At 43.3% G+C, this 60,948-nt stretch overlaps 4 protein-coding genes across 4 annotated transcripts; 1 reads left to right on the forward strand and 3 right to left on the reverse strand.

The window, feature by feature from the left end:
• Positions 1 to 15,765: 15,765 nt before the first annotated feature.
• Positions 15,766 to 46,920, reverse strand: dchs2 (dachsous cadherin-related 2). Its single transcript, XM_048239512.1, is given in 22 exon segments — positions 15,766 to 18,272; positions 18,275 to 19,208; positions 19,210 to 19,664; positions 20,995 to 21,136; positions 21,770 to 22,056; positions 22,414 to 22,544; positions 23,014 to 23,165; positions 23,533 to 23,744; positions 24,679 to 24,792; positions 24,996 to 25,883; positions 26,070 to 26,282; positions 27,506 to 27,640; positions 29,362 to 29,601; positions 33,482 to 34,316; positions 34,506 to 34,657; positions 34,773 to 34,872; positions 35,102 to 35,289; positions 35,514 to 36,545; positions 38,463 to 38,699; positions 40,878 to 41,109; positions 41,199 to 41,390; positions 44,893 to 46,920. Coding segments are annotated over 22 exon segments (9,819 nt in total). The 5' UTR covers positions 46,633 to 46,920; the 3' UTR covers positions 15,766 to 17,064.
• Positions 46,921 to 47,922: 1,002 nt separating this feature from the next.
• LOC125292308 lies at positions 47,923 to 50,463 on the forward strand. Its single transcript, XM_048239527.1, has 5 exons — positions 47,923 to 48,139; positions 48,610 to 48,810; positions 49,223 to 49,422; positions 49,673 to 49,813; positions 50,166 to 50,463. The coding sequence occupies exons 1-5, from the start codon at positions 48,003 to 48,005 to the stop codon at positions 50,372 to 50,374; spliced, it is 888 nt and encodes a 295-aa protein (XP_048095484.1). The 5' UTR covers positions 47,923 to 48,002; the 3' UTR covers positions 50,375 to 50,463.
• On the reverse strand, positions 50,436 to 54,498 carry plrg1 (pleiotropic regulator 1). The gene is made up of 15 exons (XM_048239519.1): positions 54,355 to 54,498; positions 54,074 to 54,180; positions 53,809 to 53,939; positions 53,591 to 53,644; positions 53,195 to 53,288; positions 52,938 to 53,025; positions 52,553 to 52,654; positions 52,377 to 52,469; positions 52,088 to 52,237; positions 51,896 to 51,997; positions 51,616 to 51,718; positions 51,406 to 51,514; positions 51,134 to 51,273; positions 50,825 to 51,018; positions 50,436 to 50,713 (listed from the first exon to the last, which is right to left on the reverse strand). Exons 1-15 carry the CDS (start codon positions 54,361 to 54,363, stop codon positions 50,654 to 50,656), a joined length of 1,536 nt encoding a protein of 511 aa, XP_048095476.1. The 5' UTR covers positions 54,364 to 54,498; the 3' UTR covers positions 50,436 to 50,653.
• Positions 54,499 to 57,882: 3,384 nt separating this feature from the next.
• On the reverse strand, positions 57,883 to 60,666 carry fgg (fibrinogen gamma chain). Its single transcript, XM_048239537.1, has 9 exons — positions 60,557 to 60,666; positions 60,428 to 60,475; positions 60,102 to 60,285; positions 59,928 to 60,012; positions 59,586 to 59,716; positions 59,323 to 59,456; positions 58,881 to 59,065; positions 58,284 to 58,561; positions 57,883 to 58,196 (listed from the first exon to the last, which is right to left on the reverse strand). Exons 1-9 carry the CDS (start codon positions 60,614 to 60,616, stop codon positions 58,021 to 58,023), a joined length of 1,281 nt encoding a protein of 426 aa, XP_048095494.1. The 5' UTR covers positions 60,617 to 60,666; the 3' UTR covers positions 57,883 to 58,020.
• Positions 60,667 to 60,948: the final 282 nt, after the last annotated feature.

Here is a 60,948-nt window from a genome sequence, read left to right on the forward strand (position 1 = left end):
GCTTCAGTGGATGTTTGGAGATCCACTATACAGAGCTCTTGGCAGGTGGAGCTTAAAGTTGCTTGCAGAGCTGTGCAAGAGAGCAGAGACTCTGAAGAGGAAATCAAAACATCTGATGTCATGGAATGGCTCCGCAAATTCAAACCAGAAATGGGCATCGCTCATTGTGAAGCCAGCTTTTCTTTTGTTGCAACACAAACACCTCAACTTGACAATCCCTGAGTTCTCCTGATGTGTGTCTACATAATGGTCAAAGGCACGAAGTGTCCAGCAACGGACTGCACATCAAGTAAGAAGGTTATCTTGCATGGCTGCACAGTCTGCTCCACAGCACATCCATGTTGCTGAATAGCAGAACGGCGGTACACCAGGTTCTCATTACTCCCCCTGCTAGAGAATGAGGCACAGCTTGCAGCCTCTACCCCTGCATCTCCCTCTCGTCCTCTCCCACTCGCCTGAGTCCCGCGCTCCCCTCCACTTTCACATTTTTTATTGAGAATCACAGGTCAGAGCGCTGTCACAGTCGGTTAGAGGAGGCATATTTTCATTCGGCTGGGGGTGAAACGCAAACCCCACGGGAAGCCTTTGAGGAGTCCAGCTCCTCGAGCGTTAGTAAAGCTGCCCGTGCTGTGGGCAAGGGCTCTCTCGCTCGGCTCGCTGAGCTGGTAGGAAAAAGCAGGGCCAGGATTTTATGCTCCTCACATCAAAGTGCTATTCTTTTTCTTTAGAGCTAAATGAGGGGTAGGCTTGTGAGCTGTGTGAGTGATTACAATGTCACTCCGTCATTAGCTATGTTGCTGTTTACAGCGCAGTGCTTTGAAATGATAGATTAGGCCCTGCAGCTCATCAGAGAGAACACATTCAAATAATTTCTCCTGGTATCACAGGAACATATGCAAAACATGGGGGTGTGTGGGAAGTGTGAGGAACAGCAAATGCCGTCATGGAAAAAAAATGGAAGTTTTTACAGAAGATTATGAATGCCACTGGTGTAGACGTGTGGGCAGATAACACCTCTCGTCAGTGTGGCCTCCGACGACTGTGAACGCAGTGATGACAGAGGAGGGATCAAGTGATTTGAGACTTTAACAGAGGCCTGACCACAGAGGCAGTGTGACTGGCCCTTTGTTTTCTAATTCATGTGTTTTATGTGGTGTTATGCACAGAAAGCAAGAAGACACAGAGCGAGCGTATGGTGACTTACAAAACTGTGCTGCAGGTGCTGTGAGATGATTCATTTGGAGTCATTAAAATGGCCCAGTTGATTGATGCCTCACTGTGGAGACAAATTGATTTGTTTCAATTAAGCTGATGTTTACTGAGATCAGTAAAGCCCACGTCTATTCAGGGCTGCAGTCACCATGGTAGGGCCTCTGCCCTCCCACAGAGAACCAAAGGGTTCCCTTCAGAGAGCACAGCGAACAGCGCAAGAACTACTTCCGCTAATGAGCTTGTTAGACTCAATCCCTGCCTCAGCTCTTTGACGTTTGGCCTGAGAAATGTAGTTGTACTGCAAACTGATTAAAGCTTAAGAGCCACATAGATTAGACCTATGTTGTGTAAAATATGAACTGTCTCTTGTATAATGGACTAATAGCTGCATCTGGTGTGGCTAGGCCAGTTAATGCATGGCAATGCTGAAGTCAAATTAGTCAAACATTAGTGGATTAGGGCATTGACCACATGTGGACACACGAACGAACACACACACACACACACACACACACACACACACACACACACACACACACACACACACACACACACACACACAAACACACACACACACACACACACACCCTTATTAGATGTGCTGTCCTGCCATTGTAGGGATCTTTAATCAGTCCCACTAGTGACCGGGGCATATCTAAACTTTCAGAATATAAACAAACAAACAATAAATAGAGTCGGTCAGTGTTACACAAAATAGAAATATCTGAGTTGAAAGATTACCCTATAATTCAAATGATAAAAGCAAATAACCAAAACAGCTTCTTATAATAAACATTTTGTAGTTTTTGCGATTTTGCAATTGTAGTCCTAGGGGCAGGACTCTAGATTATAGAATATGACACCAGGAGTATAATATTTGTATGCAAAGATGAGAGCTAGAATCAATGCTCTGAAATATGATTTTTTTAGTACGACATGATCAACCGACTCAATATGGTAGCTGTTGTTGGTATCAACCAATGTCCACACAAGCCCAATCTATTCTCCCTAGTAAGTGCTGTTAGACTTGGAGACCTTAATGCTCTGCCAACTTCCTCTGTCCTCTTCAAAGTTTGGCTGTGGGGTGAGTGTACAACGTTCAGCTGGAGTGCAGTTAAAGACCCAAACGTGTCTCACAGGCGTGAAGTCATGGTGCTAAGAACTCGGGCCAAAATGCAGAGCAGCCGCCTGTCTGCAGCCTGTGGGTGTTTCCCAATGACCGTGACCTTTCACCCCTTCCGTCTCGCAGCGTCTGAGGCCAGACAGGGGTGAAGGCTCCATGCTGAGGAAGCTTCAGACCTTTATGACCCAGACCAAAGTGTGGGTACCATGCTGTTACAGACGTCTGTGCACGTGTGCGTATGTGTCGCTGTGTTGGCCTGACCCCTGCTCGTATGGAGAATGGCTTGTGTGTTTGTGTGTGCGTGTGCGTGTGCGTGTGCGTGTGTGTGTGCGTGTGTGTGTGTGTGTGTGTGTAAATTGGGGATGTGTGTGTGTGTGTGTGTGTGTGTGTGTGTGTGTGTGTGTGTGTAAATGGGGGATGTGTGTGTGTGTGTGTGTGTGTGTGTGTGTGTGTGTGTGTGTGTGTGTAAATGGGGGATGTGTGTGTGTGTGTGTGTGTGTGTGTGTGTGTGTGTGTGTGTGTAAATGGGAATGTGTGTGTGTGTGTGTGTGTGTGTGTGTGTGTGTGTGTGTATGTGTGTATGTGTGTGTGTGTGTGTGTAAATGGGGGATGTAGGTGTGTGTGTGTGTGTGTGTGTGTGTGTGTGTGTGTGTGTGTAAATGGGGGATGTGTGTGTGTGTGTAAATGGGGGATGTGTGTGTGTGTGTGTGTGTGTGTAAATGGGGGATGGGTGTGTGTGTGTGTGTGTGTGTGTGTGTGTAAATGGGGGATGTGTGTGTGTGTGTGTGTGTGTGTGTGTGTAAATGGGGGATTTGTGCATGTGTCTGATCCCGAGCCCTGTGGTCCCATTCCACCATCTAATTTTTCCCTGTCTAAGTTTAGAGAGCCGTGACATGGACCTTGTCAGTAAAATGGCAGAGAGGTGGGAGACAACACAGCAGCACAGAACGCCAGTGTCACAGTCCTGTGTGACGGCCAGTCCCTACCGCATGGAACCTGCCCATACCAGAACAAGAGTGGAAATGGCATAAACAAGGGGGGGGACCCAAGGTGGCCTTGGGAGTGTCTGACATGGGGGCTGTGGGGATATAGAGCCAGGCATCTACAGGGATTCTCTCGGGGATGGGGTGCGGGGGTGGTTTGGGGGGTATGGGTCTCAGTCATCAACAGAGAGAACTCTATGTAACTTGAGATTACACAGATTGCCTTGTCCTTCCTGAACCATATTTCAAAAACACTGTCACACATGTGGGTTGATACCACAATACAGATGCACTCTAAAAATGACCATACAATTACTATGAAAATATGATTACAAATACAGGCTTGTAAAACCCAATCATTTTTTTAATAGCCAATTACTCATGATCCCTGACATTGATTTGTGTTATAGTTGAGTTTTGTAAATTATGTTTATCTGAGGTGAGCAGAGACATAATTGTTCAGAAACTGGGTATCAATCAGTGTGTTGACGGTGATGATTTAATGTGAGATAATTTAGTCTAAATAGCACTGCCTTTAATTGTATGCGTGCAGAGGCAGGAGGTGATATGGTTATCTAAACAGCACACATGGAACCACCTCTGACTGCACAATGTAAATAGGACCTAATTCAAGCCTCTGACAAACGAGTGCCAAAAACACTACGACAAATTATTTTATTATATTAGAATTTGCCCTTTCTGTAATATCCCACGTTATGGTATATTATTTAGGTATTGATTTGAGGGGTGGGAGAGAAACTATTTTTCTAGGCAGGCTGAGATATTTCCATTCCTCTGGACAAAAAGAAAACAAAGCAAAAGGGAAAAAAATGTAGAATGACTTGTGGGCAGGGAACTTGGCATTTGTTTAAAGTCCTGCTATAGAAACAATTCTGATTATGGCTGTTTCTGATGGAAATAACCATTTTCTGCACTTCCTGGCAGCAGGAATACTGCTAAACTTTCCCATTCTCACTCTCTCTCTCTCTCCCACAGCATAGGAAAGGTTGGGCTCTTACCCCAGAGTTAGCCGGACTGGCAGGAGCATGTGGCAAGCATGTCCCAAGTGTGACCCAGGAGATCCAGGTCCCCCTGTCAGGGCAGAGCAGTGGCTGCCCACAACTGGCCCGAGGTCAGGGGCCATCTCAGATTTAGAATGTCTATCTTGAACTCAAAATCTCCCTGTCCAATCTGAGGGCCTCTGAGTAGCGTTAACAATAAAGGGCTCACAGCCTGGTGAAGTGGACATCTGTGCATATGGCATGTTTCACTGCGCTCTGAGACTCCCTGAGCCTGTGCCCAAGCTGCAGCATGTTGAAGTGTTTCAGTGAAACAGCCTGTCTGATTGCTTTGACAATGTTTGATGGATGATTCATTGGCTGCTGGGAGTGGGCACGCCAGCGTGTACACGCAGACAGGCAGGGGGTAATTCCCTCGGCACGCCACAGCAGCTGCATGTGCTGCAGTTACTGCCTTTTGCTGCGGCTCCTCAGGAGAGGCATTGACCCGATGTGGCCAACAGGCCCATGCGCTGCACCTGATCGGGCCAGACTGGGAAAACACAGCAGCAATAGCTAACGTGTACATTTATAGTGTACAGAATCTCTCTCTCTCTCTCCGTCTGTGTGCAAACCGTGTATAGGCTGCTCATGAGCTCACTGTCTGGGCTCAGACTTGGGAGGGTTCTCTTTGCACAGTTTGATGCCAAGGTGTTTTATGTACCCCTCTGCATTACAAAAAAGAAAAAATGAAAAGGTTCACTGAGGATTACTTGCGCTTTCCTTACCAGAAACAGCACTGTCTCCACAGTGAAAGATGTTCCTCAGCGGGAGAGGGGTATTTATCTGCTCTAGCATGTCTATAAGAAACCACGACCTGCAAACAGCTTTCCACATGCAGCGCACAACATACAGTGTAACATTCCTTTGGTCAAAGCCACGGAGGGACTAGAATGTTTATTACATTTCTTCATCCAAGTTAACACTTTTTCTTTTCAATAGATCCAGACAGAGTGGCGTACCTGCAGCCAAAAGACAGGATGGTGGATTGGGCTTGAAAAGGAGGGAGAGTTTTAAAAGCCTCTGCGAGTCTGCCAAACACCCTTTTTAATGCTGTCTGTGAAAATGAATCAGGGTTTTAACACATTGGACTGAGTCAGTGGGTAAGTTATTATAGAGAGAGCGGCCCTCCGGCTAAAGTGAATGCATAAATGCATATTCCAGAAGCCTAATTGTGCTCATCGAGGACAAGTTCACTCAAGATAGTGGCAGCAAAGTTCATTATTGTAGTCATAAATATGGTTACACATGTGGGGTTATCATGTGCAGGTTACTATGTGTATGTAATGGCACACCACATAGGCTGGATGGAACTTGCCCTAGGCAGAGCCCATTATGCCTGCTGAGTCGTGCCAAGCTGGAGGACAGGCTGGGTCCAACATGAACTTCTTTAATTCTACAGGAGACAACTCCCACCAAGCCACACTTTCACACAGAGAGCTGGCCTACACGACAGCTATGGGGCATGCCAAAGGGTAGCGCAGAAGAACACTAGTACCCTTAAAGAGCCAAACACCTAACAAGTACACGTCTACAACAGCAACAGCAACACTTGCATACATCTGAGCTTCCCAGGGGGACAGGTGATAAATTAATTCAGCCTTCAAAACTGAAGAAAAAACAGAACAGGTTTAAAGGTTTACGAAGAGGCATAGCACACCATGCATCATGATCTGACAAGGTGAAATTAGGTTTAATTATATACTGTTTGTCTCCAGGTACACAACACACAAGTAACAAAACCACTCTGTCTCTACTTGTTTGGCAACTGTTTATTTAGCATCTTTGTAAGCTTCCACCAAACTATTTTAAAATATATTTAGAAAATGTGTTCTCCCTTTGCATCGTTTATGTTGTAATGTGACCATTTTACTGAAGGGGGGTTATATTGTTGGCTTTAATTTACTGACTATGGTTACATGATTGCAATTACATAGTCAGAGAAATTGAGGGCATAATTAAATGGATATTGAGAAAAAATGTCAGCAAAGTATTAACAACAAAATATATTTATTGTTACAATTGCAAAATAGCTTATATAAGCATGTCTATCATCATAGTGCAAGTAGCCATATCCATTCCATTAATCATTAGACAATTATGTTTTACAAGGGGGAACTCTGGCACACTGAGTATTATGTACGGTACCTGTCTGTCTCTCTTCAGAAACCGCACTTTGAATAAACAGGACCCCCTCATTTTCAACAGAGAATTGCTCCAAATTAGTTTTCCCTCTGACGCCTGGCTGCAAGGGAGGAGCGGGACTCACAGTTTGGCAGCATGTGGAACATCACTCATTGCTTTCATTACTGTATGAAGCATGCAGGGCATGTTTGTCTTGGGCATGTACCCCCCCACACACACACACTCTTTCTCTCATTCTCTCTGTGCAGACGCTTGTGTAATGTACATATTGTTTAGGAAATGGTGAGTCAAATCAATTAATTTCATTTAATGCTCAATTAGTAACCCCTCAGTCCTACACAATCTGGGGTCACTCGCCTCTCAGAATGACATCTGAAAGGAGACAGAGAGGGGGGGGGGCACAATAAATAGTGCACTTGGCAGGCAGTGAGTCTTCTTAGTGGGCTGTTTAGTCTTCACCACACAAATACAAATGAGTGAAGTTGTAAGGAGGTTAAATGAAGGAAAGTCTTTCTCCGTACACCAGGCATCACCACACTCGCAACACTCCAGAATGTGACTCAGATACTGTAGGTCATGATTCTGCAACAAGCTCACAGGGATTTCTGTATGGAACTCAAATATAATTGACAAACTCAGTAAGCATCAAGGTAATGCATTGGATTTCATATTCCTGAGAGAATGCGACAATCTGTTAAACAAACCAGGCCTTTCTTGCCACTTAAAGGGAAGCGGTGCCTCAGTTCATAAACAAAGTATTAAAGTGCTTGAGCACAGTGCACAAGAAACCTGAGACTGAGGTTGGAGACGGCTCAGTATTTTTTAGAAGTTAAAGCTCTAGATAGGTATGGCAAAAAGAAAATCTTAACAGTTCCGTTCAGGGACCTTGCCCAAGCATAAGAAGGGAGAAAAAGCCAGAACTTGTTGGCTTTATTGATTCCAGACACAACCTGCTTTACATGACAAGATTTCAACAATTCATGGTTGACAGAAATTGAAAGAAATAACATGAACATGTGCAAAAGGTCATTTAAAGGGCATACGTCTCTGTATCAATAAATCACTATATTTTTAACAAGGCTGTAGTGTCAAATTATATGATTTCAACTTATTCCAATCTGGGATTCTTTCCTTTTGTAAATGGAAAATGAAGTATATTTAGTTACCTTTGTTTACTGTCCAAAGTTATTAGTATAGCAATTACTAAAGCTAGCATCTGCTCTCAATAGTCTGCCTCATAAAGTGGCTTTCCTAAGTTGTCCAATTTGACCTGAAGTTCATGCAATACACTTGGTATTTATTCAAGTGTCATTTACACATTTTAAACTCTGAACAGTATTCTGCTGTATTCCAGACAGAGAATAGAGCAGACATTCTCAGTAATGCTTTGTGTTAAAAAAATGCATCTTCTGATGTGCATTGTAAAATGTCTGTATGTCTATGACCATAAAAGGACAGTAATGTCATAGATACAAGACGCTCAATGTCTTCAAAAACAAAAAAGCATCAGCAGTTTCCTGAGTAACAGGGCAGAGTGTGAACAAGGAGGTCAGACAGTTATGACGCATCTGTACAATATCTACGAATCGAGTTGGTTGCATGGTTGCAATCAATCCCCATTTTCACTGCTAAACCCTGAGCTAAATGTTGAGCTCTCTAAATGGCCATACTGAGCCTTGTCCAAATGCAAACGTCCCGGGCGAGCGCTTCAGGGAAACAGGCATGCTAACAGTAGTGCCCACCCAGCAGCAGCAGCAGCAGCAGCAGCAGCAGCTCTCTCCTCGTGCCACCCAGAGCAGCGGGCACTTGGGGCCTCCGTGGAGGGCCGTGGCACACTCGCATCAGTAATGAATCCAGGCCAGATGTGCCGCTGTGCTTCCAGATGCCCGGGAGGATGAAACCTGCTCTGCAAGGAGCACTTGGGCCACATTAGTGCTCAGGAAGAGTGTTGGCACATGCCCACCCTCTGTGCCTGGATGACCAAGGCCCTCTGTGCTTTCCTACCCCTCCCCCCAGGCTTGAAAGAACCCCCCCCCCCCCCCTCAGTGAAGCTGGGGTCTAATAGGGCCATCAAAGGGCCCTGGAGGGCTTGTGGAGCCTATTAGCGGTTGCTATGCGAAGGGTCTCTCTGCTTCGCTGTGCTTGGTCTCAGCTCAAAGGCAGCACCTGGGCTCACTGGACTCCATCCTACTGCTAGCTTGAGCTACAGTCTTCCTTTTAAAACACTATAGAGTGTGAAGTTACACAATGAATACCACTGTCTGAGTGTAATGTAACATCTACTGTACAAAAAACAGCTCTCTATAACTACTAACCACTCAAATTCAAACATAACCCCCCTCCCCCAAACAAAAACATGTGTATGAAGGATATTTCTTTCAACCAATCAAATTATATGTAACAGCTGTCATGTTCATGGCTGGAGGCTACCTATTTTCGGAGGGAAAAAGAGAGTAGACGGAACAACTTGACCTGAGTCACATGATATCAATGAACTTCAGGAGTCACTGCTAGCAGAATGGATGGACAAATACTTTGGTCTTTTTCAGGGAGTGGACCTAAGGACCTGTGCAGCCTCTTCTGCCAGGGCAACACCCCCCTCCCCACACACATGGACGTCAAGGGAAGCCATTTAACCTGGCTGAGTGTAAATCACTTGGTCTTGACATGTATCTCCACAGGATGACACGTGTCCTGCTGGGAGATCCATCACATGCGTTGGCCTAACAATCCTGCCTAGGCCCATCAGTCATAGGAAACAACCAGCACTGAGCCTGGAGGCCTTCCAGATGACAACTACCCCATACCCCTCACCTCTGGGGTATCCAAATTCCAAGAGGATGATAGTGCAGAGGTTAGTATGAGAACTCCTACCACAACATGTCTTCTTAAAGAAGGGTGTTTCAGAGGGGCCACAGTAAATCCATTAGCCCAGCCTGTAGGTCTGAGGTCCTAAGGAGGAGGAAAAACCACTGTATGTAGAAGAGTATCTCAAGTAACACAGGGTGAGCTATCTGTTCATGCTGCTAATAACACATTAAAGGCACAAACATACAGTCAACTAGGTACAATTATCTCTAGTTAAATGGCAGGGACCCCTGAACAGACACAGAATAAGGCTGGAAAGGCAGAATGTCATTCATCCAGAACAATAGCACTACCGAGTGCTGTGACCCAAACATTCTGGGGCCATTATTAACAGCCTGGGCACTTACATCAGCACACAGAAACACTACAACCCCAGGCACACCACAGTACTCCTTGACTCCTTGACAGCTTGATCTAAAGGAACGTATGCACATACTGTCCACTGAATGATACAACAAAAATGAAAAGGAAAGCATACAGTTCATCTGAAACAGCATGAGAGCAGAATGTCTTTATTTCACTATTTGGAATTGTCGTAGAGATGCTCCATTGTTCCATACTTTGTAAGACTTCTTTGTCTGTTTGTGCTTTTGTTTTACATACACGGCCAACAAACACATACTGTAAGTGGTATGTTAGCACTAAAAATGATGCTTCAGGCTTTTCCAAACATCCATACAGGCCCGTTGCCTCACTGCCCCCCCTGTCCAGATATGCTCCCCACTGTCCTGCTGGTTTTGGGCAAAATCTGTTTTGTGGTCTTGGAGATGGATGTAAGTCCAACAAGAAGACTCTTACATGCTATATTGAAAACCCACAAGAAATAACAATTTTACCCTTGCGTGGAGCAGCTGGTATTGGGATACACTGAGTTCATCGCAGAACGTAGTCCAGCAGTTAGAATAAAATAACCACCATTCTATGTCAGTGTGCAGATGAAAACCAAAAAGAAATCCATCATCAATGTCTATGTTGTGCTCAACGCCTGATGCCTCATCACAACAAAGAAACACTATACTGCCTTATTAAGCTGGGCACTGTGTTATCGCGGCTATTTTGACTAGCCACAAACTGATATTTCAAGGTTTCACAGATTGTGGCATCATCTGTAAATAGTGGAAACAGACCAGCAGATGTACTGAAGAAGAGAGTCGTACTCATTTTCCATTGTATTTAATGATCAAACTGTTTAAGCGGTTTCAAACTTAAAGCAGTTGGGGCTCAGCAGAGTCTATTTTCTGTGATAAGGCCCAGGCATTCACGGCGTGCTCAACCCAAGTTTCCGAGAACGCTTGCTCAACATCTGAAAATCATAGAAAGGATGTTCCACATGGTTTTGATAAGGTCCCTGATTCTAACTGCAGTCTTGGAGGGAAGTGCACTGCCTGTGCTGTTTGAAGTAGCGTTCCATGTAACCACTAACACAGATTTACAGAGTGCGCACCCCACACACACCCACACACACAACGTTTACGGCCTCATGTACTGTACACCAATTTAATGCTTACAATGGAAATGTGTTGAGATTCAATACATTCACCATGCGGCAAGCAGCATGATTTTCCATCATTTTTTACAGAAAATACTTTGTAAAGCTGCGCCAAGGGTATAGTTGGTTACGAACACGGATAAACTGTTCCTTTGTCAAAAAATGGCTTGCATACTAGCACCACTCTAAGTGACTAATTACATTTTGGAGATTTAGAGAGCAACCCACTCACTGGATTGACTGTCCAAGTTAAGTCTACAAAAGGTTGCATTTAATGTGTTAAATATTTTGGGCAAAATCTCATCTTCATTTCGAAATTAATTTCCCCCTAAAACTACAGCATCACCATAGAAAGCAGGTTAGAGTTTCCGTACGATTTTATTCCACAGTCCGCCCATGATTGCTACTCATGCCACATATGAAAGTCTTCTAGGTCTGCTTTCAAGCACACTGGACCTGCCAAACGCAAGGCCTGGACGAAACTCCAAGAGAACACACAAAGCCTTGAGGAAAACATCCCGACTCACCGCCCATATGTTAAAGGCCCCAGAGTGAGGCTTCAAGAGAGGTGATTTATGGAAGGGTTGCCAACATTTATTTAGCTTTGTCCAGTAGCGCTGAGAGACAGAGGACAGATTACTGCCCAAGCAGTGAAATCTAGAGAAGCTCTGTCATTTATCTGCCTTTAATGCCTTTGACCACTTTGAAATGGAACACAGATGTGACATTTGTTGAGAGCGAGGGCCTTCCTTCCGTGGTCCATTGTGCTACCTTCTCCCAAGCTAAGCTCTCTGCTCTTTAAAAACACTGGGTTCAGGTCTGTGGACCTCCCAGCACTCATCATCCGCTACAATGGCGTGGTAAGACTGTATTTCTTCTCATTGTGCATGGTTTCTAGTGTGTAATGAAATTTGGATAATTTTAGTCTTATCCCAAATGCGAGAGGGTAATCCATGGAAGGATGGCTGAGCAGAGCTTTCTTAAACATTTTCTCATGTTCTGGCAGGCTCTCATGGAGCACTCAGACTAGTCTACAGTATTCACAAAACAAACAAAACAAAACCCTTTGCAAGAAGCCTGTGCTGTTACTGTTTATTTTATATGGTCTGTAATGTTCATGTTTGGGCATATTTATTTTTCAAATCATGACATAAGACTGACACTCATGCCACCCATAGATCTCTCATTGAAGACAGGCCAACCCCTATGTGCCGCCCAAAAAATAAATTGGGCCAATCTCTTTAACGAGCTAGTGGATGAACTTGGGAATTATTTTACAACATTCACTTAGAGTGAAAGGGTAATAAACATGCCTTACTGGGAGGTGAGTTGCTACAATATATGCCTTGAAATGTGATCAATACAGTTTGTTTTTTACTTCCAAGTTGTTTTGTTTGTACTTGTTTATTTGCTCTTAAACTCTAGGTAACCTTCGAACAGTTTCGTTTTAAATGATACTCTAAACCAAAACCAACCTGAGCACGGGCTTATACAATTAGACCAAATTCAATTTTTGGTTTCTTGGTCATTCTGTGCATAGTTTGGTAAAAAGGATGCTTTGCTTTACAAAATGAAAGATGTGTAAGTAGATAATGGATAGACAATTGTGAGGATCTGAGAATAAATAATACCCATATGCAGCTCTAGAGCTATCCAGTTCTGTAAGACACTTCTTAGGAACGTCCAGCACCCAGCAAAAACATCTTTACATTACAGGTTTTCTGCCATTGAAGATATTCAACTGAACACTTGGCTGACACTGATTAGAGGGGTCTAAAACAGCTTTCATCCCTGGACAGAATAAATACTACATACTGTACAGTACTGTAGGGTATATACTGTATAATGCTTTTGGAAACCTGAAGTATTTCAGACACATCTGTTGTTTTTATACTTCCTTCTAATACTTTGTAATGGATCGTAACATCTATTCCAATCAGTCGTCTCGATTTTCTACAATACAAGGATTTAATGTTTTAATCTAAATTTCCATCTGGATGGATGTTTGTGTGCAGCTGTGAGGGTGGGTGTCTCCCCACATACATATAACAGTTCTCCCCTTGTCCTGCTGGCTTTTCAAGGACATTTTTACAGTGACTGACTCACCCTTTAACCTTGAGTCATCTCTCTCTCTCTCTCTCACACACACACCCACATACACACACACACACACACACACATAATAGTCCAAGACCTCCAAGACAGAAAACAGACAGGACTGGCAAAAAGTAATACTACTGTAGACAAAATAGAAATATGACAGAAATATGTCCCATGGGAATGAAAGGGCATTTTGTTTATGGCAACACTCCAGACAGTCCATGTGTTAGCCCAGTGGAAGTCATATTTTCTCATTAAAGTGTTTCTCTGTATCCTCCCTTGCGACTGCCATGACAATGGTTCCTTGCCAGTCTAGTGAGATAAGGCACTTTTAATCACTCGTGGCCTTATCTGGTAAAATATAGAATTTAAATTGATTTAAATTAAATTACAGTTTCTGGATATGGTGACATATCTTTCCCAAAATAAAGGATGATGGGTTTTTTTAATAACATTCCCACAAAAGGCAACATTTACTTTTCTTTCTAGCTCTACACTGAAAATACACAATGTAAGATGACACCATTTCTGAAATGAGAAAGATTGTGCTCATAAGGCATGTTACACACAAAACTCCCCACATGCACAAAACATTAATCAGCATAAAAGGCATCATTCTTGTCACAATGGTGCTTCTAAACAAATCCCACCTTTCTCAATCATCCCTGAAAAGCAATGCAATAAAATATTTGAGAGCAAGTGGACCACATTATGGCTTAATGTAGGGTCGATGGAGTACTGTAAGTCTGAGCACTAGCTCACTATGTGGAAGTGCCACATGAAGAACACCACAACTCCACTTTTTATGGCCATCTTTACCTTTCATTTGAGACCAGGATTATGCTTCTACGCAGTAAGCATTTGATTGTCAGTATGCATTTTACAAAAAGTCCTATGGGGAGTTTTACAAAACACATGAGCATACCTTGGCAAATAATGGTCTAAGCACTCATATTTTCATTCTATATTGATCTGCTTTTGCACACAGCTTCACAAGACCTGGTGCTAGGGCTTAGTTGTGTTTCTAAGGGATAAGTGACCTAGAGGGCTGAAATGTGGTCAGTTCAGAGATGCTTGTAAATCCGGCAGAAAGAAAAAACTATATTCTAGCCTCTGTAACTTCTGTGTGAGTACATCACACAGTTATTTTGACTGTTTCCTACAGGTTCTCAGCTTTCTATAGAGGTCCAACATTTCATGGTAGACCCCAAAAGAGGTGGGAACAATGCCCTTGTAAATAGGCACAGTGCAATTTCAGGCAAAAACTTGACATTTGTATTGAGATCCATGTGGCTAATGTGATCTTCGTGTCCATCACCACTCTTAAAAAGCACCATTAATCAAATAAATTCCAAATAATGTTTGGAAAGTAGATAGTCAAGGCATTGTTAAAAATGTTGGGTTTGGGAACACAACGCTGAGGTCTTTACATGAGCCTTAATGTAATATTAGAAAATCCAGGTCCACTCTGAAATACTTTAGGGCTGATGGATTGAGGGAAAACTATCCTGGAAACAATCACAAAACAGTGGCTCCCGGAGAACAGCCTGTTGCCAGTATAGACACTTGCCTAGGCTCTGTGCACCTTGAAAGACAGCATAATCTACACTGATGTGTTCACTTGACACTTGCATCAGTGCCGTTTTAGAGAGCAAGCCAAGTCCTTTAAAGCCGTTGCAACTGCTGTCTGCAAAGACAAGATGAGGTGTTATGGCAGACATTTTAAAACACACTGGCCAATTTGTCATCCAAACGGTGTCATATCCTTTTATTATATATATATATATATATATATATATATATTTTATCACTGCTTTGCAATATTTCAGCTCATTCTCTGCCACAATGTTTAAAGCAGTTGTGACCAAGATGGGGGATTTACAACAGCTCCTCAAGAGAGGCAAATGATTTTCAGAGTCCTCGCAAGACCTCATGTTGATATAACAGGCTCTGAGACAGTGATTGTTAATGCAGAGTATTGGGAATTTTTCTCTAATCCCCTTTGCAATGGTCGGGAATGGGGATTCTATCCGTGACTGTGACAAAATGAATGATTCTTGTCTGTAAAACGCAAAAAAGCTGCAGACCGTGGCCCTATCTACAGCATCACTCTGGGGAAACTAGCCCAACATTTTAGTTCTACACCACAGTGTGTGTGTGTGGGGCAGTAGTGGTGGTGGTGGTGGTGGTGGGGGGGGCATTCTTCTTCACTCTACAATTTGGAGCAGATTGGCGAATGATTTTAATGATTGATTGGTATCAGGCCTCCAAGCTGGTTTAAAGGACACCACGCTGTGTGGGAGATGGGATTGGACAGAGAAAGGGTTCAACATTTTTTACTGAGTTATTTTCCAAAGACAGATTAAAGACAGTTTCTGCTAAATGAAAAAAGCCTGCTAATAACCAGGTACAGGCATAGCCTCTAATTTCAGGGGTGTGGAACTGTTGGAGTTGTCTACTGTTGGCTACTCTGATGGTTGTGACTCTGTCAACAACCGATCAAAGAAATCATTTGTTTAAAGAGGCTATAAATGTTATATGCACAACGTTAAAGGCTAAACATAATCTAAGTAATTCTCTTACAAGCATCACAGTTTTCCATTTTTACAACCTGAATCTAACACCCCATAGCAATTTCATTTCAATGACTGAAGCTATAAAGCTGTGATCACGGATCAGTGAAACTTAATATTAGATAATAGAACAAAATCTGGAGCAGCTGCCTACACATCAACAACATGATTTTTGTAGTGGTTAAAAGACCTTTGTGAGTAAGAACAACCAAACTAAGATCACCCATTTATTATCATAATTATGTGTCCAACACATTAACCATAATTCATCCCATCATCAGTTAAGGATTAGTAAAGTAACAAAACATTTATCAAACTGACATTAGTATTAACAAAATAAAATCACTCAACTCAGTGTATAATAATACTCACTGTACAATAAAGTGCTGTTTAAAAAAAACCAAAACAAAATAAAAACTGGAATCCATCTCACAGTACAGCTTTGCAAAACTGATTAATCTGACTCAACGAGAGGCAGGATTTCAAAATCAAAGGACATCTTTTTTTTAGTGAGATGTTTGTTTACAATATACTGGAGCACATGTACAATGTTTAATTTTTTCATTATTAATAGTTAATCAAGCAAGGAGGGAAAGATACAAAAATCTTTTTCTGTGGATGTCTTTGCTAGCTGCTAGCTAGCCACAGCAAGGTTCTAAACTTCAAGCATTGCTCTGTAGACACAAATAAAGCCTTATTGATTTTAGCTTGCATAGTGATTCTTCATGAATGAGTTTTATACTTTTTTGAAGTACCATAAATATTATTAATATCCTCTGCATCAGTGGACATTATTGTTTTTGAAAACGTATCTGTACAACAAGATCAATGTTTCTTAACTGTGGTAAGGACATGAGACTGTAGAATGCTTAAAACTGAAATAAATTATACTGTTTACAGATGGCTCTTCACACTAATTAATTTCATGCAAAGTGATTTCCCTTGAGATAACGACCACAAAACACAATACAGGCCAAATCTCCATCTGATCTCATTATGTAAGAGGGTGCTGAAATGATTAGGCCCCCATTGACAGACAAATAAATGAGAGTGTTTGGTAGATCAAATCTCTACACTGGAACAGTCTTCAAAGACAGAGGAAGCTGGCCTTCATGTTTGGGCTTAGTTGCACAACTAGTCTTTTCATTCTGTTGGGCTCATATGATGCTCAGCTGGGTTCTTTATTGATAGATCTGATCAGAGACATAACAGACATCATTTGGCAGTACTGCCCTGCTATGATCACAGTCACAAAGCATACCCTGCTAAAGCACACTGGTACATAAAACTTCAATTTCACATAAAATAAACTGTAGCGATTTCACAGACTCATTGGACCTCTGCAATTTAGGACATCATCTGGTCCAATATGAACATTAAACATACTTCATATTTCAAGATATGGCTTCACCACTGAAATTGAAGTGAATATCCAGACAAAGACAAATCCGATGAGCCACTTCCATTTTAGAGAGAAACTGCCCTATGTTACATGTAGCCTACTTACAGAGGGTTAGACCTGTATTTCCCCATCACAGATGAAACTCCCAGGAAGGGTGGTGGTTTTGGTGCGTACCCCCAGCCCCGTCTCAGAGACCACTGGGGAAGCGTTGGGAGTCCTCATGGTGAGCAGGGACAGAGAGGGTGAGAAACTGGGCGTCATCGCTGAGGGAGTCAGTCCTGTGTTACGACCCAGTGGAGAGTAGGCATATTTGGGGTAAGACGGTCGCCTAACCAGGGTTGGCATTTTAGGGGGCATCCGCGGAGGAACAGCCCGTATGCCCGGCTGTGCCACTGCAGTGATGAGCGGCGGGGGGCGCATCAGACTGGCCAGTTCCGATGCTGAGCTGTGTCCAGCGGCCTCCTCGTCGGGCAGCGAGCCGATGTCGGTGAACACGGACGCCAGCGGCTGGAAGCGGGGCTCCCAGTTGAGCAGGTAGTCCCAGCTGTAGCTCCCCCTGAGCTGTTCCTCTGGGCAGATCAGCGAGGCCAGTGACCCCCCTACCGACGCCTGAGTGTCTGACAGAGGGACGTAGCCTCTCATCGTGTCCTCCACATCTCTGACATTCAGCACACGCGGCAGCATCCCCTCGCCGCCTCCCTCCTCCTTGAAGTTATGAAGGCTCTCAGCACTGGCCATGCCTGCCCCCAGGCCCACTGCAAACGATGAGGTGACCGGGGGCTCCCGTTCCTCAGAGTGGCAGGACAGCTGGTCTGAGTCCCTGGCAAGTCCTGAGTCTAGTACCTGGGATTCTTGGTCGCTGAGGGCTGAGCCAGATCTCTTGAAGCAGGTGTACTCGTTTATCATTTTGATCTCCTGGTCCTCTGCGGTCTCACCCTCTGCTGAGCCCCGTAGACTCCTGTCCGACATCTGCAAGGGGCGAGAGATGTCCAGCTTGGCGCGCATTTGTCCTCGCATTTCATGTAGGTTGATGCCGTTTTGATGAGAGCCACCCTTCCGTCCAAACGTGCCAGTTCCATGGTTCAAGTTGGCGGCAATAGAGGCGGCTTTCTTGAGCGCGGCCTCCTTGGTCTTGTACCGCAGAACAAGGGCCACAAAGCTGACCAGCAGCAAGAGGAAGATGGTCAAAGCTGCGCTAAGGCTGACTGTCTGCACACTCAAAGACATCCCTGTGAGAGCCTCTGCTGAGTTGGAGATATTTACAATGACCATACAGGAGCTTGACTTGGAGTCAAACTTTGGACTGCCGGCCAGCACCGGAGCTCCACCATGCCGTCGGTGTCAGAGCTCCCTCTCCTCCTGTACACTGGACCGGAGATGTAGACGGCGCCTGTTGTTTTATTCACACCGAAGAATGGAGATGGCTCCGCCAGGGAGTACTCGACCGCTCCATCTAAGCCTCCGTCATGGTCCATGGCCATGACCTGGCCCAGTGTGTGACCCAGTCGAGAGTTCTCGGGCAAAAGGAAGCGATATAGCTTCTGGGTAAACACTGGACTGAACTCGTCCACACCTTCAATGTCCACTTGCACCCTGACAGTTGCCACCTGATCACCCTTATCTCTGGCCTCCACCACAAAACAGTACTCATTCTCACGCTCATAATCAAAGGTCTGTCTGGTGTGAATGTCCCCCGTCAGAGGGTCGATGGCGAAGGCCTCCTTCCTGTCAGGGTTCCCACTGCCATAATCCATGAAGCAGGAGGTCAAGATAGAGTAGATGACCCTCCCAAATGGGCCAGCGTCCTGATCGATGGCATGGACCATGCACACTGGGGTGAACGCAGGCTGGTTCTCTAGCACAGAGCAGTTCACAGTGGGATGGGTGAAGTACGGGGAATTGTCATTCTCATCCTGCACAGAAATAAAAATGACTGCAAAAGAAACTCTTCTGTTGCCTTGTACTTCTCCATCCGATGCTTGTATGGTCAAGGTGTACTTGGACTCTTCCTCATAGTCCAATGTATGGTTGACCTCTAGCACCCCAGTCAAGGAATCCAGCCTCAAATGGCCTTTACTATTTCCAGAGACAATGTCATACTTGACCATCCCATTAAGCCCCTGATCAGGATCAAGAGCTGCCACCTGAACAAGAAAAGTGCCAGGTGGACTGTTCTCACGGACCTGGGCGTGGTACTCGGAGCTTCCAAAAGCAGGTGCGTGGTCGTTTACATCGAGGACGGTCACAGACACGGTCGGCGAAGCTATTGAGTGAGGGCACCCCTCTGTCAGACACGGTCACGGTCAGGGAGTAAGCCTCTGTGGTCTCGCGGTCCAGTGAGTCACAAAGGACCAACTGAGCCACAGTCCTCGGCTGATCTTCCAAATGAACTGTGATGACCTCCAGGCAAAAGTGCCTCTCTTCGTTACCTCCAGTGATGGCATACTCAAGGAAGGTGTTTTCTCCCGAATAGTCCTCATCTTCTGCTGTAAGGGTCAAGAGGGTGGTGCCCAAGGGCGTATCCTCAGGTGAGGTCACCTGATAGGTGTTTTGCAGGAAGAAAGGGGCGTGGTCATTGGCGTCCATCACCTGTATATCCACAGAGGTCACACTAGAGAGGGAGGGGTCTCCACTGTCCCGAGCCTCAACTAGGAGCTGGATCATGTTGCCATCAGAAACATACTTCAAAGGTTTGTTTGTGAACACAGAGCCTAGAAGACAGAGATAAAAAAAAATATTTATTTAATTTTCAATCATATCTATCAAGTTCATTTGTGCAAGAATTTAGTTACAGACTCAAATTTCAATACATAAAGGTAGTCATTTTCCATAGAAAGAAAATCAGCATCCATCATGGGGAATAGTTTGGCCATTCTGTATTGCATTTCATTAAGGAACACATCATTCATAAGTGACACACATAAACCTTTGAGCACATTTGAGTATGTGCTAATTGAACAGAGCAAGGCAATGGCTAATTGCAGATTTCTTTGACATAGAAGCAAGATTGTTGAGCGCTTAGTCCTCTGGCTGATTCGAGTCCAAGTTTCACTTCCCATTTGTCACTATAACACAAAACATGGCGTGCCCATTTCTTCAGCTATTTGGCTTTGGCCCTCAAAACAAACAGATGTTGCAAATCAAGCTTAAATGAGGAAAATGGCCGACAGCTTTCTATTCCCTGGACCCAAGACTTTGTTCTGTTGGCCTCAATCCATCTTGTACTGTCTTCGAAGAGATGGTTGCGTTACAGTTTTTTTTTTATAAATAAAAGACAGATAACCAAAGATATCACTCTACAACAGATCTTTTGTTATTAGTTTCAATTCATCACCTCCCCATATAATTCCTCATCAACAGCTTGGTTTCTGGACTGAGGAGGCCTTCAGATAGATCAATTCATGAAGCAGAAGAAACAAAAGCGGTCACAGACACGTCACACTGCTGGCTACTGCTGGTTTAAAAATGAATATGCATACAGTATGTCTCTGAAAGCCTGACAGAACCGGGCATGAATTATCTTTTGGCCGCTCGCCTTGGCACGGGCAACTCGTCTGACGGCCGAGGCCAGAGAAAATACAGGGAAATCAAAGAGGAGTAACAAGAGAAGCGCTCAGTGTGAGAGGCTTCACATGTGAACCTTGGAAGGCCCTTTGCAATTACTTGTTCACTTTCTGCTGAGAAGGCTAAGTGTTTGGTGCCGGTGTAGTGACAACAACTGTACGATACATCAAAGCTGTCCATTGGTGGATCACCATCATTTCTCAAGACGCAAGCCAAAAAGGTTACTCTGTTACAGACAGAGGTGTATATTTCAAGGTTGTTAATGACTGATTCAAACAGAGAAAATGAGTCCAGGGATATGTGCCATATAAAAGGTTTCTTCACATTCATATACATAATATTATATTAAACACACATTTCTATTTCTCACATGAATAAAAAAAAAGATCTATCTATCTTTACAAATAAAAAAAAATACCAGGAACTTTCTATTTTGTTCATTTACATTAAAACAATGAAGGAAACTTGAATCATTACCAGTTTGTGCATCTATGTAGAAGCCTTTCAGAGGTGAAGAGAGAAGTCTGTAAGAAATCTTTCCGTTGAGACCAGAGTCTCTGTCTGTGGCAGACACCGCCAGGACAAACGTGTCAGAGGATGTCAGCTCTGGCAATGTCACCTACAAATGACCGGCCAAATATCAGCAAGAAGCTTCAAATCAAAAACTGAAGACATTGCCGAACGTTCACTACACTGACATTTAAGAATCCTGTGGTAAAACAGCTCCTATCCTCATACCACTTAGATACTTGAGTGTTACTTTTCAGGCTAGTTTTAACCCTTAACCCTTAAAGGTGTAGGTTTTTGAACATTCTAAGTTCCGCAGGTTCTAAAATTCTATGTTGAATTCAATGAACCCAGATATTCTTTAGAATGTTAATTTCTCAACATTCCCGTCACACCGGTGTGACGGTACTCCTTTAAGGGTTAAAGGTGTAGGTTTTTGAACATTCTAAGTTCCGCAACAATTGAAGGTTCTAAAATTCTATGTTGAATTCAATGAACCCAGATATTCTTTAGAACGTCAATTTCCCAACATTCCCGTCACACTGGTGTGACGGTACTCCTTTGATAAAAGCAGATACAAACATTATGACTTCTACTTCATAACTCATAACATTAATTATATTCTATTCAAAAATAATATTATTATTTAATTAATAATATTTGACTTCAAAAATAAAGCAAATTCTACTTCACAAACACAGATCCATTCATCAGTTTAGTCCACACACCATGTCTCTGACTGTACCTGATAGGATTCCTGGGAAAAAGTGGGAGTGTTGTCATTGACGTCTAGCACGTGAACATGCACGTCTGCCTCCGTCTGGTGGACAGAGTCTGAGGCCTGTACCCTCAGGACGTACTCGGTGACCTCCTCATGGTCCAGACTGCGAGTTACACTTATGACCCCAGTGTAGCGGTCAATGGCAAAGCTCCCATTGGTTGCAATGTCTCCCAAAAAGCGGTAAGTCACAGTGGAACTCAGGTCAACATCATTGGCAGTAACCTGGGTTACAACCGAGCCTGGGGGCACATCTGATGGGACAAACAACAAAACAAATCCCTAATTCATCCAAACTCTCTCAGGTGATGGATTTTACAGTGAATTGAAATGATCATTAGTAAAGTTTCATAGCTATTTATTGCTGGTAGATTCGTTATCTTAAGTGCATGCTGGGACATTGGCCAAACATGAACAAAAAAAAAAAACTGGATTTAAAATGATGCTTTGATCATGGAGATCAGAGGTAAAGACTTTATGGTCATTATGAGAATGAACACCTGGCATCAATAACGACACAATTGCATACAGTAGACGTTACATAATGCCTCTCCAGTCACTCCTATCAGGCCTATAAGTGCTGATGTAGAGACTGATGCATGGTATCTCACTCTCAGCGATCACCACTGGCTCCATGGGTGGGATGGCAGGGCTGTTGTCGTTCACGTCCACCACCTGAACCCTGACAGTGCTGGTGCCCGTGAGAGGGGGGCTGCCCCGGTCCACTGCCTGCAACACCAACCTGTAGTCCACACACAAACACCACAGTCACCACAGGCCTGAGAGGCCGCGCTGCAAAAGAGCCGAGAGAGATCGACCGGAGCCTGCCAACATGGCCAGACGAGACAGAGGCTCCGCTGAATGGCTTATGTTCAAACTCATACAAGCCTTTTACAAGGCCCCATATATGCACAAGTCTGCCATACAATTGTGAAGTGGCACTATTACAAATATACCAACAATTTTGATTAAAATACAAAAGTACCACTTTTATAAGGCATAGGATTTGGGTGTAATTTTCTTATGCTGACTCATAACCAAAACTATGATCAAAAAATTCAAGGCTTAATGACCAGAGGTATATAGCAATGCATTTGAGTGGCTCATGGATTTGTTGGTCTCACATGTATAAAGGCAGGGTGGCATAGGCAAAATGACTGTAAGGTTTCCAGCTCCTTAACAATGTGGTTTGTTAAGATGGTTAGGCATACTTGTAAGATGAGACGATTTCTCGGTCCAGGACTGTGTTAGTGGCCAGAATTCCTCTCATTGAGTCAATGATGAACGCATCGTTGTGGTTTCCGGACACGATGGAATAGTCAAGCTGCCCATTCACACCGCTATCAGCATCAGTGGCAAATGCCTATAACACATGGCAGATTGCAATGGAACAGCCTGCATCACATGCATTCCTGTATGTGTCTTCACATATTATCTCTCTAAGGTTGGACAACAACCAGCCACATTGCTTACTACAAAACATAACATATCTTTGAAATGCCAGCCCTAGACAGCTTTGGTCTCATTCTCCATCATAGTTTTGGTTCCTATTCAAGAAGGGTTAATTCAGCTCTGAATTTAGCATTGATTACTATGATGAAATACAGTGCAGACAGAGGACACGTCTCAGACAGCTCCATGGACTGTAAATGTCTTATTTCAATCCAATGGATAGTTCAGTATTTACTCAATTATAAATTTGGACGTGTGTTAACGGTCACTGCTCTTACCTGCATGACATATGTGTTATGTATTTGTCCTTCCCAGACTGCCGTTCTGTAATATGCCTGTTTAAATGTAGGCATGTTGTCGTTCACATCCTGGAGATTGACAGTCACCCGTGCATAGGTGGTCTGCTGGCTGTTTTCTGCCAGCACCACTAGATGAGCTCTCTTATTGCTCTCATAATCAAGGCAACTCTGCTCCTTCACTGTTATATCACCTGCAATAAGAACATTCTTAATGAATTCAGTCGATTTTTGACAGCTTTTTGAGTAAGACAGCTCACTGATGCCTTTACAAATAGACGATTTTTCTATATCCAGCCTTTGATTCCCAGGATATGAGTTTTTGAACTCTCCCAAACTTGAAACCATATTTAAGCAAATTGCCCAATTTTGGTTGAGTTTCACATTTATTCTGTCTGACTGACTTCCAAACTACTATAATGTTACATAAATCCCACAAAAGATGGTTAAACAATAAAAGATTCTGGGGTGGGAATATCCTGGATTGTATGGAACGCTAGGGTTATATTTATATCACAACCCATCAGTGCCACGTCTCTGAATTTAGGCAAGGTAAGTTAACATTCAACATTGACATTTTCTGCTTGTTGGTCACCACCAAAAAAAAAAAAAAAAACGAAAACAAAACAAAAACGTTTTCAAGGGAATTTCAGATGTTTACGGCAAAAGAGTGCATTCACATATGGCTTATAGAAAGAAAAAAACACATAAGGGAAACGCCTGCCATGTTTGCGGGAGAATAATACTCCTCAAAACTCAAAGCTCTCAAAGATGGCAGCTGGACGGGCTGACAGTGACCTCTCGCTGTCACAGACTGCGGTTTTTAAGATGCCTGGAACGCTAGCCATCCAAGGGGATTTGGTTGGGCTTACTATGCTAATTACTAGTGAAGGAAAAAATGCCTTTTTGGAAGAGTGATCTGAAGGATGGATAAGTCCTGCTATTAGCCCACGACAGAGCATGGAAATGGTGGGTGGATGTTTGGGGCATTTGGTATGTTTCTGGCAGAGAGACAGATTACTATGAGTGAGTGCAAGTGAGGTTTCCAGGGTAGCGGGTAGCAACATCAGAGACAGACAGGCAGAGGGGGGCTGGGGCTGGTAGGGCTTTTTGTAGTGTTCTTCTTACCTGTGAGAGGATTTATGGTGAAGACCTCATTCTCATTGCCATTGAAGATGCTGTAGATTATGGCTCCTCCATCTGTTGTCTGGTCATGGGCCACCACATTTGCCACCCAGGAACCTGAACAACATAACACACCAACCCAGATCACTATAGTTCAGTCAAAGATCATTGCTCACACACACACACACACACACACACACACACACACACACACACACACACACACACACACACACACACACACACTAAATTCAGTGATTCTGCATTATTCTGCTTGAATTTGAATTGAATTAAAAACAGTTCCATTGGCAGAGTATTACCAGTCATGCTGTTCTCCGGAATGGCCACCTCGTAGAGTTGCTCGGTGAAGCGCAGCCCTTCGTCCTCCCCGTTCAGCTGCAGCAGCACCAGGCAGGTGGATGTGAGCGGTGGCTGGCCCTGATCTGCGGCCTGCACGTGCAGCACCCTCGTCCCGGAGGCGCCGTCGGGGAGCGGACGCATCAGCCGCACCTCCCCAGAGGTCCGCCCAATCTCAAACACTCCTCCTCCTCCGCCGCCGCCATCGTCGTCCACTTCGCCTCCGTCTGTCAGACTGAACACCACTGTGCCGTTAGTGCCCTGGTCGGGATCCTCGGCCACCACCACGGCCACAGTCTTTCCCTTGGCCATCCCCAGCGTGACCGATCCGCGGACAGGCTCGCTCAGGCACGCGGGCGCGTTGTCGTTGACGTCCTCCACCTGCACCGTCACCATGGCGACCGAGCTGCGAGGCCCCTGAGTGCAGCCGTCGGTGGCCACGGCGCGGAAGCTGTACTGCGAGCGCGTCTCGCGGTCCAGTGGCCGGCTGGTGAGCACCACCCCAGTGGACGGCTCCACGGAGAAGGCCCCCAGGGAGTCCTCGGCCAGCGAGAAGGTGACCTCACCGCTGGGGCCCAGGTCGGGGTCCCGCGCACTCAGGCGGAGGACCTCGAGCCACACGGGAAGAGCCTCGCTGACGGTGGCGCGGTAGCTCTTGCGGGTGAAGGCCGGGCTGTGGTCATTCTCGTCCAGCAGGGTAACGTGGAGCTGGGAGGTGGAGCTCCGCGGTGTCGGACCCTGGTCTGTGGCGGTGATGAGCAGGGTGTAGTTGTCACGCTCCTCCCGGTCGAGAGGCTGAGTCACACTCACCGCCCCCGTAGTGGGATTGATCGCAAAACTACCAGCTTCATCTTCAGGAGAGATGGAAAGCATTGTTACAGATAAATCACAAAAGAGAAAGAATAACAAAAACTACAGAGAAAGCAACAAAAAAAAAAACATACAGAGATGTTAAAAAATAAACAGTGCCAAAGAGTATAAATATGATAGGACTATGAAATTATTTAGTCCTTCAAATGCATTTGTGAGCCACCCACCATCTTCCAGTGAGTATGTGATGGTGCTGTTGGGGCCACTGTCGGGGTCCGATGCCTGGGCCGTGTGGACCACTCCGGGGGGAAGGTTCTCCGGAATGCTGATGTGCACTGTGGGCTGCATGAACTCCGGCGCGTTATCGTTCTCGTCCAGAACGGAACACAGGATGGTGGTCGTGCCTGACAGAGAGGGAAGCCCACTGTCCCGACCATGGACTGTGAGCCCGTGGCAGAGGAACAGACACAGCAGGCCAGAGAGACCATTGGGAAATCGATTATGATTTCAGTATCTAGATGCCGTACATAACCATCACAATTCCATGATAGCAGCTTGAAAGTATGGGAGGTATCACAACTGAAACACTATCCCTGGGAAGCCACAAAGTGAAGTCTTCATACACATAAAGAAATTTGAAAATGCTGGCACAGATTTAAGTTACGATGTCTGTGTATTAGGGTGTCTAGAGTGAGAGATCCATGAAATTGAGACCATAATTGCAAACTGAATCAAATCAATACTTTACTCATTTCTGGTTTTATGCAAGTGTTACTGTGGTTCGAAAACTTCAAACAAAACTCACAGATGGAACCTCATCAGGCTCTGCTTCCTGTACCCTCCCCCTATCAGCTGAAAACCAGTCCGACACTTGTTCAGGCACTTAATAAGCTAATCCATCATCCAATAACTCTTGCCAGACATAAAATCGTATCAAGATCCAGTTATTGTAGTCTGTCATTAGCTGTAATTGTTCTCGTCATTCTAGACAGCACAAACATTGTCATCTGTTACATCTGAAAGCAAATGCCCTCAATACAAATGCATGCTTTAGACATAAACTTTTCAGGAGGAAAATGAAAATGTCTTAATACTGGCTCAGCCTACAGTAAAAAAATATTTCAGTGGTCCAGCGAAACGCACAAACATCTCTGACGGCTCTTAAAAGAGCCTGATCCATAAATCTGGCCAGTCAACAAGGTTGCAGTCAGAGAGTGTATCAGCCCGTTATTATTTATTGCCCTGCATTGCATGGCAGGACTGCTGAAAAATCTGCTATCTGCTTTACAGAGCCAGACGGTGAAACCAGATGTGAGAGGGCAAAAGAGTGACCTCAGAGAGCGAGAAAGAGAGAGAGAGAGTAAAGAGTAATTCAAGTTTGCTTGAATGAATTTGTGTGCATGAGTGTGTGTCTGTGTGTGTGTCTGAGTGCACGCGTGTGTGTGCGTGTAGACTTCTGGATGAGTTTCTAGGTTTGGAATATTACATTTTACATTTACAAAACAAACCTCTAAATTTCAAACATTTTATACTATATCAAATGACTTTGACAGCATCAATCAAAGGCAGCTCACGTTCACTGACACAGTAAAGTGTCCCCAAGTCTTCTTTAGCTGTGGACTACATGGTAAGGGTTTTCCACACAATGGCCAAATGCACTCACCTCTCAGGGTGAAAGCCTGATGGAGCTCACGGTCGAGATGTGCAGCAGTGCGGACCTCGCCTGTGTGAGAGTTTATGCTGAAAAGGTTGTAGCCAGGGCCAGGCAGCAGACTGTAGTAAATCGCAGCATTCTCAGCTGTGCAATATTCACACACACACACACACACACACACACACACACACACACACACACACACACACACACACACACACACACACACACACACAGGAGAAAGAGTTGACACATGTTGAAAGTGGAAAATGGGAAGACCTGTTCAAATACTGATGTTAGAATGTGTTCAGAAGGTAAATCCATCACATATAGGGACAAGAATCTCATATCAAATCAAATCAGAATAGGTTTGAGTACAATGAATGAAGGTGGCTATTTTGTGAATGAATTAACAAAAAAAAAATTCTCCACCTAAGCTTAGGGTGACACGTAAATATCGTCCATTCCAAAGTCTCCTTTTTCACACCTCATTAGGTCAAGGCCGATTATGAGCCTGTGCTTTTTCTTATCTCATCAGCAAATTGGAAACAGTGCTAAAGGGATAAATCAACCACAGATATGATCTGACATGTTTAACGAAAAAGACCACAAACACTCCTTTGGAGGAAAGCTATGGTACAAACCAGCCTGAATGAACTCAAACTTAAGCTCGCTCTTCCTCTCTTTAGTTTGAGAACGGATACACGCACATGCCCTGCCAAGTAAGTCTCTACAAAAATATACAATGCTATCTCATTCTGATTCGTAATCAAATTCCTATACATCATTAATGTAAATGGGGGTAACAAACACATTTCTCTCCAGCTCGCCCTCATAAGTTTTCCTTCAACTGGGGCCTAACATTCGCTTTCCAGAGTTTCAGGCCAAGAAATTCTGCCGCACGTCTGACAAAGAGTACGATGCACAAGAAAACCTTTCAAACGACAGGGCTGAACAAAGCGGAAAATCCTGGACCAAATGTCAGTATGGGAGCAGCTTCAGTGGACATCTATGTCAAATTTGAAATGAACGGCCTACGACTCTGTCAGGGGATGGGCTCAGGAAAAAAAAAACAGTGTTATTAGCACAGATGGTTTTGGTTATAGAATCATCGCAAGAGCTTACAAAGGAGAGCGTTTGATTGCTGTTCTTGGACAATTCACACTCAAAGAATGTCAGGCTCACCAGCGGAGAGGGACACCGATACACTGGCAGAGGAATTTCCACACGAGTGTTGAGGAATCGTCAATATTTGGACAGGCACAGAGATTGGGCGAGAGGCGTGCAGCGTGTGAAAATGAGCACGCCAGCGTGTTGATTTACCTATGTAATTAAGGTCAACAGAGCCTAATTCAGCTCAATGTAAGGGGCAATGTGAAATACTGTAAGGCAAATAAACATTACGCCACTAAACGGGAATGGCCTATGTGCTTCTCCACTTAAAAAAGCCTTTGGGGAATATTTTACGAAAGCCTTGACCTGCAAATTCTGAACCAGAGCCACAGCCAGGTTTTTATGTCTAGATAGCAGCAGCTGCAGAGAAAATAATTATGGGCTGACTCATCCTGATCTTAGTATACCACAGGTCCTTTTCATTGATCTGTGGAGCTAACAGCACATACGGTGTAAGCAGGGCATTTAAGAGACATGGTCATTAACAGAGAAATACACACAACAGGTCAATCAGATAATTCAGTGTTTGAGTCTGTGTGCATCACAAACAGTGTAATTCAGGAAACGTATAGCTTTCCTTTACTCAGATATTGGTGTTCTATTCCTCATAGCACAACCCCTTAAAATAAGTAAAAATAGTACTGCCATCTAGTGGCAAAGATAACTACCCTCAGGATGGTAACATGAGGTACCTGAGTCTCCATCAGAGGCAGTCACAGTGATAACGTGTTCTCCAGGCTCTCGGTTCTCGGACACACTGGCATTGTAGACGCTCTGCTGGAACTGGGGGGCCTGGTCGTTGACGTCCCCCACAGACACAGTGAGGGCTTGGGTGGAGGAGAGCGACTGGTGGCCGCCATCTGAGGCCAAGATGGTCAGGGTGTGCGCAGACCTGCTCTCATAGTCCAGAGGGGAAGTCAGATGAAGGAGGCCTGCAGACAAACAAGCCAATTGCACATAATACAGTTGGCATATCAACATCCGTGGTACAGTATAGAAAACCCACTACCAGGTATTTAAATACATAAAATGTGTACGTACAATAAAGATACTACACTCGCTTATGCTTGGTGTTTGTGAGAGGGAATATATGTCAGTTATCTTGGATTATTATACGGCTCTTCACAATGCAAGTAGAATGCTCCATTGACTTGAATGGGATTTCCGAAAGTTCTAGCGGTCATTATTTCTTGGGAAAGGACCTCTGAAAACAAGAATGACCGCTGTCAATGGCAACGGAGTTTGTGCTTGGAACTTCATTCAAAAGTGAAAGCAGACGGTTGATCAGCTGTGTTCTAAAGAATGTTTGATTCAAGTTCAGCGTGTGTTGCGAACTATTTGTTTCTCAGCAAAAGCCACGACGAAACGGTAACAAATAAGTGTAAAGAGACATATCATGGCCCCAGCCGTGGCACAACTGGCTGGGGCACCTGCACCATATGCCGGCGACCCCAAGTTCGATTCCCGCCCCGTGGTCCTTTCCGGATCCCACCCCGAGACTCTCTCCCACTTACTTCCTGTCACTCTTCACTATCCTATCGCATTAAAGGCTTAAAAGCCCAAAAAATATACTTAAAAAAAAAAAAAAAAAAAGACATATCATGGAGTTTATTTTTTCGTTTTGGCAAGTAGCCGTATAATAAGCGGGATAATGTATAGAACGCCGGTCATCATGGGAAAATAAGTCCTTTTAGGGCGAAACAAGACCGGTTCGCCCTGTCGGGACTTATTTTCCCCATAATGACCGGCGTTCTATACATTATCCCTTACACAGCCAGTGTGTGATGAATTCTGTTTACATGTATTATGCTATAATTATTATTATTATTATGACTAGATGTACCGCATAGCGGTACAAAATATGACCGCCGCTCAGTCCTGTACATCCATTCCGCGAAAATAAATCACACTTCAATTTCTCTCCATATTTTACTCCATCCCCCACTCTTGAAACTTTTGTGTATGCTTGTTTGGCATGCCTGAGTGTGTGTGTGCGGCTGCACAGAAAGTAGCCTACTGGTGCTGAAAAGGTGAATAGATTGTAGAATAGCCAAAGAAGATGTAGCATTGTTATAAAACCTTTAAAATCTCTAAACAATCACAAGTAGGGCAGTTCATCACAGTTCATCCATTGCAACTGGATTGATGAAAGGTCACTTACACCTGTAGGCTACATTGTATTTGGGAAAAGCAAAAGGTATCAGCATAATGTTATTTATTTATTATTATTATTTTTTTTTTTTTAATGTATTTATAAACAAAAACATCTCTGTCAGTTCCATGCCGTTTTCAACAGCTATCAAAAACAAAGGTCATTTTTGGATGGATGGATTTTTTGTGAATGTTTCTTCTTCTACATAAGATTTTAGTCATCTTTAGTTCATGTAATACTTTATTGTCAATGCACAAATTAAGTAACAGTAGTCTGAAACGTTATTGTTAATGCACAAATTAAGTAAAAGTAGTCTGAAACGAAATGCTGTTTTACATCTAACCAGTGGTGCAAATAACTGACATGTCCAAATGGGCCTTGATGAAATGCGTTAAGCTAGACTGTTCATACACATTTTAATGGGCCAAAGTTGAAGAGCTTTTGTCCGTTATTGTTCAGGCAAATATAGGCTGATTCATGTTCCCTTGCATTGTGTAACTGAGGTCTATGGCTAGTCTGGCTTTCATCAGACCAAGCTCAATCTTTTAAGAAATCAAAAAATAAATAGCGGGCAGATCATCAGGTTCACCCAGCCTAGTCCATAGGCACCCGATATTGTTTAATTTTCAGATTGAGATATACACGCTCTGGCTATTCTAAATGCAAAAATGCATTAGGAAGTTATGACAAAACTGTAACTAACAAACTAGATCCTAATAGAAAGCTGTTAGCTTCCCTAAGCTACAGGTAGGATTATAAGGTAGGCCTATTTACAACATAAATTGTCAATAGGCTATGCTGGCGACACAAATAAAATCTCCTTTGGAAACCAATGGCTTACGACTTACAGTATCAAGCGGACTTAAACTGCCATATCGTGGCGAAAAGTTGTAATAACATTCACGCAGCTCCATGAGTCAAGGAAAGCGTGAATGAAGTAGCCACTTCTAAATGGGACCCACTACACAGTAGCTTAAGGTGTGTTGCTAAAGCAGCCATAATGAAATGAAGGTGTCATTGTTTGGATACTTCACACACACGTGTTTTTTAATTTCACAGACTACAACTACCAAGCTGGAATCAAAGCACATCGATTCCCCTCTCACACCCTGCACGCACTTAAAACAAAATAAACAGGCGTCTCAGTCTCACGCATGTATAGGCAAAACTGTATCAGACCGGTGTAATGTTGGTAAATCTTCCATTGCACAGAATGATTTTGTAGCGCGGCAATAAATGACAGTCGAAAAGATACAAACAGTGCTGCTATCAATTTGCTTGGTATAACCGCATTTATAGTTTTCTACAAATGCAATCAATCAAATGGGCCTCCATCACTCAACCAACGCTTAACGGTAACATTACCTAGGTCCTTATTGATATTACAAGATTAACGTTACCTGCAGTAAAACCAAGCATGTCCGATAAACATCCTCAGATTTATTTCGCTTCAAGAAGAAATGGGAATTACACTTCATGTGAACATCGTCCTGTCCTTATTAGATGTTAGCTGCGGTAAATTACAGTCCTTGTAGGAAGTGTCCATTGTTTTTTCCCCAACCCACTTTTTAACTTCCAACAAAATTACGCCTCACTGCAACGATGCGCCATCTAGTGGACAAAACGACTACTTATCGCCAATACTGAAAAATGCAGCCATGATGATGATGATGAATATTTATTTTGGCTTTCTTTTGATCCTACTGAATTTGTAATTATGTATCGGCCGCTCTAATACCCGATAGTATGTGGGTGCCTGTGTGTGTGCATGTTTATATGTGTGCCCACCATTTACAGGCCAATGAGTGTACAGTCACTAAATGTACACATAACCTAATTTTTTTTTAGACCCCCCCATGGATGAAATTCTACGAAACTTGGCATACCCCCAGACCCCCAGAGAATGCCAGGTCAATCATACACATACAATTTGGTGCAGTTCTGAACATCTTAACTGAAGATAGGGGCGATTAAAGCAGAATAATATTGCATTTTCATTTTTTACCGGGGGGGTGTGCAAATCACAAATGAGTGATTATGAGCCAGGTTGATGTGGGCCCTTGAGACCAACATACCATAAAAGAGAACATAAACTAATTTAAAGTAACTTAAATTAATTTATTGTGTGGCCCCCCATGAACGGAATTCCACAAAACTTGGCGTGCATACAGAGGGTGTCATAATGATCCTACACTTCCAATTTCGTGCAGTTTGACTATGTTAGGTCACAGATACCTTCAATTACACCACCTCATTTTTACTTTTTTTGTGTTTAACTAGGTGGCTATAAATGAAATGAGTGGTTATGGAATGGGTTGACATGGCCCCTTGAGATCAACATACAAAAAAAGAAATGGTCCTCCTAAACCCCTACGGTTTTCGAGATATTCACAGAAAACTGTGTCTGCCCTACCCTCCTTTCGGGGTCCAATTCAGCGGGGAGGCTACAGATCAAAACGAAAAACGATGGTTCCATGCTATCCATGTGGGGTTACATTTCCACCAAGTTTCGTGTACCCCGGTCTTTCAGTGTCCCGGGAATCATTGACGGAAATTTGGGCATGCGAAAAAGAAAATAAATAAATAAATAAATAAATCTGACTAAACCTATATGACCGCCGCTTCGCTGCGCGGCGGTCATAATTAGTAGGGGAGCATACCTGTATTCTCCAGAGCAAACAGACCCTCTTCATTTCCAGACAGCAAGCTGTAGGTCACCTGCCCGTTTCTGCCCTCGTCTGTGTCCCTGGCAATAACATGATGCACCAAACTCCCAACTTGCGTGTCCTCCAGCACACGGATGGTGTCCGCAGACACAAAGACGGGACTGTTGTCATTCACGTCCAGGAGGAACACCTGAGCAGTGATGGACGCTTGCTTCTGATTGGCTGCCTTCTCTGGCTGGTCGCTGGCGGTCACCATGACGATGTACATGGGAGAGCGTTCGCGGTCCAGCGGAGCGGTGGTCATAAGGACTCCGGTGGAGGGATGGACCTGAAACGGCAGCTCCCCTTCACCAGACGAGGGGTCAAAAGTGAGGGAGTAGCGCAGGGCACTGTAGCGCAGGCTCCCGTCGGCGTCCCGCGCGTTAAAGGCGTACACCGCCGTCCCCACGGCCACGTCCTCATAGACTCCGAGCGACAGGACGGCGTTGGCGCCCGGGAACCAGGGAGCGTGGTCGTTCACGTCCCTCACCATCACCGCCACCAGCATGGACGCGTTGACGGCGGGCAGTGCCTCTGCCCGCACAGAGAGGCTGTAGCGCTGCGTCGCCTCGTAGTCCAGAGGCTGAGCCACGTACAGGTCTCCTGACGACGCGTCCATGCCAAAGTGCAGACTGCCGTCGCCCTCGGCGATGGAGTAGCGCACCTGCCCAGCGGGAGCCCTGGGCAGCCCCAGAGAGCCAACGACGGTGCCCAGCTTGGCATTCTCTGGCACTGAGAAGTGCTTGATACTCGACTCAGAACGGGCATTCACTCTCCCAATGTTGAGAATCTGAGAAGGTCAGAGTAATTAAAACTTCATCATGACGACAAAATATGAGCCAATAGCCTCAAATCTAAGATCTCTGATCTTTTACTACGTAAATACACAGTACAGTATATATTTCATCTCATCAAGTATTTTAGGGTCAATGATGGATGTACCATGAGCAGTACCATGCCCACTGCCCAGTGCTTGTACCTGCAGGTGAATTACTGCTCTCTCCTCCAGGGGGATGGGGCCGCAGTCCCTGGCAATTACAGTCATTGTGTAGTGTGTCTGCGGACTCTGGGAGAATGGACTGCGCATCCTAATGTCTCCGCTGCGCTGGTCAATCTCAAAGTGGTCCACGTCTGCAAAACCACACAGCTCACTTGTCAGTAAACCCTCTCGTTCAGACTGAATGTAACAACAGTAATCTCCTTGGCTGTTTAATGAGCAATTTGGTTCTATGTTAAATGCATGTACCTGTTTCCAGAGAGAACTTGACAGTTCCATTTTCCCCTGCATCCAGGTCCTTAGCAAACATGCTGGTGATCACTGAACCCCCTGGTAAACCAGCCCACACCTGTGAGAGGAGAATTCGTCTCAGCTATTTAGATTAATCTTCTCTCATATTTCATGACAACAGAGGTCACTGTTTCGCATTACCATGAAATAGTAAAATGAAAAGTGGTGAGTACCTATCCAAATATAAAAAATGAAGGCATTGTATTTAATAAAACACCTACACTACACTATTTAAATAAACAGAATGTCAGCCTACAGGTAAAATACAAAAGGTTGATTTGAAGGACCTGCAGATTGAGCTCTTTGCCAGTAGGGAGGTGTGTGAACTGAGGAGGGTTGTCATTGATGTCTGTCACCAGGATGTGGACGGTGGCTGTGGCGTTGAGGCGTGGGTGTCCCTGATCCGTCACCATCACCTTCAGAGTATGCTGGGTCTGCTGCTCCCGGTCCAAAGCCACCCAGTTTATGATCTCACCTACGCCAGCAGAGAGGGAGAGAGAAAGAGAAGAGTGGGAGAGGAAAGAACATATCCATGGTCTCAGGGGAGTAGAAAGCAGTAAAATGCTGTAGTACGTAGGATGCTCATTTAGCAGATTCTTTTAGTCTTTGTTTCACAAATACTAATTTAAGACAAAGAATCTTTCATCCCTCACTATGTGGTTTATGACTAACAAAGTGAGACTCGTTACTGAGTGAGACCTGTTTTGGAGTTGATGCGGAAGTGTTTCCCATCTGACAGCAGGATGTAGGATAGCTGGGCGTTTTTTCCTGAGTCTCTGTCCGTTGCCTTGACCGTTCCGATCAGACCCAGAGGAGCGGGCCCCTCCTGCATGGTGAAAAAGTAGTCCGTCCGGCTAAAAACTGGAGCGTTGTCATTCTCGTCCAGCACCAAGACGACCACTGTAGCCACGGCGCTGACCTCCGTCTCCGCGTCGCTTGCCGAGGCCCGAACGCGGAAGCGGTATACGGGCGTGACCTCATAGTCCAGGCAGTCGGAGAGGAACATCCAGCCGCTCTCTGGGTGAATGAGGAAGGGAGGGGTGTCGGAGAGGGACTCCAGAGTGTAGGTCAGGCCGGGGCCAGCAGGGGTCGAGGCAGCGCGCCCCTGGGGACTCAGGTGGGCTCGCACCTGGATGACCCGCGTGTCCCTCTGGGCGTTCTCCCTGATCTCCACCTGGTACACCAGCGTCTCAAAGGCTAAGGCGTCTTCAGCAGCAGAGGACTGATCAACCTCCACGGTCAAAGTCAAGCGGGAGGACAATCCCGGCGACCCTTCGTCCTCTGCCAAGATCTCCACTGTGTGCGAGGCCTGCTCCTCATGCAAGAGGCTGCCGTTGAGCCACAGCGTGCCCAGGACAGGGTCTATGGAGAAAAACTTCTCCCCTGAGAGCAGGGAGTACCGGATCCTTCCGTTCGAGCCGCTGTCACCGTCGTGAGCATGTGCGATGAAGAGCAGTGTGCCGGGCAGAGTGTTCTGAGAAACCGTGATGGTGTCGGAGGGCCGTGGGAATGTGGGGGGGCTGTCGTTGATATCGGTGATGCTGATATTGACCTGGGTGCTGCTGTACATGGGCGAGGTTCCGCTGTGGGACTGGATGATGAGGAGGGCGTAGGGGAGAGTCTCGTGGTCCAGCGGATGCCTGGTGGTGATGACGCCTGTCTGAGCGTCCACAGAGAACAGCCCCTGGGGGTCGCCAGAGGATATCCTGTACGACAGGGACTCCACAGAATCTGGAAATGTACACATATACACAATGAGTCTCCACAAGACTGTCATGGTGATCAGTATCTCCATGCTAGTGATGACAATGTTGTTATACAATACTTCTACTCTATTAGTTTCAGCATAGAAGAGCTTACGAATACACACACATTGTCTTTTGAACATACTGTATTGGAAATGAAATGCAGTAGATCATGTATATCTTTATTATTACCATCTTTACCACACTATATATATATATATATATATACAGTATATATTCCATATTGTTGGAAACCTTGTTTTGGGTATCTCTTATGCATTTGTATATTGTTCAGGGTAGTAAAGATGTGCACAACGAACAGAGCGAGAATAGTTCACTATGAGAGAATACTATGAGACAATTGGCAGTATAACCATCACATTGCAACTATAACATATTTATAGAAAATTAGCTCATAAAATCCATTATAGTCAACATGTTATATGATCTGTAACATGATAAATGAAGTCTTGGCCCTCCTAATCCACTTGTTTTGTGCTTGGGCACTAACTACACTTAGGGGCTCAGCACGGCTCGGGTGATTAGGACCCTGCCCCCCTTAACCACATGTGCGCGCACGCACACACACACACACACACACACACACACACACACACACACACACACACACACACACACACACGGCAAGGGGGCCCTTTCTTGATGTTTGTGGGATTTATCTGTTAATCGTCATGACAACCTCAGTTGACTGTCTACTGCCTAAGAAACACCACCAATATAAGACTCTAGCATGCTACCCTAAATGCCATCTTTTGACTAATTTTTCATTCAGTTCTAATTTAGAGGGTTTTTTAAATTTTATTTCAAGAAAATAAAATCCTCTATTTTTATTTTTTTTATTACAAAGACATCCTCTCTCAACATCTATGTAAGCAAGTTTACTAATAAATTAAATTAAAATGTCAGTAGCCATTGTTTTCTTGATTGCCCTTATCTCCTTCTGGCCACGTAAGCAACTGTCAAAGTCCCTCTTAGGGGATAGATATGGCCAGTGCCAATGGAAAATCTGTTAATTGTCTTTTACACGTACTTAACTCCCAAGACACAAACAAATAAAAATAGCACAACTTGAAGCAAGGATTGTAGACTAACGACTGCAATTTTTTACTACTAGACACATAATGTTATTTTTTTAATATGCCTCCAAATGTATTTAAGCAGCTCTGTCATTTTTAGGCATGCCCCATAAAGATTGCACGGAGTAGACTTGTCAGACAACTTGTCAGCCGAGCGGAGCAAACTAATCTACTTTGTTAGACCTGTTAGGCGCGGTGACTGGCATCCAGCCTGACTTCAATGCTGCAACCTCTACTATCTTAGCACTTAGTATCTTGAATTGTAACAACAAACATTTATGCATTTGTTACATTTACCAGTGTTTTTTTTTTTATACTTTTCCCAATTCCTTCTTCAACTGGCCCAATTGCCCATAACCCCTGTACCCAATGAAGAAGGCTACAGGCCTTTTCTGCCAAACACAGAGCTTTTTCACCACAAAAAGACACAAAAAGTCTGGGCCATAGCCTATATGCCTTAATAGCTGCCAGTGAATACACTTCCATAAAATGCAGGACACTCTCCTTCAAGCATTATGCCAAAAAGCTCAAAGCAGTCATTAAAAGGCTCAATGTGCCGAAATTGAATCATACTAAATTCCTGAGTTAATGTCTCAACAGCCCATTTACAGCATTCTATTATGTAATAAAAGGCATTCGAATATATTAGCAAAATACAACATTTTGATAATTAAATGTTTCAATATATAATTGTACAATACATTACGTATTCATATATTTTGTTAAAGATTTACACCCAGTTATCCATCGTGTTGTCATCAGACAGGAGGATCCTTTAGCCCTGACAGTGTGCCTGAGGTACTCACTAGCAGGGTTAAGGGCTTCCACCATGCCCACGATGGTGCCCATGGGCACGTCCTCGGCCACGGAGAAGACGTAGTGGGACCGCTGGAACATGGCAGGAGCCTGTTCACTGTGGAGGATGTGGACAGTAACGTTGGCAGGCCGAGCGGACGTCCGGCCCTCACCATCCTGCGCAGAGATGGAGAACTTCACACTGGCACTGCCCAGGTGGCTCAGAGCGGAGGTCAGGTACACAGCACCTACACATGGACACAGAGACACCAACACCAACACTGAGCACAGGCACTGTGTAGCAATAGTATACAGCACATGTACAGCACTCAAAAGAGTATGAAGATGCAACAACAAACACAGACAGACAGACAGACAGACAGACAGACAGACTTTCATCCTCATATACTATTTATACAGTTTATGCACAAAAAATACTCCAAAAAGTAGACTCATACAGCCTACATAACATATATACTACATATAGTAATAATAGAGTAAATAAATTAAACAGAATCATAACAATAGCAAATCATCCCAATAACAACAACCATAAAGTAATACAAACTGTGACTGAATGAATTAGCTGGATACAAAGTAAACTGATGAGTCTTTTTAAAATATATGTATGGGCTTGTTGTCTTATGGGCTTGTTATTATGACAGGAGAGTGAAGAGGCTGACAGGAAGTGAGTGGGAGAGAAAGATGGGACGGGATCAGGAAGTGACCTGGGTCAGACTCAAACCTGCCCAGAACACAACAAATGATGTATGTGAAGGACGCGGTGGGTCTGTACAAATTCAGTCTGATTGTTTGACAATTACAAAGCCATTTGGAAACAGATGGCAGGGGCTTGTAAATTTCTCACCTAAGTTTACCTCTAAATCTCACAGATTTTGAGTTCCACTGGTTCCCAAAGCCTCAAGTGGGTCTCCTGAGAGCTAGCAACAGATGGCTGATGGTGATATATAATATTCGCATACAAAACTGCTAATAAAAATACCAGTGTTTTTGCCTGTATACACATTTATATTTGGGCAACCATCAACAGCTGCCAATAAAATTGTATGTATGTCTAGCAGCAAACATGGGCAAATAAACTTCAAACTTCAAAACGCTAGATTAAAAAAAATCAATATAATTCATATTTTAAAAGACTAACATATTTTTATTTATTAATAAATCAATAATGCTGACTATTTTAAAATACATACGTACAGATACAGCTACATTCAAGCTTTAACCAAACTATTCTCCACACTACACACACACACTCAGGATTTTCAAACCTCTCCTATTGAAAGTAAACGGCATGGGCCATGTCCGTAGCTGTGTGCATTGTATGTGTCTCTGGCAGGATGAGGTGGAGGTGTTCGGGGTGGGTGGGGGTGGTTGTGGGGGTGGTTGTGAAGGGGGGAGGGGGTTAAGGGGCAGTGCCGTAATTCTGATGGACTCCTGCTGGGGGATGAGCAGAATGATTATGGTCCTGCAGGAAGCTTATACATTACCATGTGTGAGAGTGTGAGTATGTGTGTGTGTGTGTGTGTGTGTGTGTGTGTGTGTGTGTGTGTGTGTGTGTGTGTGTGTGTGACATGCGGGCTGCCAGGTGTGTGAGAGTCTTTATGAGCGTGAGTGACTTTACTACTGTTTTTCAAATAAGTCACCCACTTAAGAGAGACAATCTGATCACATTCCCTTGCATGTGATTCCAAACAATGACTGCAAATAGAAGGATAAACTGGAGGATGAGACAGGATAGAACACTGGAGGACTGAGTAGACAGTATTGTGTAATATCCGTATCATCAAGCAGTGTCAGGCAGCGACTGTTTATGTAGGCACCATCAGCTTAACAGAACAGGTCAGAATTATGTTTGAAAAGCTAGATGCAGTAAGACCTTATCTAATCAGTAGAAAACATACCACAGACTGTGTGTACTGTCTTACATGGATGGCACAACTAGTCCGATCGCATCCCTTAATAGTCTGGGAGTGGAGAATGAGGGTGAGGGGATTTAACAAACACCAACTGACACCACTCATGGTGGGGACTTGGCCCTCTCGCTAAAGCTCCTGCGCAAACACTAAGTGCTACAGACTTAGCTTCAGTCATGACTAGCACATATCCACTGAAGGTAACGTATAATTTATAAAAAGGCAACTGGATCAAACCTAGATCTTTTACACTTCTTTTCCGTTATGTACGCACACTATTGTGATGGGATAGTAAGTCTGATCAATACTTGCTTATCTTGCTTAAAAGCTTATCTGCTGTTCATTCTGCAATGAGAGTGATCTTAAGTGCTCATTCTATTAATTACAACATAATGTACCCCTGCAGTTCAACTGAAACTCAAGAATCAAGGCAGATGACGGTGAGGCTGTTTAAATGTAAAGAGGCAAATGTGAAGATGCTCTCCTGCTCACCTGATGTCCTGTCCACAGAGAAGAGAGAGGAGGAGTCTCCAGCCTGAAGCTCGTATGTGATTTGCCCATAGCGCCCGTAGTCCTGGTCAGTGGCAATGACATTCAGGATCTCTGTGCCAGGCTGTGTATGTCCACTGATGCTTGTGACGTATCTCTCAGGGTTAAACACGGGTGCGTTATCATTCAGGTCCTCCACCTCAATATGGACATATGCCTGCGCACTGAGACCACCCTGCTCAATAAAACACATGCACCCATTAGTACAGAGAAGGGCTACCGCAGGACCGCAACAACCGTCACATCACATCTCTCGCATCTCACCTGATCTTCAGCTTTGACCTGGAGGTCGTAGGTGACGAGCCCTGCATCACGGTCTATATCCTGATCAACGCAGATTTCCCCCGTCATAGGGTTGATGTGGAACAGAGGCCGCTGGTCCTCCCTGTCAAAGCCGTCAGAGAGGGAGTATCGTACAACCCCAAACTCACTGCCATCTGCATCCACTGCAGTAACCTGAGAGATTCACAATTAAATATACCGTAATTTTTCTAAGCCTGAAACTATTATGGCATATACAGTAATAAAAACTTGTAAAAACAATCAAACTTCAGCAATCAAAATAATGGTCAGGGTCATTCGCAACCAGGGCAGAGAAACCTTGTCAATTGGTAGCTGTGATATCAATACTTTTACATATGCCATAAAGTTGACCATTTGAGACATTTTAAGGATAACAATGTCAAGACTACATCAATGTGATCTCTAACATTTGCCTTGATGTTTTTTGTTTTGCTGTAAGGTCTGCTTAGTTGATCATCCTATTATGACATTGACTATTGTGTCAGCAGCACGTGAGGCAGTCCTGGTCCTTGACAGGTGGACACCTTGAGTGAGGTCTATGGATTAGGACAGGTATTCTGTGTCCCTACTTCTGAAGTGATTCAGGGCACATCTCCCTGAATTAGAGATTAAGATTAAGAGAGACCTTAAACAGAAGGTGGTGACAGGAAGGAATGACTAACCTAACAATTTGTAGACATAATTTTTTGTTTTGTTTATTATGATGGCCACAATGCTGTTATTGAAGGGCCACTTGAGGCAAGAACATGGATAGATGGCCCTAATCTGACATGACAAAAAGCAGCCCATAATGAAATGTATAATGTGAAATGCATAAATCAGTATTACACATTGATGCTCCGTCAAAACTCACTTCTCCAAAAAGTTTGTATGGTGACAGTAAACAACTCCTTGAAAACATCTACACAAATGACCTTAACCCTCTGAACAGTTCACAGCCCTTCTTGCGTGGCAAGGCCTAATTGGGTCCTTCTTTTCCCATAAACCATTAGACTACAATGGCAGTAATTCCCATTATCAGACAGTGGATCCCATTATTACAGCATTAGCTGGCTAATGATATACTGTACCTGGGTTTACAGTATTGTGTTTATCTCTGTCTCTCTGTGTGTGTGTGTGTGCCCGTGTGTGTGTGTGCGCACGCGTGCTTGTGTGTGTGTGACCTGTGCACACAGGTAATTTTTTGCATTTCGCAAGAAATGGAAAGTATTCTCTAACTGTGCAACTGTGCATCCTTTAAGGTCATCACTTTTAGTGTGAAAAAACACAGAACAGTCAGGTAAGGTGTAGTAAGACACACAATACCTTGAACATTGAACAGAACTTAAAGGAGAAATCTGACGATTTTTCACATAGATCTCCGTTTCTCGAGGTCACTGAATACTGGCGTGTCTCTTTGGCGTGACTCCTTTGTTCTTTGGTTAAAATATAATGTATGTTTATTTGCACAAAAGCGTCTGCTAATACATTTAAACATAAACATAAACATAAACAAACCCAACTTCCTGCAAAATCCCTCACTGCACCTTTAAAATATGTGTTTAACAAGTCTTACAATTCTGTTTAATTTGGCGGTAATAAACTTCAACAATTACAATGATTATTGCTTACTGTCAAAAAAGAAAAGCTATATAAAACATCTATTAACATATTGTTGCTTTGAATCTGTAGATGAAGCTCTGGTGGTGGGTAATCTGGCCATGCAGTGGCAAGCAGGGCTAAAAATACTCATGCTTATCCTACAAAGGGAGAGGTCTACTTACTGAAGAAGAGACCATGAGGATATCAAAAGGCCACAGTGCAGGTTGTGGCCATGGCCCTGTGTTTACAATGCTATAGAAGAAGAATAAAATGCTTCACAACTCATACATGGCAACAGAGACCTAACCAAAGCTTTTTGATTTTTAAAAGTGTGAAGCAAATATTTTATTTAGAATATTACTCATAAAACTCAGTATTTGCTTTGGAAATAGTAAACGTATTTTGAAGAAGCATTACATGTGAGATTCCATTAAAATCACTAAACTGTTAAGAACTGATAAAGGATCTTTTGGCTTCTTTGATCAAAGTTTATGGTTATTTGTTGAGCATGAGATCTGAGGGAACGCTAACATTTTACCCAGAGATCCAGTCTCTATCAGCTCTTTCTGAGCACTTTCCAGATGACACATTTCTAGCGGTGCAGTTGAGCGGTGCAGACTTCCTGCCATAAAAGTGATATCATACTCAGATTTATGGACCTTGTGATGGTGAGGTTGCTGGTCAAAGTCTTATATTTCCCTGTGTCCTGGGATTTACTAGTGATTAGACTAACACATAAACTCTCATTCTGTTTGCAGGACAGCAGTCTCCTACCAATATTGGCCCAGAGGAAGTATACTACACTGTAGTGCTTAACTAAAACAAAGTCTCAGAAAACTTAGAGTTGGCAGCACTCGTTCAATGTCAACACAAGACAGATTTGAATGTCTTAAAAACATCTTGTATGTACATGAACGTATTTTTAGTCTTGTATTTGAGCCCCTTAGCCCTGATGGCTTCACAGACATGCCTGCTTAACCTGTGTGCATGCGTGTGAGTGGGCATGTTTGGAGGGGCGAGAACACTGAAGAGACTAGCTCCACGTGACAAGACGTTGAAGGCTCTGCCATCTCAGCACTGATGAAATATTTAATGGGGGTAAATTTCCCAATTCCCAATTCCTTTTCCCAAGTCTTTTTCCCAATTAGTCTGAAGAGAGTGCCTTGTTGATGAATGTCATTGTGTAAAACCATTCACCCGTCCATGGACACAGAGAGCAGCCAGTGGCAAGAGAATAACATGGTGGGACATCTCTCAAATTAAGTATTGGCTCAAGACATTTCTGATTAGCGCAGACTTATACTTGTGTAGTGTAACTATGGAACTAATACTTGTAAATTAAATGATATTGATTCAGTTCATGTCGAAGAATGTCAGCTGCAAGTAAGATGTCAGGTTCAATGTATTTTAGGTCCATTTTGACATTCAACAGATAAATTAACAAAATATAGATATAAATAAATGCATATGCTCTCATTAAAAATAAATGCTCTTTGGGTTTTGCTTTCATTGTCAAAGTTGTTCACTTGTACCATGCAAGAGCGAGGTAGTACCAGGATTCAGTGTAGTCAGACTACATAAACACAATACTAAGCAACTGCCTAAGGGGACAGACTGTGTCCTGGCCTGTCTCATCCATGCAACACTGGTGCCTTTGTGCCACCAGAGAAAGCCTGGCACTGTTTCTCTGATGAGACGAGGATGATGTGCCCGTGAGATCTCTGTTATAAGAAGTAGGCCTCAGCTTGCTTCATGCTAGGTCATAGATATATGACCCATAATAACCATAAGAACCCTCTGTTCCCGAAAGCCCCCCATTCCTCTAATGATCTGTGTCATCTTGTTTTGTGAGCAGTGACTTAGCACCCCATTGCTTACATCAGTCACAAATATTATGCATTATGCTCAGAGTTGGTGGGGTAATTAGACATGAGGTGTACTGTCCTGTTTGAAGACATACACATGAGCTGCAGTGTTGTATCTATCTACTCTATATACTTGTATGACTATTTGGAAATTTTAAAGGATTTGTACACTGTTTTTTGTTTGAATTTAACTTTTGTTGGCACTATACCTGTAAGAAGCAGCTCCCAACAGCAATGTGTTCTGGAATGGACACATTATATAGCTGCTGGTCAAAGACAGGCTTGTTGTCATTGATGTCTTCAATGTAGATGGTGACTGTTGTTGTTGATGACATAGGTGGAAACCCTCCGTCCGCTGCCACAACCAGGAAATGCAGCTCTGCCTCTCGCTCGCGGTCCAGGCGTGTGGCAGTAGTGATGAGACCTGACTGTGGGTCAATGCTGATGAGGCTATCCCACTTGGACTCAAGGATGCTGTAGAGAAGGTCGGAGTTCAGTCCTTCATCTGCATCATGGGCCCTTACCTGTATGAGGGTGCTACCAGGCTTAGCATCCTCTACAATATGAGCCTCATAATGCCCCAGCTCAAACACAGGAGCATTATCGTTCACGTCGGACACTCTGACCAAAACCGTCTTCTCAGTCTGGAGAGGAGGCACGCCGAAGTCGGCAGCTATGACCTTCAGCTCATAAAAGTCAACCTCCTCCCTATCCAGCTGCCTGGCCACACACAGGGAATACAGGAAGTCATCAGTTTGCTTCAGGATGAACTTGCCATCTCCTCCCTGAAGATCAACATACACCATGTTGCCTTCCCCCAAGTCAGGGTCAGTGACGGATATCCGGGCAACATACTCCCCCAGGCTCGCCCCTTCTGACACCTCTGGGTCGCCGGATGCACTAAGAAAGAGTACATTGATGGTGGGGCTGTTGTCGTTGATGTCCAGGACCCTAATGCCCACAAAAGTACTGCTGGACTCTGGTTGAATCCCACCATCCCAGGCCCTAACGATCAGCTCATAGAAAGTTTGCATCTCATGGTCTAAAGGTCTGTTCACACTGATGACTCCTGTGTTCTCGTCAATGATGAAATATTCATTGGGGTCGCTCTGACGTCTGTTAATCTCATAAGTGACCAGGCCATTCACACCCAAATCAAGGTCAGTGGCATACACCTGACATACAGGGGTAAAGACTTGGGTATTTTCCCACACAAGCACTCTGTATTCTGTCTGGTTGAACACAGGTGGGTTATCATTTTCATCCATCACGTTAATATGCACATGCAATCTTCCTGTTTTCTGTGGAATTCCCCCATCAAAAGCCTCTATGGTGAGGTTGTAAAAGTCTCTCGATTCTCTGTCTAATTTGTCCAAGAGGATGAGGTCAACACTGCCTACTCCACTGCGCACCTCCACCTTGAAGAGCTCTTGCATCATACTGTCCGTGATCCGGTACCCCTGAGTTCCCAGGTCACCCTCATCCTGGTCTCGTGCCCCCTCAAGTTCAAACCGAGTGCCAGGTGGGCTTAATTCGGACACATTCAAAAGCACAGAAGGAGAGGGAAACACTGGAGCGTGATCATTAACATCCTTGACCACTATGGTTACTTTTATGACCTCCCCCGTCAGAGTAGCAGCAACAAATTCATACCTGTCTCCTTTCTCTCTATCGAGGACCACAGCTGTTGAAATTATTCCCGTGTCCGTGTCTATTTCTAGGTCCCTAAACACGTAGGAATCTCTGCTTTCCGATATGAAAAATCCACTGGTTTGGGTGTTCTGAGGCAGTCCAGCTCTAATGTCACCAACAATTGTTCTGGCCGGTAGTCCCTCTTCAATGGAGAGAGTGAGGTTGTACACCTGTGCGCAAGACTGTCCACAAAGTAGGCAAACTGCTAACAGGTGACAGAGAATCCCCACACAGCTTGATATTTTCGACGACCACATATTGAAGAGTATGTTCTTCAAAAATGCTTTGCATTTCGAACCCTGAACTGCAATTTCCCTCCGTCTCTTGTCGCGCTGAAAGGTGCGTTCGCTCGCACCTCCCTGCAATATCGCGCGTAGAACATTCTCACGGTTGATTTTCGATTATTCTAAACATTTTAAACATGATTAACAATAATTTTGTAATTGTCTTAATAAGTTTCCGCTCAAACCCTTTCAGTGCTACTTCGACGAGATCGCCGTCTGACTTGCATGCCACCAGACTACGACAGACGGCAATCTCGGGTGAATCGCCGCGTGCCTTCTGTCACGCTTCTTGTCCCAGGGCTTGATTGCCAAGTGTCCAAGTCACGTGACATATAGGCTCTTACAGACAACAAGTGAGGATAGACTTATTTGTTTAATTTACTATAGAAAAAAAAATTGTGGGATACGTCTACTCAGGTTTTCAACCAGTGATCTACTTTTAAAGTACACTGTTGCTACCATCACCATTACGCTTTGAGATAACTGTTTTAGGCAGGTTCACTTGTCTTGTTCACACAAATCCAAACTAAATGCCCAATTCAATTATAAACCAAATGTAGGCTTACAACATGACTTGCAAAATCCCTTAATTGACCAAGCTATATGTTCTGTAATTAAAGCCTACATCTCCTCCTAGTGGTTTACGTGTGAAACATGTTTTTGGTCATTTGGGACCCAAATATTCAAGTATCTGCTAGGCCTAGTCTTGTACAAAATAAACTTGCCTCAGGTCAGTCGCAACAAGAAAATACATTCAGTACAATCATAACATTTTAGTCTTAATGCATACTAGGCTAGATCATGAATATGCCTATAGATCTTTTTGACAGCAGACATTTTGACATGAAAATATGTGGCGAACTCAGGTGTTACAAATGACATTAATCTGTAGTCCTATACCTTTTACCACAATTATTATACTATTTCTTTTGTTGTTTCATTGTTACTGTAATCTCGGCTTCACTGAGAATGAGGACCACCTTCAATGAACCTTTGAGAATAAATAAAGGTTGAATAAATTAAGGAATTAAGGTTCTGATACAGCTACACTTAAACTAAACAGAGACTTAATTAAGGTAATTAGACACCGGTCATCCCCAACTTTTTCATGCCAAAATGGCTGCTGTGAAAAGGTATATTATGGAGAAGAGATCCCTATTGGCCAATGGAGCTACCTGCAACCTAGCAACAGGTGAAAACTGAGAATCAAGCAAACAGTCCTTTGTGACTTCCGCCTGGCTTTTGTCTCAATACGATGCTCCTTATATTTCATCCATAGCTTTTTGGAGTTAATCAATTTTGCCTTTCAGGTTTACAGCAGTTTTTATCTAGGTGGTATCAAAATGGCCAATCATATCATGCTTTCTTACCAGTGGGATGACCAGGCACTGGTGAAGAGGGTATATGACAGGCTCATGGAGGATGGCTTCACAGTGTGGATGGATATTGAAGGAGGGGTCTCAGGAAATATCAATGATGCGTGAGTTGTGATTCTCAGACTTGTCCTGTCCTTACAGCACACCAATAAAGATCCTGTTTAGTTAGAGTACATAGATATAATGAAGGACCTGCATCAGACTTTGCATCAGATACCACCAGTTTATGTCTTATAATGGTGCTACTAGAGGGCTGACTTAATCTGACTGAGTTAATCAACTTAATCAGATAGCCTACTGAAGTAATCTTACAACTGAATTATTAAAAAGCGATTTGTTTAGTTAGTACATTTGACTGATAACTCTCTCTCTCTCTCCTTCTCTCGCTCTCTCGCTCTCTCAGAAGTCCAGGGCAAAGCCTATATGTAATATATGTAATGCTTTAGTAATAACTAATGATGTATGGTTCTACACACATGCATGACTCTTCAACTGTATTAGGCTCTTCTTAGAAATAGGGAGCATAAGCCTCAACCTGCTCAACGACTCTCTCTTTGTGTGTGTGTGTGCACAGTATGGCTGCTGGTGTGGAGGATGCAGTCGTTGTGTGTCCCTTCATGACCCCTGCTTACCAGGCCTCCCGCAGCTGCAAGAAAGAGCTGAACTATGCTGACGTGCGACAGGTGCCCCTCGTCCCCGTCATGGTGTCCAAGAACTGGGAGGCCAGCGAGTGGCTTGGACTGCTCACTGCTGGACAGCTCTGGGTGGACTTCAGGTGAGCTAACAATGGAAGGGAAAACATAATTCAATGTATGTATTGACTCATTCAAAGGGAGGTCTCACACATAGCTTTTACTCTCTGTCATTGTGACACACTTAGCACTTCAGCCATTCAGTAGAGTTAATCTATTTAAAGCAGGAGCAACACAAATGACAAGGCAACAAGAAGAGGATAGGCCTACGGTCAAATCTTCACACTAAATTGATGCCTGCCAAAGTGGAATACGTCTTCAGACATTGTCATAGTCAAACTGTCAAACTAATGTAATATTCATTATTACAGATATGGGTTTAGATTGGTGTTGTACATTTGGATGCTGTAATCATGCTATAAATGTCAATCAAAGGCATGCACAGATTGAGCTCTCTGTATTTCAACCCTCAATGCACTATTGGTTACTCATCAGGAACGTGGACAAAAGTGATGATCACTTTGAGAAGTGTGTGAAGTCTTTGGAGGAAGAGATTATGTTCGTGGCTGGAAATGTATTGACCATTCAGGAACCCAACAATGACCCAGACAACACCCCAAGTAGAGAGAGACTTAAGCGAAAACCTGGTCGAGGATTTCGCCATGCTCTCACTCAGCTATACCTTCGGGAATCAGGTAGGTTTCAGCAAACATTGTTTTGGCTCATTTTGATCACGGCCATATCACTATTTTGTAAACGAAATATTAGTGCAAATACTGGACTCAATATTACCAAGTTGTATGTAGTTTTTCCTAAGCATTCTGCTCATGTAGAACATCCACAACAACTATATCTGTGACTACACTTTTGGGCTACTCACTTGTGTTTTCAAAAACTACAGATTAAACACATGAGTAAGCACATCCCCTTAAAATTCTACCACAGGAGAACAGAAATTTCATCCAGCAAGTGAGACTCGGAATACAGTAGAACTCCACTACAGCCCTGGTGACAACGGCTATTGGGAGGAGATCAAAGGCAGTGGCTGCAAACACTACCGCAACATAGTAACCAATGGATACCTTGGTAAACCATATCTTATATAAATGTATATTTTTTTCTTCACTGAACAAATGACCCACTAAATGCCCCTTAAATTGAACTTGGGCTGAGAAGAGGAGGGCTAGTTCTCAGCAGTGAAACAAAACAGTTCCAATTTCCTTGTTGCTAACTTAACTCATCGGGACCAGATCACTTTAGGAAAGAAACGACATCCGCCTATGTTTTAATGCAATATTTATTTAATGCTAAGTTTTTATTAAAAGTAAAGCCAGCATTATTCATAGCTTCCTAGTTTCTACTGTTTTCCATCCAAATGTATCCATAAAAAGGAAACGACATGTTCTAATTCTCTGGTCTTTTGCGGTGCCTCCTGCAGGATTCGATGCTAATGGAGACTACGTATACACCAAAGCAAATCCTTACGGAGCGGAGGAATGGCTCCTTATGGTGGATGAATCTGACCAGAGTCACGAGAGGGCAGTGGTCATCAAGAACAAACATTCTGGAAAGTTCCTGGCTGTTCAGCAGGGCCGCTTCATAGGTCTGCCGTACCACACTGAGGAGTGCAAGTGGTTTTTGAACTAGTATGAGACTGGTCTCGTATGAGGGGTAGAGAGGTTTTCATGAATAAAGAGGAGCTCAGATATCAAATTACAAAAAAAAATGAATTCTTTATTGAGAGAGGAGCTCACACTTCCATTTACAAAAAACAAATTCTTAAATGAGATGCCAACCATTCCAAATATAAACAGGTTTTTTGTTGTCATGTTTTCTATTTAAGACCATCACATATCTGTGAAAATAGTCTCCATACATCCAGAGCATAAAAAAAAAAAAAAAAAAAACTCATAACTAGTTTGTCTTTTAAAACCTCTTCCTCTTGATAATCTCTGGCTTCCAATTGACTGGATGTGTTTCTTCGGTCTGAAAGCAGAAAATGAATAAAAGAATTTTTAAATTACTGACACACATAACAGACCTTGGCATTTTCTTTAATACTATTGATAATAAAACATATAGAAAAAGTGATCCTACCGCAGTGTCATCTTCTTTGTACACCTTGATGGTCTTGTCGGCCTCTGCTGTGATAAGGCGGCTCTCAGAGTGGTCGAATGTGCAGGCGAAGATTCCAGACTCGCTGTCCAGGGAGCCAGGTTGCACCGCTGCATGAATGCGCTGGAAGTTGTACCCCGTCCTCCAATCCCACATGTGGATGGTGCCGTTATCAGCTGTAGAGGGAAGAGGAGACCAATGGAGTTAACAGCTACTGCGCTCTCTCATAGGCCACTGAGGACAAGCTGTAAGCTGATGTCCAGACACAGGTTCCCTCTGAGGATTCCTTACCCCCTGATACCAGAACACCGTCTGAGTTGACCGCCAGCGTGTTAATGATAGCATTGTGGCCTGAGAGGTTCTGAATAAAATTTCCATCTGGGAATTTCCACTGCTTGAGGTTGTCAGGAGAGCCAGAGGCAAATGTGTATCTACAGGAGAAACCACAGGGATTCAGAACTTCAGACCAGCAGACAGCTCCTCAATGCAGCATGGCCATTCATTAATGTACAATGTTAAACAAAGTGAAGAGTCTCTGTAAGTATGATGAAACATTGACTTACTGTCGTGGATGCAGCACGACTGCGCGCACAGATTTTTTATGATTGGTCAGTGTGGCTCTCGTCTTCCCAGCAATGAGATCCCACAGCCTGATGGTGGTGTCGTGGCTTCCTGTGGTATTGACAAAAACGTGATGTAATGACCGGGTGTGGATGAGTGGTGTGTGTTTCAATAACATAACAGCACAGACAGAAGACACTAGCAGACACTACCTGTGATGATCTGTGGCTCAGCATTCTGGCATTTCACCGTAGCAACGGTGTTGGTGTGGCCAGAGAGTGTATGAACATTGGCCTTGGTTCTGATATCCCACACCTGAACACAATCAAGATGGGGAAAAATACTCAAACATGAAAATACTACATAACACTATGTAGTATTGCTACATAACACAATAATGTTAACAGTTCTATAAAGTATTTACAAATTTCGAGTTGATACAAAGCCCCTAGTCTCAAGAATGAGTTAAAATGTTTAAAGGGAAAATCTCACTCTTGCTGTGGAGTCACGACTGCACGTCACCAGCACATCGATGGTTGGGTGCAGGTCCAAGTCATACACAGCACTGAGGTGGCCGTGGTAGTGCCTGATGACCTGGAATTACAGAAAGATTTCCAAACCAACATGAAGCCTCACCACATGAAAGGAATGAGCATATGGCTGTTGAGCAGTAAGTGTTAGTACCTTGTTGTACTCCAAATCCCAACATTTGACCTGTTTGTCCTCTCCACAGGAGAAGAGGTAGGGGCTGCGTGTGCTGACCGCCACGCCCCTCACTGTGCTGATGTGACCGGTCAGAGACAGCTTTAGCTTCCCACTCGCCAGGTCCCAGATCTAATCACACCATCCAATCAAGAGTGGGAACGCTTCTGAGTGACAGTTTCGTATTGTGTAGTCATACAAATACTAACCAGCAAACGGACGTTTCACAGGACAGACGCTAAATTTGAAATAAACCAGTGAAATATCTAACCTTGATAGTCCTGTCTGCTGATCCGGTTACAAACCACTGGTTACCAGGTTCAACAGCAATGGACCGAACCCAACCGAGATGACCACTGATGACCTGAGATAGTTGATACAATTACACACCAAACTTCTGACAAAATAGACATAACAGTATATGAAGGGCTTAGGGCAGGTCCTTACGCGATACAGCTTCCAGGGAGGATGCCACTGTGGCTTGGGCATGGTTGGAGCTTTCCTAGGCACCATGGTGGTAGTCTTGGTACCTCCACCTTCCAGCAGGGACTGAAATGGATCATTCGAAAGCAGCGTGTCATTGCAATGCAAGAACAGCATCTGCACAGGAATTCCTCAATCGAGATTCCACATTCCACTACTAAATTACTAGACAGCACAAAGAAACAAGACATGGGCTACGTACATATGACAAAAGCCTATTTGAGGATATATAAATGTTAGACCACTAAACAATACACAGCCAAAGTATTGGAGATGAACACGGATTCATGCATAGAGAATGATCTTAGGCTAATGCTTTGGAACTCAAAGAACTCTGAGTGTGACTGACCAGGCTATGCTGTGGCATCGATCTCTCTGGCATCCCAGCATGCCTGTGGATCTCTCCCACACTGGCTGCAGTGCGACTGACATCTTGCCTGAGAGGTAGACCACACCACAAACAGAAAAGATCAATACTTTCAGAAAGCGTTTCTACACAATAAACAAGTAAACATCTAAAAATGCAAAAGGCAAGTGAGGAATATGCTGTATTTTTTTTTACTATCTGGTTAGGGGTTTAAAAAAATGTAGAGGTAGAGGGTATACCTGGCTTGGGAGGGGGGCAAGGCCAGTGCCAAAGCATGAACTCCTCCCTCTGATGGCATCTTGTGCATCTGTGTGTCTGCACTCAGAGCTATTCCTGACAAAATAATTCACACAAAGGAGAGATGCGTTAAGACAAGCATTCAGGAGGGAACAGGGAAATAATAATAATAATAATAATAATAATAATAATAATAATAATAATAAATTAGTTTTATATAGCGCCTTTCTAGAAACTCAAGGTCGCTTTACAAGAAGGGGTGGTAGTAAGTGTGAGTGCATGTGTGTGTGTGTGTGCGCGCAAGAACACTGGGTGGGATGGTGAGGGTGTGGATCAGAATTACAATCTGATCCACAAACCTCATCACCTTACTATTACATCACCTGACAAACACATACCTGGTCCAGATGGGTAAGGATGTGTTCCTGTTATTAGATACTCTGGGTTCAAGCCTGCAAGAGCAAAGGGTAAAAAAGAAACAAATTAAGGAGAAACCATTTATTTTGTTCTACATATACAGGTTTTACTAGCACTGTAGTTAAATTATTAGGTTATTATTGGATTTAAATTACAGTCTGCTACTACTCAAAAATAAAAGTAGTTAAAGAAAACTCACCAGGATCCGAGTAGCCCTGACTGTAGGGATCTGAAGTGTGGGGGTCTTTATCTCTTCCCTCTTTTAACACTGGCATGTGAAGGATGGCACCGTACTCAGCCCTCAACTTTACAGCCATTTTAGTCTTGTGGCTGGGACAGGATAGAAATCATCACCATCATTTTATAACATAAGAACATGGCAGACATCCAAATGTGAATGAAGACACGTGTTTTTAAAACTACTACTATTTATATAGATAATCTAGGAGGTTGGAGAAAACTACCTTTCCTCGTCCAGTGCAACCGGCTTTGCATGGTCTGACACAAACATATCATGAGTCCTCTTGAGGGATCTGAAAACAAGGGTATGGACCGAATGTTTCTGAACATCCTGAAAAAAGAAACACCATATCCGGCATTTGGTTACAATAGCAACTGATGAAATAAGCAATTTAGGCTAACATTACTCAAACAACAACTAGCCAGCAAAACGTTAACGTTAGTGTGATTAACTTAGCTTTTTTACCTAAAGCAGATTCTTTCCAGATAAATAAAACAGACATACCTCTGCCATTCTGTGGACGTGCTTAATTAAATCTCACGTAAAGTAAGCAAACAACGTAAAAAAAAACACTTTTTAACGAAAACACACACCGACAACGACGAACAGACGAAAGTGCAATGCACCGGAAGCACAAGTGTGTTGTGTGTTGCCACAATGTGCGATTATAGGTCAGCAATATTTGAGCATGCGCCATCTAGTGTACGGGAGAAAAAGCTTATGTTTTCTTGGCAAAGATGGGCTGTCCTACCTGTTAGTAGTGAAATGAATTACTATTAGTATTATGATGATGAGCCAGAAAAAAAGTTTGAATATTAAGATTTTAAGTATTATGGTTGAAAATGTTCCAAAAATGTTCTTTTGTATTTTTTACAGTGCATGAAAATGCACTGTAGCCTACTGTTCTTCCTAGGCTTCTTCTTCTTCTTATTATTTTTCTTCTTCTAACGCAGTTAATGCAGCTTCGACCGTTTAACGTAGAAACTTCATTCAAACTATGTTACATAGGTCTTACTTAGGACATCTGGGCTTTGTATTTTTCAACTTTGTAATTTTTATACTTTTTAAACTATTAATTAAAAACTACTCAAAATTTCCCCATAGACTTAACATTAGGCTGATGACATCACAATGGGCTAATTAACTTGATTTGCACCTGTATCAACTTCCAGCTGCAACCAGCCAGTTAAACTGATTGCACCTGTATCAACTGCTTTCTGTTGAACTAGGCCAACTCTCTCTGTGTCTCTCCATTCTACAAGGATATAAGGCACATTCCATCCAACTTTCTATCCATTCATCCTCTTCAAACCATTCACTCATCCACCCATTAAACTATCCATCAACATCCATTAAACAATCTGCCTATCTACATCCATTCAACTTTCTGTCTATCAACATTCATTACACTATCTACATTTAACTTTTAAACTGTACTCTGTCTCAGGCTTTAAGCAGACAAACTGGCTCTGTTAAGACTATATATCCTGTTCAACTGTTTCTTCTATGTTTGTCATCCTATATTCATCTACCTGTTTTAACCTTTTAAACTATCCACCTATTTAACTGTTTGTCATTCCAACTATATTAAACCTCATCTACCTAGCAAATAATTTAACCTTTTAACTATCCACCTATTTAATTTCAATTCCAACTATATTAAATCCATCTTAAAACTTTATCCACCTATTTAACTGTTCAGTCATTCCAACTATATTAAACCTCATCTACCTAGCAAATAATTTAACCTTTTAAACTATCCACCTATTTAACTGTTCAGTCATTCCAACTATATTAAACCTCATCATGTTGGTTGCCAATTAGCACATCATCTGTTTTAACAATATATTTCACACCATATGTTTTGCATTTTCATGCACTGGTAATTCCCTGGAATTGCGTTTTCTATAGTTTTTTTTTTTTGTCATATCCCTTGCAGGGGACATTGGATCTTCATTTTTCCGAAAATATTAATTTAATGTAGCCTAATAATTGATTGCATTGATAGGATCTTACGGTATTTGTGACACTACATGTATAGATGTGTCAAGGAAGGAGTGTTGCCCCTGGAGTGATTTAAAGGCTGCCTCCAGAGATCTGCTCTGTGATGGAGTGCTGTTACTATGGTTGAGTATGCACTCTGATAGCCATACCAATGAGCCTAGGATCTTTGCCGTTGCAGTCACGGTGCAGCTATGGTACCCTGTAGTCCTGGGTTTTAGCCCAGGAGGGGCGACCGCACTCTCCATTCACTACAAAGGACCCCCTGAGCCCTGTGTGATGGACCCTAGAGATAAGTGTGGGGGCACCCTAGGATGGCACAAGTACAGTGGTATAAGTAAGCCAATGGGGTCATTATTTTGCCAAATCAAGAGAAAATGCTATGTCCACCATTTTGAAAAGAACGTTTGTGTGCTTTGTTAATCACACATATGTATAATTGTGACTGCACCAAAAAGCCCAGGATGTCCTCTTGAGAGTGTATAGGACTCAAATAAATTGCATAAATGGTGCTTGACATATACAGTACCCTCCAGAATTATTGGCACCTCTGCTAAAGTTGACTAAAAACCAGTATAAAAACAATGTGTTGGTGATTTATTGTGGAAAAAAATGAGGAAAATCCAACCTTGAAGGTAAGCAAATTAATTTTGAGAAAAAAGAAAATCCCATAAAGAAATAAATATTTTTAACAAAAACTTTAGCAGAGGTGCCAATAATTCTGAAGGATATGGTAGGTCCCCCACAGAGGACAAAAATGAATTGCTAGGTCTTAGGAGGCTAATGTTGCTGTACACTGTACAATTTGTGGTAAATTGGTTTCCACAAACAAGGCTACACGCCCATCAAGTTTTATATTGGGACTGGAAATCGTTGACCAAAACTGCTGCGCTAGCAACAGTCATAAAATGTATTATCATTAAAGTTTTACCTTTTCAGCTAAAAACAACTCCTCAGATCGTGTCAGTCTCCCTAAAGTGGATGTCCTGAAATAGATGTTCTATCTACAAGTCAATATTGACTTTAGTCTAACTGGCAACTGACCAGAGCAGAGGTAAACATACTCCCACACATAGCTACCTCCACACGCAACTCAAACATACACTTACATAAGACTACATTTACAGACTATCCCACTATACAGACATCATAAAATGAACACTTACTCAAACAAAAAGTGGGTCTGAAAACCTATGGTGATGATGATGTATTAAGCATAGGAGAAAACAAGTATGGACAGAGGAGAAGTAATGAGCGATTTGAACTCTGTACCTTCTGTGAATTTGTTCTATGACGTGTATTATTGATTTGAACCTATCCTCATGTTGTTAGTGCTCCTGTTGTGTCTTACAGTCTGCTTTTCTTTATTGAGGGATGTGAGGGATTATGATGCATTTTTTGTAGATTTCTCCTGAACATATCATCACAATTGTACTTCCAGTGTTCACACATTTTGTGAATTATTAACTTCAAATGTTAGTATAAGTATATGTACTCTTTTGATCCCGTGAGGGAAATTTGGTCTCTGCATTTATCCCAATCCGTGAATTAGTGACACACACAGCACACAGTGTACACACAGTGAGGTGAAGCACACACTAATCCCGGCGCAGTGAGCTGCCTGCAACAGTGGCGCTCGGGGAGCAGTGAGGGGTTAGGTGCCTTGCTCAAGGGCACTTCAGCCGTGCCTACTGGTCGGGGTTCGAACCGGCAACCCTCCGGTTACAGGTCCGAAGTGCTAACCAGTAGGCCACGGCTGCCCATGTTATGAATATTATAAGGCATATTTTGCCCTACCAGAAAGGAAGAGGAAAGAGTGTTTCTTTATGGAATACTTTATTATAAAGGAGGACATATGGATGTACTTCACTGAAAATGAGACCTCTTTCACAGTGACATGTAAACTGTGTGCAGTAACCATCTGAAGATGAGACACCCGCTGCCAACAGCATTAGCACTGTAGCCTATCAGTCATACTAATGGAAACAACTAGTAAAAATCAGTCTTGACACATAACACAAAAGAACATGATGCTTTTAGAAAACAGAAAACATTTATTCATTGGTCATATCCGAACAAAAACTCAGCTCTGTACCGACATGATCATATAGAGAAAACAACAGTGTGCAAAACAAAAAATGTCCGAGTGGAGGTCTCCAGAGGTGGCCCTTACATATCTCCAACCTGCTTGACTCCAGCTTGCTGCCCTCCTGCATGCAGCCTGTTGATGGGGATCATCTTCAATGTTGTCTCCTTCAGTGAGTACCAGCGGCTCTGCCATGTAGCCCAAATAATGCCATTATCATAACCATTTTCGCCAGCATCCTTTTCTGAGTAATGGCCACCTGTAACAGAGCCAGAAAGAGAAGTTATTCGAGCAGATGTACAGCACTGTGAGTCCTCAATGTTTATCACTTGAAAACAAATCTTACCCTGGTAGTATTTTCCATTAAGATGAGCAGCGTGACAACGATTCATCCACCATCCTGATCCATCCTGCTTAGCACAGTTTCCGTCATATTTGTCATTGTCTTTGTCGGGTGTGCTGAACTGCATGCCATTGTGGGATGTGTAGAACTTGTCGCTTGGGTCATCACCAAAGTCGAAGCCATCAAAGGCATCTCCAGCATCACCACCACTGTAGAAGGCATAGGTCAGACGATACATGTCCTGCTCTGAGCCCACTCGGAACATGGAGTAGTCAGCATACCTGTGAAGGAAAAGGTAATGTATGTTAATGCATCACTTCAAAGGAATGTTCATTCTAGAATGTATTTCATATTTCATACATGGTGGTTTGGAACAGCAAACTACATTATCAGTATAATATTTAACTAATGTCTATCGGTATAACTTGGCCCAGTTCTTAGAGGAGCAAAGTTCACGGTTTACTCTGAGTTAAAGCAAATAAACAATTCTTATGCCATTTTAGGGACAAATGAAGTTAAACAATAACTGCTCAACAATTAATGGTGTCAGAAAAGGAGATTTAGACTCCAGCCAACACCAACAGAGAAAACAGTAATTACTTTGTCATTCCGTTCCAGTCCTTCATCTCCACCCTCAGTACGTAAGGAATGCTTGACTGCACAGACAACTTGTGTATCTTCTCAAGACCCAGCCAGAACTCAGTGGTGTCATCTGGAGAGAAGTATCCAAAACCTTCCTTGTATGGGATCCAGTTTCGGTTGAAATCCACACTGCCATCACGTCTCTGAAGGCCACACACAAATACAGAACAAAGAAAACGTTGAACCTCATTGCCTATAAAAGGGCTAGTTGAAATTAAAACAGCACTACTTTTAGAGGTTGAAATACAAGGCAACAATTTAAAATCATTTGAATTAATTTCCTAAATGGATACTAGAACAAGAATCCTATTACATAATATTGCCTTGACCTCAGAATCCAAGTTATCACTATTGATTTTGTACTGGTCAAGTGAGTTTGGTGTCGACCCAGTAAACATACCCTTTGGAGTACAGTCCACCCACGGCCAAAGCTGTCGATCTCACAATACACCAGGAACTCCTCGTCCACCTGGTCTGGTTTTACGAAGTACAGGCCACTGACCTTGGCACCTCTGTTAGCCACATCTTGACAGTCTGTGGAATAAATGGTAAATACATCATCATACAGTATCTGTGCAGAGGGCATCAAACCATGATTTGGGTTGTTTATTAAGGCAATGTTCAGAGAAAGAAACAGCGATTGGTGCTGTGTCTAGTTCCTACCTTTGCCTGTGGTGGGCTGGATCGTCACAGTCTCCTTGCAGGGCTCCATGCACTTCTGCTCCAGCTGAAGAGACAGCTGTCTAAGATTCAGCATGTCCTTGGTAGTGGAGTCTAGAATTTGTTGAAGTGCACTAGAGGGAATAAAAGCAACCATGTTAAGCAAAATAACTTTTTTATGTATATGTGATTGAAATTGTCATATTTATTAAGTATATATATATTAAATAAGACAAATATATATATATATATATATATATATATATATATATATATATATATATATATATATATATAAACAACTTAAAGGATTATTTAAGGGAGTTTAAGGGCAACAATGCGTACTATAGCTGCTCTTCCTGAGACACAATGGTCTTCTCATAGCGTAGAATATCATCCAACATATTGGTTGACTTCTTGATGTAGAGGTCTGTAGATTATAAATAGGCATTAGACCAACATGCATAAATATCGATCTGCACTCTACAGTTTGATTGAAAGGCATTAAGGGCTCCTTGCCTGAAGAGGTCTTCTGGGCTTGTGTTGCCTGGTCTTTCATATAGTTGACCTTCTCTTGGGCCCCCTCGGTAGTGTTGGCAATGTCATCTAATATGTTCTCCATATATTTTAGATCCTTCTCCACTCCTGGTTTATACTTGTCAAGGTAATCTGCTACTCCACATGTGGTTGGACAGTAGGTTCCCTGTGAGGACAAACAGGGAACTCTGTATGGCAATATTGAATAACATGACTAATAATGAAGAGTATGAAGAATTGCTATACGAGTCAGTGGAGAATCAGATTACTACTGGAAAATAGCAAATTTTTCATTCTGTCATACTTACAAATCCATCACGTGGATCACAGCCTGCAGGATAGTCCCCACGAGTTTGCTAAAGGAGAGAACAAAATGTGTTAGATCCAAAAACCTGGTCAGCTGAGCCTACACAGATAATGTGTAATTAGCAACTCACCGCATAGGCAAGAGAACTCAGGAGCAGTGCTGAGGCTAACGTGTGCAGTAGAGGGGCCATGCTGTCTGACACTCTGGCCTTTGGATACTGAGGACCCAGAGGCTCCAGCAGGAATATTTATCCGATCAGGGTCCCCTCTGGAGATGGAGATAACAGGTGTGAGTAAACATACCATCCCATAGAGCTGCGGCTCACTGAGTGACAGCATGTGAGTCACCAGAGCCCGTCAAACAAACAAGCAAACAAGACAAAGGTATCACACGTTTTGATTATGCAATGCCATAGCAATATCTACATCTTTAATTACACTTGTAATATGCAGTTTACAGGTGGATGTAGCTTTTTAAATAGTTTATTCATCACTGAAGGTCATAAAGTTTCATTGGGATTGT

Source organism: Alosa alosa, chromosome 1 (assembly GCF_017589495.1).
Source record: "Alosa alosa isolate M-15738 ecotype Scorff River chromosome 1, AALO_Geno_1.1, whole genome shotgun sequence".
Lineage (NCBI taxonomy): Eukaryota > Metazoa > Chordata > Actinopteri > Clupeiformes > Clupeidae > Alosa > Alosa alosa.

Excerpts from the sequence above, each read along its gene's own strand:
- LOC125292308 (XM_048239527.1), top strand. The coding sequence starts at position 48,003 with ATGGCCAATCATATCATGCTTTCTTACCAGTGGGATGACCAGGCACTG. Across the intron at positions 49,423-49,672 it reads GCTATACCTTCGGGAATCAG|GAGAACAGAAATTTCATCCA; the intron begins GTAGGTTTCAGC and ends ATTCTACCACAG. Across the intron at positions 49,814-50,165 it reads AGTAACCAATGGATACCTTG|GATTCGATGCTAATGGAGAC; the intron begins GTAAACCATATC and ends TGCCTCCTGCAG.
- plrg1 (XM_048239519.1), bottom strand. Across the intron at positions 52,655-52,937 it reads CGATGCCACAGCATAGCCTG|TCCCTGCTGGAAGGTGGAGG; the intron begins GTCAGTCACACT and ends GATCCATTTCAG. Across the intron at positions 51,998-52,087 it reads GGGATTTGGAGTACAACAAG|GTCATCAGGCACTACCACGG; the intron begins GTACTAACACTT and ends CTGTAATTCCAG.
- fgg (XM_048239537.1), bottom strand. The coding sequence starts at position 60,616 with ATGGCCCCTCTACTGCACACGTTAGCCTCAGCACTGCTCCTGAGTTCT. Across the intron at positions 59,066-59,322 it reads GGTGGACTGTACTCCAAAGG|AGACGTGATGGCAGTGTGGA; the intron begins GTATGTTTACTG and ends TGTGGCCTTCAG. Across the intron at positions 58,197-58,283 it reads TAATGGAAAATACTACCAGG|GTGGCCATTACTCAGAAAAG; the intron begins GTAAGATTTGTT and ends GCTCTGTTACAG.